This window comes from Bidens hawaiensis, unplaced genomic scaffold (genome assembly GCF_021521415.1).
Source record: "Bidens hawaiensis isolate Kalapana, Puna unplaced genomic scaffold, B.hawaiensis_p1.1 tig00012327_1, whole genome shotgun sequence".
In the NCBI taxonomy this organism is placed as follows: domain Eukaryota; kingdom Viridiplantae; phylum Streptophyta; class Magnoliopsida; order Asterales; family Asteraceae; genus Bidens; species Bidens hawaiensis.
Genome location: NW_027492002.1, coordinates 47,792 through 108,739, shown reverse-complemented (window position 1 = coordinate 108,739; position 60,948 = coordinate 47,792). Strand labels below are relative to the sequence as shown.

Genomic DNA, 60,948 nt, shown 5'->3' with positions numbered 1-60,948 from the left:
TATATTATATTAAGCAGAATAGATAGATTTATATATAAAAACAAATAAAGATAAGATGTTGATAATATACGATTGCCAAAAAGACAAAAACATCACTCAATGATCGAATTTCATTTCCCAAAATACGATCCGTGCAAATAAAATTGTCAACAGTATGATGCATGAAACAGTAAATATATAATCATTATAACAAAATCCGACCCTACAATATACTTTTAAAAAGATATTCATCAAACTTATACAATTATTATTATATTATTATATAATATTCATAAACGAATGATGACATATATGTTTGTTTTTTATTAAGTATTTTCTTATATTTAAAAGTCCAGCTGTTTCATATGACCATTTTTGTGATGGTGAAATGCTACCAATATTTGGTTTGAAATTAATAAACATAGTGGACAAAATACGACATGTAGAATCATATTGAAAGCTCCAAAGATTTTGTATAAGACCCACGAATGTACGAGCAAATATTAATTTTATAATTTAAAAAAAATATACGGTTTTTTAGTACGGCACAGAACCGGTCAAATTAAGATGCTGATAGATTATTTGTTTTCGATTCGCTAGCGTATATCGAGTTAAAAAGTCAAATTACAAGTGTCCTGTATTTGATACATTTATTAACAAAAAATTAGATCAGTCACGGTGTTATTCACTTGAATACTTCATGATTCTAACCGGGTTCGATATGGAAAGTAGAATAATTAATTAAAAAGGTTAATTGGGTCATGTAACGTATTTTGTTCATGTTAAATATTTATGAAAATACACGTGATTGTGCTATGTAAAAAAATATATGAAAGTATGTCACATTTTAATGCCAGTAATAATATTATATAATTTATTCATATTTATGAAGGGACTGGGCCGGAATCATAAGAGCAGGCCCAAGATAGATTTAGCCTAAATTATTTTAGAATTTGGACTATAAAAATTAAGAAAGATGAATACAAAATGTTACAAAGAATGTATAAACAAATAAAGAAAAAAATTGATTCAAGGCCATGAAAATAAATGGGAAAAAAAGCCATTTGTATAATGTATTAGGACTTTTATGGATTGAAGAATGTTGTGATAAAATGTAAGAAAGCATGAAGAAATAACTTTGTGCATTACTAAAATCAAGATATGTGTTTATTAACAGTGGTTTGTATATCGCTACCTCTTATTCAAATCCGACAAATGAAACTGGTCTATCCTCGGCTGACTACTAATAGCGTATGCGAATTCAAACTATTGTCGACATATTATTTAATTTGTTTAGGTAACATGTTTAAGACGCCGATGTTTTTCATGATACTATGACATGTAAGCATGTTAGGCTGCGAGTGGAGAACTGGAGATGCATAAACGTTATCAGGCCTAGCCTGAAAAGCCCGGAAAAGTTTTAACACCACCATGGGCAAAGCTGGATATAAAACGAGTTAGGCCAGAAAGTTCGGCCTTGACCGGGCCAGCCTTGTAACCTGCTTATCAAGACCAGTTCTTTTACAACCAGGCCTTTATCAATAAGAGTTGGTTAATATTTCTTAACTATATTTGTAATTTATAATTTAAAATTACATACTATTGTTAGCCAATAAAAGGGTTGATATCGAGTTAAAGAAATTGAAAAAGTCGCACCTAGGCATTTTTTTAACTGTGGTTTTAAAAGACTCCTCCAACCATTATAACTGGCTACAAAATCTTTGGTTTGTCACAAGCCGATTCTACAAATAATAACCGTTATAACATATAATATTAAGTTCTAATGCCATGGATTTTTCTTCACTGTTCCACTTCTGGGTGTGGTGGAGCTTGTTTTCTGCAACAAATTTTTGTATCAGGTAAGCCACTGATCGATAAAATCACATGGTTAAAACATATTAAAGACAAATAAAAATATAACATGTACCGATTTAGACTTCTTTGTCTTCCCTCTGATTCTGTTCTTTTGAGGTTTTAATTTATATATCCGGACCATCCAATGGTGAGTTGTGAATACCTACATACGAGTGACAATTAGCAAGGATAAAAGTGTAGAAACTCTTTTAACTGGCCATTTATTGCGAGGCTTTTACCATAAAATAACATGACACCATGCAACAATTCTCGCAATCAACTACCAAAATTGCAAGAAACAGAAAGGTTTTTTTTAAGAAAATTTATTACCGGTTAAAGCAGATCATTTGTCTTTTTTCGGTTTTTAATTCTCACTTGCTAGAAATTAAAACGAAAAGAGAAATTCCAAAGAAAATAACAAAAAATAACCTCCTGTATCCGGTAATCAGGTAAGATACTGCAAGTTATGGAAGATAAAGAAATGAAAGTTGGTTTGCTGTTTTTGGTAATTTTGGTTGTCATTGGTGGTTGCTAGAATTAGGAATTAACATATACTCGCATAGCATATTAGCATCTTTGCAATTTTAAGCAGAAACACTTTATTCTTTATTACGTTTCGATAATATATGAAAACAAAAAAGATTTTTGAGGCTTGTGTTGACTTACCTCCTCAAAATGAGTTAACTTAAAATGCTTCTTTCCAATTTCGGTCCTTCTTACTCGATCGTATCCTTTACCACCATCAGTTTCCACAAACCTAAATTACAAAAGCAACTCAAGTAAGATAATAGAAGGGAGCTACTTCATATAGATATATATTTCTTAAAGAATCAAATTTATTAATATCACAGTTAACTTTTTAAAACACTAAAAGAGTCATATATCCTTGTCATAGCCTTTTGCACTGAATAAACAAAGTGACACCTATGTTCTCATTCACTGAGATCATCCATAGCAATAATGTTGTTTTCCATGCCGTTTAATCAGTGAAACACATTGCTATAAGTGACAGATTTATTTTACAATGGAATGGACTAATACAATACTTTTAGCGTTTTGAAAGGGTAAATATGATGTTATGAAACTTGTAGCATACATAAAGTTTTGAATATTTGAGGGATGCATATGAATTAAATAATTAATGCTTCAAAGTTTTGGAAACATCATACCTGAAATAGGATAGCTTATACATGAGACTGTTAAGCATGGTTGGAGTGGCTTGAGAGTCAATTCGGTATTGACCATCTCTCTATACAAAACAAAGAAAATAAAAACTGTTACGATGATATCTAATAAATTAAAATGATTATCTGTCAAACAACTTTGCTAAACGAGGTCTGAATACTATGATAGATATACAAGGTTTGCTTTAATGTAAGTTAAATTATGCATTAGAAGTTTAGAACCCTTATTATACCAATATGATATTTGATGTGCATGGTGTTTAACATAAATATACTTACCAAGTAATCAGGTTCCTTGATATGCGGGAACACGCCTCCTCCAATACGCACCATCCACAAAAATTTATTTATGTCATCACTCGGGTAGCCCACGAGACCTAAAATAAGTAAATTTAAGAGCTTCAGTTTTTCCTTAAGCACGTTTTAGTTAACTCTACTAAAAAAAGAAAGCAACCTCCAAACACGACAAGGACGTATTTCACATCCAAGGAGTTGAAAATTTCCCAAGCAGCCTTTTCAGGTGATGACATGGCAGTACCAACTGTTGCAATATGTGTGTTGTTCCACGTGTTGTTGTCAACAATGACTGTGCGGTTAGCCATTGCAGTTGTCTGGTAACCATAGTCCCACCATGATGCAACCTGAAAAGTCAATGTATAATTTTGTTGACCATTTAGAAAATTGCAGAAAAAAAGATATTAGAATATAATATATATCAACTTACTTTGTCATCTACTTCAGTGTTATGACTTAACCATGCATACGCCTCTCTAAAATCATCAAAAACATGAAGTCCATCATGTGAATGCGAAGTAAGCACAATTGAAGGAGCTGAATATGCCTCTGCAGCAGCCCAAACACTATGGACCTACAAGAACAATACGCACGCGTTCACAAAACAACAATTTTGAAACAAACAGAAATTTGGATTTAAGTGATAAATTTAAAGAAGCATACAAAGTAACATCATGCTTACCACATAGAAACCACCCAACAACACGGTCAAGAAAAGAGCAAAGATAGATGCTTCAACAGGCAAAACCAGGGGCTTTTTTTCTGTTTTGGACTTGACAGATGGCTTTTCAATCTCTTTTTCCCTTTTCTTATTTTTTCTTGAAGGGCGTTCTTTCGATGCGTCTTCTTTTTTGTCATTTTTCAACACATCAATTTGTGCTGCAGCGTTGTTACCAGGTACAGTATCCCCTGCCTTGTTGGGCAATAAAAAAAATATAATTTAAGTCAGGAAAATCTCCATGTCATCAAAATTTCTAGAGATTGCCTATTATTAATCCTTTTAATTTATAACTTTTTATTTCACACTCTTGTCATATATTGATTAATTTAAATAATTGTTAAATATTCAACATAAAAACGAAAACAGATTACACAAAATATATTATTATTACAATCTTATTAAGATTTATAAAATGGGCATAATATTGAAAATAAAAATTAATTTGTTATAGCCCAATTACAACTACTACTAGTTTTATAATTTCATTAGTTTGTTAGATATAAAGTACATATATAATATGTTTACATATCACTAAACGCTAAATTAATAATTCATATATAAAATAATCGTTGTTGAAAATTTTGGTGCATACACTGGAGATGCCTTTAATCACGTTAAGTACTTACGTCAATCTGGAGAGACTCGGATAGGTTAGTTATGTAATACTTAATGGATCTTGTGAAAACATCAAAAGCTTCAGAAAGAGCAATGCCAGACATTATGCATGCAGCAGGAGCAAGCACAAGCATTAACCGAACCTGTCATGCCATTTGTGTAAAAAGGGGTGTAAGGATGATGGGATATAGATATATAGTATATAAAGTAGATGAATATGTAAATACTTTTGTGTTGCAAATACTCACCATGACACCAGAAAAATATACTGACATTACTAAGTAAAGGATTACAAAGGAGCTTGCATCAGATAGTGGTGAAAAGCATGCCTGTATATTATTCAAGTAATTTTAGTTGAGAGAGAGAAATCAATTGAAGGTCAACCAGGATCATAAATTTAGATGACATAGTCAACTTACAATAATTCCAGCAGGGACCAAGAATGCTAAAACATTAAGATCCATAAAGTACGAAGGCCATGTTGGTGGTTGATGTTCACTAACACTTGCAATGATTGGTATGTACTTGCTCGCATAAGTTCTAACATAATGAAAAAAAAGGTCATTTGATCAATGGCCTAATATTATTATTATAATATTAATGATAATATATTATTTAATATGGAGAGATGAGAAACTTACGGATCAAGAAGACTCAAACTTCGTCCACTCCATCCCTTTGTAGGACTAGATGCAACTACTGCTACTAGTACTGCTACAACAGCACAGCATACCACCCTGAATTATAGAAAACAAATATAAATATACTTTTTAGAGGAAATTTTAGTTTCCAATGCTTGGAACCAATGGCTATAATAATAAATTCAAGAAATTAAATTTTGGTTTGTTTTGCTAAAACAAAGGTCCTGATTATTTAATCTTTTTTTACTTTAATGGAAATTGCTATAATTATGCAGCAACAAATAATTCAAGCTTACAGGCCAACAGATACTACAAGTGTAGCAGCTACTTTGAACATCTTTGGAGAGAGTATTCCCTTGATATAGTATGCAAGAGCCACCACATGGATAACAATGAAAACCTACAATGAATTGAATGATATCAACAAAAATAGTGAATGTAATTACTTCAAATTAGCAAGGATAATGTTATGACCACAGATAATAAGATATACATCCACAAGGTGCATTTCATACATATTAGAACAATAAGAGTGCAGACAAGACACACAGCACTATAATACTATACGTCTATACTAATATAAATATATCCAAATCAAACTAGAATTTCTACTGATTGAGAATAAAGAAAAAATAAAAGGTGTCCAGAAGTCATTATATGAACCTTTGATCAGTGTATCTTTACACTACATACTGGATCCATGGTAAATGGTCTAAAAACATATTGAATTCTTTGATCAAAAAATAGGAGTACCATAAACAAGCCCTAATAGCTCAAACTCATCAGTGGAACTCACCAAGAAGGATGCAAAATGTTCTGATGTCATGACCGCATTGAAACCAACAACAGGCACCAATGCTGCCAATAATGTTCCCAAGACAACCTGCATAATAGCAAAGATGTTCATGGAACGAAAACAGCTTTGACAACAAAAAGAAAACAAGAAATGAACTATGCATAGATATTTTGTGCAAAAGTAAGATCTTCTATATTTAAAACAAACGTCTTGGTTTTCATTTCTTTATAGATTCATGATCAGGATGTTATATTCTTACAAGCGGAGCATAGGCAATGTATAACCGAGACGAATAGCGACCAGTCACAATGCAAAGAAGCACATGCATAGGTATGAGATTAATGATAAAAGTGTACCCTCCCCAAGAGCAGACCTGAAAATATGCAAAATAAAAAATAGGATGATTGAAAAGCAGATCATTTTTATTTTTTTTTAAATGGGGAATTCTAAGTCTACCATGTAGAAGTATGCAATAGAATTTAATGTCGCATAGAAGAGGGATCCTGTGTTCAAAGTCTGCAAATAAAGTTAGGAATTAGCTTTAACATACACATCACTGTGTTCCAATTATAGTCAAGCAGCATGAGCAATACCCAACTGTTAAAAAGTTTTGACACTCATTTTTTCATTACAGAGGAAAATGTGAAGTTGAATACTTGTATTAATAACCAACCTTAACGTAGAGGTAGAAGGTAAAGATTAAAGCAAAGATAGCAACAGCTTCATTGTCATAGCTTCCAGCCACTGACCTAGATATGTAGGATGGCACCTGTAGGATTTAGAATAAAACACAAATAAAGGGTCATATACAAAATCACATACAACAAAAAACGAGTAAAAAATCTGTGTAACGAACGATAATGGAAATTTTCCTCTTAGTGATTTAAACTTGCTAAATTATACAATAAGACGAACAAGGCTAGCAATAAGTTAAACGGTCCCCAACAGTTACATATTATTTTGAATCTTAAATTGAACATGTGTATCCCTGAGTGTGGTATTTTTAAACACTTTTCCACAGAAGCTCACTAGGCTATTAGGCTTACGCATTATGTACATTCCCAGGGTCACATTAGTGGGTTCAACGCGCAAAGAAACCGAGCATGTGTTTCAATAAAAAAGAAAAAAATGGGGGAGGGGGGGTGTGTGGAACAAATAAGCTTCATATCTGAGGATATCATTCTATGTCTACTATATTTTTAATATCATGTTTCAGTAGCTTCACTGGATTTTCAAAAACTTTATAATCGTACTTCTGTTGCGGCTTTATATATAAGTCTAAGCATGTATTTCTAAATAAGCGTATGCAAATGTGAAACAAAATAATCTATTAGTTTAGTTTGTCAATAATGAACTCATATCACTCCACCAAACACCTTTAGTTTCATGTATACTCGATATATATTGAAAAAGGGTTTCAAGAAATAAGTATATGATTGTATGAGATACAGAGATGCACTTCAGCAAACTCAAGGGAAAGAATAACACACAACGCTACTTTGGGCTACATCTTACATGGAAAGAATATCATGCAACGCTACTTTGGGCTACATTTTGCATGGTAAATTAGTAATAAAGGTAAACAAATCCTGATCAATATGTCATTGACTTGCATCTTATGTCAGTTGCTACCTGATTTTTTTAAATAAAAAAGTATAAAAAAATGGTAGGGTTGGAAAGAAACAAGATTATCATCCAGAAAGAAAAGGTGAAAAAGGAACAGAAAATTCTGGGGATTCTGTCTCAAACTTATATACAAGTCAGTAACATGTAGCTTACAGCATACATCAACGCATAGAATCATAAAAAGAAACAAATAAACAATTACAAATACCCGTTATATGATTACCATGGCAAGAAGAACTGCAGCAGTCAATCCAGCACCTGTTCCCTTAACTTCCTGAATAAAAGAACATGACAATGATTGAGGGATTCCAGTACTATTTTAGACCAAAAATGTATCCAGAACCAATTATTTTTACATAAAATCAAACTAGCAGTCATATAGAAAAAAACCTTAGTCAAAAGATAGGCTGCCCATGAAGCAAAGGCAGAGAATACTGGGGCTGTAAATACACACACAGTTTCCACAGACAGGGGAATATTCAAGGATTGAAGCACCCTGAATATAAGAACTCTTAGTAAATTAACTGTAATATTGATAACTAAAAACAAAATATGTTCTTAAATACGCACTTCCATATTGTTCCGGCCGTCAAAGTCAACCCAGGGTAAACAGTTCCACCAATGACTCGTCCAAGAGGATACCTTGGGATAGGTAAAAGATACTGTGTCAAGTTTACTTAAACGAGTCATAAAAACATAAAAGGAAACAAAAAACTATCCACATACCAAGTACGATCATCAAACCAATTCCAGAAGTCATATATCCCATTCTTTGTAAGAAACTGCAAGATAAAAAGAGACATGAATAATACATAGAAACACGCATCATATACACAAACACAAAGGGGTATGTAAAGAAAATTCAAAAGTCATGGAAGATGATTAACAAAATCAATAACTGAACAAGAACAACACATTTCAATGTTTCAGAATCACATAGATTGAAACCTCAGAACCTTACTTTCCCCAAACTAACAAAATGGTTACATTTGTGGTTCTATACAAATCCTAACGAAGAAGCTTTTAATCAAGGAAAACCTTCAAAAATGGACAAGTTTATGTGGCTACAAGAGGTACCATTTGAGAAACATGAAAGAAAGAAAAAGCCACTCACCTACATGAATTTCACCTCACCATTTACTCTCATTTGCACTATACGACAAAATATGTCATAGACCATGTTTTGTCTTTAAAATTCAACTAGTGTGGTCATGAACATAACCTACAATTAGCCCCTCCAGGGAATTCCTAACCAAATCTGTCTATTCTTGTTCTACAGTTATTGTCTCTGCACTTAATTATGATTCAAATTCTGATTTAACTGAAATAACAACCGAACAAAATCAACTCTAACATCCTGAATGTACAAATCACATCCTTCAAATTGCAGCAAACTAGTGAATCATAACAGGCAAAACATGAATTAACCAAATCAGTCGACAAAACCTAAAGTCCAGACCTGAGCGACTCTGTAATTAAAATACGGATCTAATTCATGAATCACACTCTCATACTTAATAACAACAATGACATGCAGCAATCCAAATATATGAAACTACTGCTCTAAATTATTAAACTGAAATAATAAACTAACAAATATCATCCCTAACATCATGCATGTAAATATCACATCCTTGAACATAACGTCCTAACCTACTAATACTATTAGCCGCAGTCTTAGTATATGAAACTACTGCCCTAAATTACTGAGCTCAAACAATAACCTAACAAAATCTCATCCCTAACATCAAGCATGTTAACATCACACCATTGAATACTCAATAACTCAAATCCAGTGTAATTCAAATTCTCATTTAACTGATACTATGCCTCAATCCAAATACATGAAACTACTGGCCTAAATTACTGAGCCGAAACAATAACCAAACAAAATATCATCCCTAACATCAAGTATGTTAACATCACACCATTGAATGCTCAATAACTCAAATCCAGTGCGATTCAAATTCTCATTTAATTGATAGTATGCCTCAATCCAAATACATGAAACTACTGGCCTAAATTATTAAACTGAACAATAAACTAACATAATAAATTAACTATAACTAAATCAATCATCAAAAGCTAGAATAGAATCCAAGCCTGAGTGACTCTGTAATTGAAATACGGATCGAATTCATGAATCACACTCTCATACTTAATAACCTGCAACAACAAAACCACACCAATACACATCAGTTATCATACACGCATCAACCAATATATAGATCCAGTAAAAACGTACCGAAAATAAACGGATCGAGAACGCGAGAACTCCGATTAACAACAAAATGAAGAACGCGAGAACATTACCGAACGCGAAACGCAGAGTTGAAGATACCGGCGGCGTAGGCTTGTTATTGAGATTATCAACGGCAACCGCCATTAATAAACGACGATCTGTTTGTGTGTGAGATTTGATTTGGAGTCAATTTTGAGTGTTGCAGAGAGAAGACTTTGGCAAAGAGAGTGTGAGCGTGATGAAGGTTGATCTTTTTACGGATTTACCCCTTGTGTACACGTGTCCAGCTGAAGGTTTGTAATTGGTCGACGGGTTGGGGTTTTGGTGTACGTGGAAGGGTGTGATTGGTTAGACTACGTAAATTGAAGTGACGTGGCTGCTGTTAAGAGTTTGTTATACGGCAAAAATACTATTAAAAGAAAAAATCTAATCTAGTTTGAGTAAGAGGGTGTAGCGAGGTGAGCTGAGCTCGAACTCGACTAAGTGGAGTTTGATTTGTTTTGACTTATGAGGATTCGAGTTTAAGTTCGATTTGTTTCGAGTTTTTATGTTGAAACTTAAGCTCAGCTCGTCAGTTATTTTTTAAAGCTTGAGCTTGGCTCGATTAATATCTATTAATTAGTTTATATACATTTTTAATTATTTTGATATATTTTGATGAAATTTTTAAACGAGTTCAACTGGGTAATGTAAAACTAATACATAGAAAGTGAAAAATGTGTAAAACTTAAAAACACACGAGGCTCGATAACTTAGCGAGCTTTATTTGAGGCTCGGGCTCAACTTGAGCTACAAAAAGTTCGGCTTGTTTCGAGCTTTTTTATTGACATGAGCTCAAGTAGCTCACGAGCGGCTTGGCTCGTTCACGCCCCTATGTAAAAGTGCCTTGACATTTTTTTCATGTAAAAACAATATTTTTAAGCTTTAATCTACTCCTTTAATGAAACCATTTATGATTGTGTCTTGCAGTATTTGAACCGTTGACCTTTAAGTTAGAGGCGAGACACTAACCCACAAAGAAGTTTCTTGGGAACGTTAAATAACATGTTTTTTTATTTTTCTCGTAAAAGTCTCTTAACATTTTTTATATATATTAAAGTCCCTCCACCGCTCCACGTGTTAAATTTGAACAAAACTGTTAATTTCTTTTACTTGTTAATACCACGTTAGAAAAAACCGAGAAAGTTAATGCTCAAAATTGAACATGTGACAGGGCAAAATTCATTCAATGGCATGCAAAAATATCCTACAAATTATCCATTGACATTATATACAACATATATGTTGATCATAAACTTTCATATGCATACATTCTATTGTTCAAAGTTTAATCAACGATAAAATATACAAAAATGAATCATACCATTTCTCATAAAGATAAAAACTTATAATATGAGTCAAATGCATCTTTTTAAAAGATCAAATATGGCTTAAGCTCGTGGGAATGGGTTTTAAATGACATATCTGAAACTACATAACGTTTACAACACAAAAACATGAAAAGAAGTGGTCCAAGGTGACCATGAATGGTTTGTTTGCTTTTATCTATCGTTGTGTTTGAAATTGAAGCTTTACGTATCTATTTCACTATCTTTTACTCAAAACACTCTCATATACACATCTAAATTCATCTCTCCAAGTTTCTTCATATTCGATCATCAGATTGAAGAAGATAGATAAAAATAAAAATCAAAAGCAAAATACAAAAACCGTGCCATAGCTTCCATCATATTAATTGTCGTGTCATAATTGTTTGGATGCACGCCACCTATTTCTCATATTTCATGATCTACCGTTTTATCCACCTTTAACTGATTGATAACGTCATGCACTCATTGACTAACATATCACTAAACAACACTTTTGATCCCTCTCGTATATAGGAAAGAAAATACTCACGAAATTAACACACGTGCGTGAGTGTGCAAGTATTGCATCTCATATATAGGAAAGAAAACACTCACAAAATTAACATATGTGCGAGAGTGTGCAAGTATTACATGTTTACATTTAGTATGAAAATGTTTTGTAGACTTCAATAAATTTACCTCTATTAACATTTATTATACAATTTATAAATTTTAATAAACTTATCATTTTATTTTTTGTTGTTTTCTCATTCTCTTATGTTCTTTTCGGAATTCTTTTCTATTTTCCTTTTTGTTCAACATGACCCATCGTACGTGGTTCAATGTATTTACGTATACTTTTCGTTCAATTTTCTTTTTGATTCACAAAAGTTACTAGTCGCCAGAAAAAAAAGTTGACCAAAGGTGGATGTTTTCGAATGAAATGGGTGTATAAATAAACGATTTTACACCTCGCCACAACATAGGGTATCAAACTATCAATACCACATTTCATACAATTTTTAATAATACGTTAAAAATTAAAACAATGTATACTAAAATAGTTAATGGTTATTGGTTAAAATAATAAATTAATTAAAGTTTCAAGTATACTCAAAACATGAATAAAAACACACACCGACTCCTATATATTGCGTGAGAAGCAATCCTCTACTATTATATATAACTAGGTTAATGACTTAATATTAATATCTTGAGAAGATAATCGAATTTGAAGAAAATGGCAAATTCCGACGAATATAAACAATGGTTTATAAAATATAAACCATCGCAACAATCGGTTAATTTCAATTCGGGTGCAAGCGAAAGAGATATTAAGTTGGTGGAGATACTAGTTAACCCGTTGAACCCGTCTAAGTTTAAATACAAGCGGGTTCCGAGAGCGAGCGGGTCGCCACCTGTCCCAGTTATGCGGTCCCCACCTCGGCCTGTGTCGGTTAAAGACCAACAGGATTGGAAAATCACGCCTTGTGTATCAAACTCGAAGAACCCGAAAGGGTATGTGATCCCGCTTGATAAGCGGTTGGTTGCGGGTGGTGGAGGGGTTCGGGTTAATGATGGGTTTGCAATGCTGCTTTTGGAAGCGTTGTATGTAACGGAAGGACGGGCCCGTGAGGAGCTCTCCTTGCGGTCTGAAGTTCGAAAGGAAGTGATGATGAAAGAGAAAGAAAGAAAAGAGGAAGAGTTGCGGGCGTTGGCTAATAATGTCCGGTCTAAAAGAAACAGTACCTGGTCTGATTGTGGGTGGGACCCACCTAGAGAGACGAAAGAGGAAAGAGAAGAGCGGGTCCAAAGAGAGAAAATCCGGGAAGATAGAACAGGGGAGACAAAGATGGTTGGAAGCAAAAGATGCATCCGCGGTAAAAAGAAGGAAGATTAATTTCGGGAACCGTGATATTAGTGAAAAGTGGCTTTGGGTATGGCATCATGTGGGTCTGCCCAGGCGGGTGAAGTCATGCATGACAAGCGGTTGTTTAACCAAGAAAGGGGGTGAAGAGGTAGGTCCCAGCAGAGCCCAGTTGGACCCGCAAGACTCACCTTGAACAGGGACGTCTGCGCAATGACCAACTGCTCCAGCAGGACCCACCATGCTCAAAGAACCTTACGCGCAGTACGCCAGCTGTACCCGCAGGGAAAGCCTCCCAACGGTGAAGTACCCCTCCTGTTCCCGCAGCTGCGTATACAAGCCATCAGGGAAGGCTACCCGCACTAACAGCAAGGCTACACGCACAAGGCATTAGCTACTTCAGTAGTCACATGAAGGAATGAGCAAGGCGGGAATACTCCCGCCTAAATGAGCCAGTCCGTATGCTTCTGGAAGGTCTTTCGTACTATACCTACTAAGGTATGGGCGGAACAGACAAATTGACCAGAGCAGCCCATGAACCAATCACAGGGTGACAGCTCACCGACAACAATACGAGGAGGAGCACCCTCTAGTACTGTTTGTCACTATTAGCCGCTGCCTACTCACCAACCCTTACGATGGGACGTGCGCAGCCTACAGTTGGTGGAACAGTGCGTAGCCGGCAGTAAAGGAACAGTATACAGCCGACCTTTACTGTTGGCCGTAGCCTATCCACCAACCAGCATGGCCTGTGCGTAGTCCACTGTTGGTGGAACAGGAATACTATTCAGCCGGCTGTACCTTCTAGGAAACCTACCTTCGGCTATAAATACTCCAACACCTTGGAATGGTAAGGACATCATCTGATATCTCAATCTTATCTAGCAATCTCTTAATAGACACTTATATTCAGAGCAATCTAGTCTGATTCTCACGCCGGAGGGTGGTCACAAGGAGGAACCCCCCCTTCTCAGTGACGAGCTTACGGTGTCTGTTTTGCAGGTCCCCTGAAGAACAACCTTCCCTGCTAGACCTCATCCTCGTGGGAAACATTACTTAACCCCCAGATTATCTATAATCTGCCCAGGGTTCACTTAGTGTTTCTTCATTGGCGCCATCCGTGCATAAAAAGCTAGAACTAATTCTTAGTTTTTTCTAAGTTTCTGAAGAAATGGTTAACGTTACTCCGGTCCCAAGACCAGTAAGTGACCAAGAAACCCCGGTGACCACAACCCCAGTAACTGGGAACACCGGCGGTTATACAAATCTTACGAACACTACCCCGGCTACCCAAGCCGGGGCAAGTGCAGTAAATATTCCACTGGGGTTAACTGATGCCCAGTTGGAAAAACGAACGAGGGTCCCTCGCCAAACACTAGATCAAGTGAAGGCGTGGGCCGAAGCACGTCAGAGAGAGTTCCAAGCTGAATTGGATGAACGCTTGCGTTCAGTTCAACAGGCTGACGAATTCGGCAGTACTCGCCAACATCTCAATATGAACAGTGAGTGCGAGTACTCAGACGACGAGAGGGAAGAATCCGATACCGACGCAAACCCTCGCCATAAGGCGAAAGGGAAGCGTAAGGAAACGGACTTCCAACCAAAAAGGAATTTTGGGGAAGCTTTTAAACCAACAAATGCGGAGAGAAACCCGCGTGACTTCTCCAAAACCTTTAGACCAACTGCTACAAATGCAGGAAAGTCAAAGTTCGCAAGGGACATTGCGGAAGCAATCGCCCCGAGAAGTGCCAAACAAATGTCCAACATTGGCACTTATGATGGTCTATCCGACCCAGACGACCACTTGAACAGGTTCATTGCGGGGGCAACCGTCAGTAACTGGACAGAACCCACGTGGTGTTACATGTTCCAGATGACTCTGGTCGGAGCGGCCAGGGCATGGTTCGATCGCTTGCCGGTCCACCACATTTATGATTGGGCGGACTTTCAGAATAAGTTCAGCCAGCACTTCAGCCAGCAGAGGAAATATACTGAAGAACAGTGGACGATCCTCAATTGCGTTAGAGAGGAGGATGAATCTTTACTAGACTTCATCACCCGCTTCAATTCCAAAAAGCTAAGTCTCGGCAACATAAGTGAAGATCTTGTTCGCGCAGCTTTCATCCAAGGCGCCGAATACCCAGAGCTTATCCGCACATTGACGGGTAAGGATGGCATGCCATCAACATGGGATGCCATCATGACGGCGGCAAAGCGCTTTGCCGAGACGGAAAAGCAACTGGGAAGGGATCTTCCCCAGAGTACACACCTCTACACGCAGAGGACAAGAGAGAACAATGTTCGGATTGCCCGGCAGAACAAAAAGAGGAAGCTAGGTATCTGGCAGTCAAGGGTAAACTTTGACACCTCATCCAGCTCTCACCCTCTTGTTGGCGGAAGAAATCACACACACCCTTCAAGCCAAAAGCACCGGTGGACGCCACTCACCAAAAGCGTCACGGAGATATTTGCCACTGAAAAGCTACCGTGGCCAAAAGCTCCAATGATCCGGCAGCGACCTAATGCGGATCAGAGTAAATCCTGTGACTTCCACGGGACAAAAGGTCATAGTACGGAAGAGTGTACATCCTTGAAGGATATTATTGAAGCATTCGTCAAGGATGGAAGACTGGCACACCTGGTGGCATCAATCAAGAAGGGAGGAAGAAATGACAACCGGTACCGAGGCAACGGACGAAAGCCCGTTGACATCAGCATCAACATGGTTCATGGTAAGATCAGAGGAAGAAAAAGGCGAACGACAGAACCATGCGCGTGGAAGGAAGCTGAGGTGCGCTTCCCGCGAGTGCCAGGAGGACCCAGCAAAGAAGGCCCTATCGTCATCAAAAGCCAGCTGGGGCACTACATCACTTCTCGCACTCTTGCTGACAACGGCGCCTCGTCAACGGTGATGTACAGGCAGTTCTTTGACAAGCTAGATGACGAAGACAAGGAACGCCTGGAAACGATCTGCGCCTCGATGGAAGGGTTTGATGGCAGCACAAACACCCCCTGGGTATCCTATCTTTCCCCGTCACTCTTACGGATGGGAAACACTCCCGCACAGAAGATGTGGACTTTGTCGTGATGAGGAAGCCACACCACACATACGACATTCTCTTCAGGAGAGACGGGATGGCAAGATTCAACGCCGTGGTATCCTCAGTCCACGGCATGATGGGTTGGCCAACAGCTGAGGGTGTAGCGATGATCACCGGCATTCCCCAGGTATGCATCGCATCTGTCTCATCTAAACCCAAACCAAAGATGGCTAAACCAACCATCACCGAACCAGAAAAATGGGCCTTCAATGGCAAGTACCCTGACCAGGCCGTCACCATTGGCCCGACAATTGTTGATCCCACACGCACCTTACTCAAGCGCCTATTACAAAAAAACGCTGACATCTTCGCGTGGACACCAGCTGACATGACTGGTGTACCCCGAAGTAAGGCAGAGCATAAGCTCAAATGCGATCCGGCTGTTACGCCGATGTTACAAAAGCGCAGAGTAATGGGGCCAGAACAAACTAACGCGTGTAGAACCCAAGTCAAGGAACTCCTTGACGCAGGCATCGTACGCGTTAGTAGATATCAAACTTGGGTTGCAAATCCCGTTATGGTACCGAAGAATAACAAACAATGGCGCATGTGCATAGATTTCAAGGACTTGAACAAAGCATGCCCCAAAGATTGTTATCCGTTACCCGAAATTGATCTTAAGGTGGATTCATTGGCACCGTTCCGCCTTAAATGCTTCCTGGACGCGTATAAGGGGTACCATCAAATACACATGGCCGTTGATGATCAGGACAAAACCGCTTTTCGGACGCCCGATGGCACATTTTGTTACCAAATGATGCCATTCGGACTTAAGAATGCCGGGTCCACATACCAACGCCTGATGGACAACCAGTTTCATGCCCAAATTGGGAGGAACTTGGAAGTCTACATGGATGACTTGGTCATCAAAAGCCCTGACCCAGAAGCGATGTTGAAGGACATCGAAGAGACTTCAACACGCTCAGGAAGATAAACATGAAGCTCAACCCGAGCAAGTGTGCCTTTGGAATGGAAGAAGGGAAGTTCTTGGGGGTCATCGTCACTAAAGATGGCTTCAGAGCGAACCCTGAAAAGGTCGAAGCCATTATCAAAATGGAATCACCTACTACCATCAAACAAGCCCAGACACTGAATGGACGACTAGTGGCACTTAATCGCTTTCTGGCAAACCACGCAGATAAGTCGTTTCCCTTCGTGTCAACGTTGAGAAACTGTTTAAAGAAAACGCACTTCCGCTGGACATCAGAAGCGGAAGCAGCTTTTCAGGAGATTCGGTCACGCTTGATCGAACTCCCAACGCTCACGGCACCAAAAACGGGAGAGGAGTTAATCATATACCTTTCCGCAACAGATAGAGCAACGGGGGCAGTCCTGCTAGTAGAGCGAAAAGGCATCCAGATGCCAATCTATTATGTCAGCCGTATCCTAACAGACGTAGAAACCCGGTACTCTATCCTCGAAAAATTAGTCTTAGCACTTATACACGCTTCACGCAGGTTAAGACGATATTTCCAGGGTCACCCAATCACCATTCTCTCTAACTTCAAACTTGCAAACGTTCTAGGCAAACCCGAGTTATCGGGACGCCTAGCCAAATGGGCAATTGAGTTGGGGGAATACGCGATAAAGTATAAGCCAAGACCAGCCATAAAAGGCCAGGTTCTGGCCGACTTTATTGCAGAAGTGCCTGCATCGCGGGAAAAAGAGTGCCAGGAAGAGGCTCAACCCTCTCCAGCACAAGACATCAATGATGTCTGGCGACTCTACACTGATGGAGCAGCCAGTAACGAGGGTTCAGGCGCAGGGCTGAAACTAACCAACCCAGCAGGCCAAGAATACACTTACGCTATTCGACTGGATTTTCCAAGTACGAATAACGAAGCCGAATATGAGGCATTCTTGGCTGGGCTGAGAATTGCGCGTAAGATGGGGGTGAAAAACTTGGAAGCCCACGTGGATTCCATGTTGGTAGCCAATCAAATCAACGGGACGTACACGGCCGTGAACGACACAATGGCCCTATACCTCGCACAAGCAAAATCCCTTATGCGCGATTTCAATGACTGCAAAGTCATACACGTCAAGCGAAGTGAAAACAAATCTGCGGATGCGTTAAGCAAGCTTGCATCATTAGCCTTCACCCACTTAGGAAAGGATATCCGCATTGAACTCCTCGAGGCACCTTCGGTCCCGCACAAGGAAATTTGTGTCATCCAAACCGGCACGGAAACGTGGATGACACCAATAATAAAATACCTTGCGGCAGGTACGCTACCAGAATCCAAAACACAGGCAAGAAAACTACGCTGTAAAGCACTGAATTATCAACTTATCGATGACATCCTTTACAGACGTAACTTTCTTGGCCCACTCTTAAGATGCGTGGACAACCAAGATGCTGACTACCTCCTAAGGGAAGTACACGAAGGCATCTGTGGAGTACACGCAGGTCCCCGCGCTGTTGTAGCTAAGCTAAACAACGCGGGATACTTTTGGCCGGGGATGCATACGGATGCACTGGCATATATCAGAAAATGCAGGTCTTGCCAGCTTTACGCACCCAACACGCACCACCCGAAGAATGAACTTGTTCCAGTCACTTCTTCATGGCCATTTCAGAAGTGGGCCATCAATGTGACAGGCCCATTTCCTACAGCAGCAGGAAATGTTCAGTTCCTAGTGGTGGCCATCGACTACTTCACCAAGTGGATAGAAGCAAAACCCTTAGCCCAAACAACCGCAAAACATATCAAAAAATTTATTTGGGAATTTATTATTTGTCGTTTTGGACTTCCACAGAATTTGGTGAGCGATAACGGCACCAACTTTGCTGACAAGAAGCTACAACAGTGGCTGAAAGAACTTCAAATCACCCACACCTTTACCTCAGTGGCACACTCGCAAGGTAATGGTGAGGTGGAAAGAGCAAATAAGAGCATCGTCGAAGGCATAAAGAAAAGACTCTTGGAACACAGATCCGGCTGGGTGGACGAGCTTCCGCACGTCCTTTGGGCAAACAGAACGCTGAAGAAAGCCAGTACGGGAGAAACCCCGTTCAGTCTCACTTATGGCACTGAAGCCATGGTCCCGGTCGAAATTGGTTTACCCTCACCAAGGGTCTTGATTCAGCCAGAAGACAATGATGCGGAAAGACGGTTAGACCTTATGCTAACCGAGGAACGTAGAGACTTAGCCGCAGTGCGTGAAGAGAACTACAAGCGACAAATGCAAAAGTACTACAACACGCGGGTAAAACTCTGCAACTTCAATGTAGGAGACTACATACTGCGTAACAACGAGGCTTCGAACCAAGAACGCCCGGGAAAGCTGGCCCCGGTCTGGGAAGGGCCATACATTATCAAAGAAGTCCTGGGAAAGGGCGCATACCGTCTCGAAAGGCTCGATGGCACTCCCATCCCAAGAATATGGAATGGAGCTCAATTACGCAAATGTTATATGTAGATCAATTCCAAACTTGTAAAGAAAAGGCCTAGAGCCACTTCTAATGGAAATGATTCTCCTTTCACAATGTGTTGATAGCCTTACCTTTATACTTATGAACTTCCCACACTGATGTGCCGGTATTCACCGCATAAATAGGGGAAGAAGTAAGTCGTTATGTGTGGAAGGCGGCAAAACCCGCATAAACACAACGCTAAAAATCTCAAGTTTTAAGGAAAACCTACACGCAGGTCAGATGTAAGTAAAGTTTAGCCATCCTTGTAAGTGCAAGTGACGGTCTTACCCGCACAATCACGAACAAGGAAGCAAAACTTCAACCTATCATCTACCACGTTCAAAGGTTAACTTATTCTGAACACTTAGAAAATTTCAAAGGAAAAGATGAGGAAAACTTCCACGCAGGTCAGATATAAGTAAAGTTGAGCCATCCTACTAAGTGTAAGTGACGGTCATACCCGCACAATCATGACAGAGGAAGCGAAACAAACTTATAATTTACCACGTTAAAAAGTTAACTTATCTAAGTACTAAAGAAATTGCTAAGTTAGATCAAAACATGCGTAAAATAAACAAGGCAAAGAACTAACACAATCTTTATTTCATCAAATTCAAATATTACAAAGCTATACAAAAGCAAAAATCTACGCTAATGGTGGAAAGGGATCTTCAGAATCAAGCTTCAGGACCACCTCCACTTGGACCCGCTCCATCAGTAGAGCGTGGTGGTTCAAGGAAGGCTTTAAGAATAGCCAGCCCATCATCAGCAGCAGCGACTTCGTTCACCTTCTCCACCACCGGATGCGGGAAGGCGGCATACTGGTTCACTGCTTGGTCATAAACAGCTTCAGTATCCACATCAAACAAAGGGAAGTTGGAAGGCGGGATGCCTTTCTCAACGAACCCTAGACCAAGCAGGAAGCCGGCCTTTTCCCCATCCTCATGAGAAGCGTTGAGGGCTGCGCTCATAGCATCGTCATAAGACGTCTTTGAGAAGACCCGATGCACAACCTACAAAGAAAAAATACAAGTATCAGAACCTTTTCTATTTTACAAAGAAAAGCGTGAAGACATAAAGCTAAACATACCTGAGACAACGCTTCTCGAAGAAGCCATTCCTTGGCAACCAGAGCTTCTTGGAGGGCAGCTTGAGCTTCGTTACGGGCGCGTTCGGCTTCACTCTTGTTGAGGTTGGCAAGCAACACTTCTTTAGCCGCAGCCTCTTCGACGCCCTTTAGCTTCCGCTCAGTATGGTCAAGCACCCCCCTCTGGTCCAAGATCTCCTGGAGCTTTTTGGCGTCTTCCATCGCCAAGGCATCATGAGCCTGCTGGAGAGCCTCTAATTTGGCTTTAAGCTCTTCATTCTCCACGCGTAGAGGCTCAGCAACAGCTTCAGCCTTGGTGGCCCTCTCGGTTGCGTTCCTCGCAGTCTCCTTAGCCAGCCGAAGCTGTTCATTAACAGCTTGGGCAGCCTTGGAACGGGCCTCGAGTCGAGCCTGAACTTCAACCTCGAGGGCTTTGAAGGCCTTCTCCTTTTCCGCAGCCACTGCGGAAAGCCTTTGGTTCTCCTCCCTGACAGCCCGCGCCTGAGCCACTTCTTTAAGGCGAGCTGCTTTTAACTTGTCGTTTTCACGACAAAGCAGCTCGACGCGCGGCTGCATCCGGGCCAAGAGAACCCGAAGCTCATTGGTTAGCCTACCCTCCTGGTAGCTAGCCATGGCTTCCCCCAACGCACCACTGGGAGCAGCGTGACGAGCCCATTCCACGCACTCTACAGGGGTGCGAAGGGTTGTTCATCGGCGAATGTTCCATCGTGGAACATACACTTCATTGGAATCCGACACTGCAAAAAACATAAAGCAGTTAGGAAAAGATGATAAAAAAAATATATATATATAAAAAAAATGGGCCAAAAGAACCCTACGCACCTGTAGGGTCAATAACAGGCCGATAGCCGCCGAACCCATCACCTGAACCCAAGGGAAATCCATCCAAGAGGTCAGGCAGATGGGAAGGTGGCAGAGATTGGCGAGAAGCCCCATGCGTACCTGATGGATCGACCGTCGTTGCCGATGACGGGGGCATGGTAGCAGCCGCCGCGGTCGCCGCCGCGGAATCCGCAGCAAACGTAACCGCCGGCTCGGTGAAAGATGCTGTAAAAATTGCACTCACAGCCGGCGGTGACGTCATCTCAGCTGGAACAGTCGGCTCAAAGGAGTGAGCAACTGAACCAGCGGAAGCAGGCGCAGGCGCCTGGGTCGTCGCCTCAGGTAGGCTGACCAAGCCTACCGTCATTGGCGGAGAGGTACTCCTCTGCGCTCCACCCTGGAATGCGTCAACATCCACGCCTGCGTAAAGAAGAAAAGTGTTAATGATATTAAGCTATGAAGTTAAAAGACAAGTTTGTACTTACGGGTTTTCTTGAGCCTGAAGGTACGGACAGGCGGGGACGAACCCGATGGAGCCGGCCTCTTTGCGCCGGTCACCGTCGTCTTCTTGGGCTCTCCGGAGGTGACAGTCGCAGCCTCCGGAGCGGTGGTCTTATCACCACCGGGATTCCCCGCCACCTCTTCGCTCTCGGTCTCCGAATCAGACCGAGGCGCCGGATCGGCAGTGGAGGCCACCTTCTCCTTTCCCTTCCCGCCGGCAGCCTTCTTCTTCCGCACCAACGGAGGACCATCTGCGGATTCCTCATCAGAACATTCGATTAGAGGAATTCCAGCAGAGGTTTCAACATTGAGGGGTCGAGGGTTGAATAGCGCCTTACCTGGCCGCCTGGCGCTCAGGATCTCATGGCCTAGCGGGTAGACCTCCACGAACCGATCCGCAGTTTGTTCTAGGATGGGCAACTCGTTCTCGTCTAGAGCGCGAGTACCCATCCGAGCGGGACCGTCAGCCTCCCGCGGGTTAAGGAGCGACTGCAGGTCGTTCCCCTCTGAAATAAACAGGAAAAAAGTTAGAAGAAATTCAGAATCAACAAAAAGAAACAAAGCATACCGTAAGGAACAGAGTTCGAACCGTATTCGAGGACGATTGGGATCTTTTGCGCATCAGCAGCCTTCCACACCCGGCTCATCCCCAGCATCACCATCCCGGACTCCGCAAACCGGTAAACCGGAGATTGGACTCGGGATATCCTCGAAAACCATTCCGCCTCCTCGTAGTTGGAGGCGTGAAGGCTGGGAAGAGCTTGCCCGTTCTTAAACTTCATGGCAAGGGGGATGGCGCGAGCGGATATGAAGAAGAACTCCCGCTTCCACGCGCGAAGACTGCGCTCGGTTGCGCAAATCTTCAAACCCTTAACCCGAGTTATCAACGTGTACCACCCCTGGATGCACCTCCAAGTGTAGAACGTCATCAGGCGGTCAACATAGGGCTCAATGCCCAAAATCCGGCACACCCACTCAAAGTGGCGAATCTTGGCGATCGCCATGGGGTGCAACTCGGTCAAATGAACACCGTGCCTCTCAAGGACACGGTAAACAAACTTTGTCAACGGGAACCTAAGATTCCCATAAACAAAGAATGCAGCATAAACCCCGACCTTGCCTCTGGGGGCATCGTACACCGTCTGATGGGGTTCAGGAAACTCAGGCTCGAGAGACTCGAGCATGAACTTCCTGACGACGTACCGATACAGATCGCCAGGCAGAGCACACTGGCACTCGCCAGCAGTACTCTTGTCATCGGCTGTAGAATCAAGATCACGAGACGACATCTTGCAAAGGAAAGAAGAAAGCGATTTCGAGAGAATGCTTGCCTGAAAAGGGGAGTATTCGCCGGAAATCGCTTAAAAGATGAAGAGAAGAGTGAAAGTGTGGATTACAAAGAACCCTCTCCCCCTTTATATACTAATCGCAATTAATGCGATGAATTTAATGCGGAGGAGAGAGAAATCGAAGGTGCAATGAAACTATGACACGTGGCGAAAAGCAAGCTGGCAACAGCTGTTGACAGGACGCATACCATTAATTTCGCGGCCACGCGCCCAAAAAATCGCGCCCACGCGCCTGAAAAAGCGTCTGGAATGACCATGTACTGTCACGTCACCATAACTTCCTGCACGTCCTGACACAGTCAGAAGAAACCGTCGCACGACGTTTCAGATGTTTGGACTGTTCTTATCTTTCCACCAACTCTTCGAATTTCGAAATTCAAAATTCAAAAAGATTCAAAAGTAAGCGGGAAAATACCCCTTACCTTGGCAACCAAGTAACCATAAGACGGGTGCGGGTACAGTGTCAAGGCAAAACCCTTCACATACTTAGCACCCGCAGGGAATTGACGCCAGGAATACCTTGGAAGTAAAGTAACCGTAAGACAAATGCGGGTACAGTGTCAAGGCAAAACCCTTCACATACTTAGCACTCTGCAGGGAATTCAAACCAAGAAGGATCTTCTGGGCCATGCTTGCGGAAACGGGAATAACATCCCCGCATGACGGGAACGTCGAGAACTATATTGTTTGAAACTCCAAGATGGAATTGGTGGTTTTAGCATAATTGATCACTATGTTGAAAACTACCAAGACCCCATGGAGAATCCACACAAGTGGGACTCAACGCTCCTGACGTGCGAGGAGGTTACAAACCTACCCGCTTCACACCCAAAGATCAAGCAGAAAAGACGGGAATTTCTGCGTGACATCAGGAAAACCGCGGGAAGAATCACCACGGAAAACCTAAAAACTAAACCCTTTTCAAAACCCCTTGCTAAGTCCAAAAGTTCACCTCACTTATTAATAATTCATGAGAAGAACATTGGACTGGGGGGACTTGAAGAGGTAGGTCCCAGCAGAGCCCAGTTGGACCCGCAAGACTCACCTTGAACAGGGACGTCTGCGCAATGACCAACTGCTCCAGCAGGACCCACCATGCTCAAAGAACCTTACGCGCAGTACGCCAGCTGTACCCGCAGGGAAAGCCTCCCAATGGTGAAGTACCCCGCCTGTTCCCGCAGCTGCGTATACAAGCCATCAGGGAAGGCTACCCGCACTAACAGCAAGGCTACACGCACAAGGCATTAGCTACTTCAGTAGTCACATGAAGGAATGAGCAAGGCGGGAATACTCCCGCCTAAATGAGCCAGTCCGTATGCTTCTGGAAGGTCTTTTGTACTATACCTACTAAGGTATGGGCGGAACAGACAAATTGACCAGAGCAGCCCATGAACCAATCACAGGGTGACAGCTCACCGACAACAATACGAGGAGGAGCACCCTCTAGTACTGTTTGTCACTATTAGCCGCTGCCTACTCACCAACCCTTACGATGGGACGTGCGCAGCCTACAGTTGGTGGAACAGTGCGTAGCCGGCAGTAAAGGAACAGTATACAGCCGACCTTTACTGTTGGCCGTAGCCTATCCACCAACCAGCATGGCCTGTGAGTAGTCCACTGTTGGTGAAACAGGAATACTATTCAGTCGGCTGTACCTTCTAGGAAACCTACCTTCGGCTATAAATACTCCAACACCTTGGAATGGTAAGGACATCATCTGATATCTCAATCTTATCTAGCAATCTCTTAATAGACACTTATATTCAGAGCAATCTAGTCTGATTCTCACGCCAGAGGGTGGTCACAAGGAGGAACCCCCCCTTCTCAGTGACGAGCTTACGGTGTCTGTTTTGCAGGTCCCCTGAAGAACAACCTTCCCTGCTAGACCTCATCCTCGTGGGAAACATTACTTAACCCCCAGATTATCTATAATCTGCCCAGGGTTCACTTAGTGTTTCTTCAGGGGGTATGGATTTGGGTTTTGGAAGTGGTGATCAGTATAATGTGTATGATAATGGGTTGTTTGTTGCTCAACCGACTCTGACCACTTTATACAGACCAAAGAAGGAAGGCGATTATGAGATGTATGGTGGGGCCGATGAGCGGGTCAAACTGGATAAGTGGTTCACGAGTGCGAGTAAGAAGGGTAGTTTTAGAGATGGACCCGTTGAGTTTGAGAGGGAAGCAGTTGAGGATGCTGATGTATTTGGTTTGGACGAGTTTATAGCGCATATTAGGTTCTATAAGGGTAGTTAGTTTTAAGTGGCTGAAGTGTTGGTTGCTTGTTTGAAGAGAACTTGGATGGTTTTATGGTGTTTTGCTTTGCTAACTATGGATGCTAGTCTGTTTTGTTTTATTGGTTTAATGTAAAAATAAAAATGTCAAATGGAAATCATAGTATTCTTTTTTATATTATTTTGATTATAAGACTATTATATACTCATCAACCCTTGGTTACTGTATAAGCTTCACCCATGATTGTTTGAGAAGATTCGTCTCACAATAGCCAAATGACCCGGTGACTTGGCATGCAAAATATTTATTTTGCTATGTTATCAGGACTTAGGACATCTGTAGGCGAAATTAAGTCAATTAAATTAGTTATTGCAATTAAAACTCTATACTAACCAGATGGAAGGTTTGATCTAAAGGCTTATGATGCAGATTGAAGACGATGTTGATGGTGTCATTGTTGGTGACACCAACCAGCTGTTTGAGTTTTAAGAGTTTAGATGCTTTTTATAATAATATTCGTAGAATGTTTGCATGTTTTTTATAAAATTATAAAGTTTACACGTTTGAATGTTAATCGTTGGGTTAGAAATAATTTTGAAAAATACGAGCCAACATCAAAAATTTCTCGGACTTAAAATCGGTTTACCGGTAAAAACCAGTATTTAAAAAAAACCCGTCAATACGATGTTATAGCAAACCGGCTAAAATTACCGGCCTGCTATGCGAACTCCCGTTTTTTAAAAGTCTATGAACAAAGTCTTTAAACCCTCAAAAGTCAAAAGAGTTACAAGAAGCCCAAGTAGTTCCCAAAAGCTTAATTTATCTTCTACTGGACATATCGGAAGTCAACTCTAATCAAGTCAAAATTGCATATACTTCTCTGTCGGTTTGTTTTATTAATCACTGCTGTGGTTTTTTATATGTAGAATATGAGTTCGATGGCTGCACAGCGTTCTGGTTTTATGGATGGACGGTGCCCTTACAAGTTTCAGGTTGGGTTGATTTTGATTTGCGTTAGGGTTTATAGATATTTGGCTATAATTAAGTATTATATTTTGAATCATCATAGGATAATGAAAAACTCTTTATATCTCGAAAAAGGCCCGTCAGGGTTTCGGTGGGATCCTCGTTTCAAAAAGCTATCAAAGCCAATGAATTAACCGCGGGTCAGGTATATTGTTACATTAGTGTTTTTAGCAAATTCACGTTGCCATATGTTATTTATAAGCAATCTTATTTATAATGTTGATCTAATGTTGTTGCATGGTGCATATAGATATATGTCTGAGTTTTTATATATCCACTAGTATTATTTTTCAGCTTATTCCATTCATTGCAAACCATCCTTCTTTGGACATAACGCTGATGACAACAGCTGATAAAGAAGCTGGTCAATCAATTGGATCAGTATTTCCACACCTCACTATGAATGTAAGTGTCTGTTGCAAATATTTCGCATAACTTGTGAAGATGGTGATTAGGGGTGGCAATCTTGACCCATGGGTTGAATCAAAATGTATAAGATGGGTCAGAATGGGTCAAACTAAAAAAAGAAAACGATTGAAACGGGTCAAAACGGGTTGACATTTCTCGGGTTTTTTTTTTTTTTTTTTTTTTTATGGAACGAGAAAAACAGAGGAAACTTTTTGGTATTTTTACTTTTTAAGTTTTTGATTTATATTTCGAGTTATAATTTTTTTAATTATTTTTTTTGAATTTTTTGGTGAGGGGTTTTGAAATGGTTTTAAATCCATTGGTGATACATAATTTTTTTTCTATTGTTTGTAGGATATGCCAAGCCTGGTTGCTATACAAGATGCGGATTTCTCTAGTGTAGATGCTGTTTTCAGTTGTTTGCCGACCGGCACCAGCCAGGTTTTTGTTAATATTATGATATGAGTTTTGGTTTCATGTTTTATCACATGTTGAGATTTTTGTAGTCAGTTACCGACTGTTTGTTGTGCACTACTATTCTTATTGAAGGAAATTATTAAAGGTCTTCCGAGCACGTTAAAGATTGTTGATCTTTCTGCGGTACGTTTTGGCAAATAATGTGTTTTACTGTTTTCATCACTATTACTTTTTGGATATAATGTTAATGACTGCGTTGAATGGTATGGTCAGCCTCACAAAGCATCAGAGTTGCAGGTACAGTGTATTGTTTATATGTAAGCTTTTGTTGCAAATATCTTGCATACATATGAAATTATTGTTTCTATGTAGGATGCAGATTCTTCTACTGTAGATGCTGTTTATTGTTGCTTGCCACCGGGCACCAGTCAGGTTTTTGTTACTCTTATGATACTGGTTTCAATTCCATGTTTTATTATCTGATGAGATTCTCATAGGCAGATACTGATTAATTGTTGTGAACTACTACATTAACGGTTAAAGCTACTGCAACTAAAGACGAAAGTCAAACTTATACTAAAAGCATAACCAAAGATCAAACCAAAGCACTAACTAATCGAGAAGCATAAACAAAGCAAAACTAAACTAGAAGCGAATATAAACAAAGAAACACTGTCATGAAGTGAATATAGACGACTAGATCCCCAACTCCAGTCATTCTTGAAGTCACCAGTGTCCCCGGTAGTACCTAAACAACATGTAGATTTAGAAAAATGCAACATACTAAGGGGGTGTTTGGGTGAGCTTTTAAAACTTGCTTATTTGCTATTTGTTTGTTGAAAAGCAGAAAGTGTTTGGTAAAGCTAATCAAAAAGCTTCAAAATGGAGCTTTTTAAAAGTTGCTTTTGCTTTTCAAAAAGCAAAAAAGCAATTCAAAAAGCTCACCCGAACACCCCCTAAGTGGTGAATCTAAGCATAAAACCATAAAGTTTTGATTTTTTAACATAAGCAACTATTATCCAGGATCCATAACCCCAAAACATCCAAGCCCAGTAATACCTATCGTGTCTACAAAGTACATCATAAAGCAAGATCTAACAAAAACTAAAATTATTCTCGACTTAAACAAGCTAGAAACAAAGAGAACCTGGGAAACGAGGAAGGCAAACGACAAACCGTCCTTTAATCTTGGTCTTCACAAATCCAAGCCCGCTCCAAGATTCCTACTCCATAATTGTGTAGTTCCATGCGGACCGTCGGCGTTCCAAGTGGTCTACGTGGAATGTTGTTTTGGCTTATCTTTTTTAGGGCACTACAAGCGGACCGCCTACAACTTATTTTCCTTCCCGGTGGTCTGCTTAGAATGAAGATAACGGTTTACTTGGTTTTTTATATTTCTCTTCTTGCTCAAGTAGATACTCAATTGGGTCATGCCGTTCGGGAAGGTAGATAGATACTCAACTTGCATCAATGCTCCAACATACATGTAAATTCACAACACTAACAAATAAGTATCTAAATCTAATAAATTTAGCTAGTGGGGATAAATGAGGTAACAATGTGCGTTTTTCTAAGTCTATCAACTATTGTTACTTGTTTATAATGGTCAATGGGTAAATAGAAGTGGAAATGCGTCAAATGGGTACGAAGTCGCCCAAAGTGTATTTTAATGCATACAAACCAAAAAAAACTTGGATTATCATTGTAATATTGGTACCATTATGATTATTTTTTGTAATCGCTTTTAGGTTATGACGTTATGTTCATTTTGCAATTTTATGTTTGCAGAAAGAGGCTGTTTATGGCCTGACAGAGATACATAGAAAGAAAATCCAAAGTGCACGGCTTGTTGCAAATCCTGGATGTTATCCTACTGCGATCTTGCTTCCTCTTGTTCCTCTTATCAAGGTTGGTTTCTGGTTCTCGTTTGCATTTAAAAGTGCATCAAAGTATTACATAAAATGGAAAAGCGTTCTAATAGACACATCTCCTTTATTATGGCAGGCTAATCTTATTGAATCGCAAGATATTATTATTTTCTCGAACTCTGGAGTTAGTGAAACAGGTTACTTATCTGAAATGGGCTAAAACTCTAAAGGGTCAAAATATACCTGACATTTGACACGTTTTATAATTGCTTACAACCAGTCCATTTGGGGTCACTAATATATAATGGCAGAACCATAAATTTTTTGTATGAGGCTGGAAACTTTTTAGGGTCAGATGCGTATCCGCTAGACAAAAAATTTATTCAGTCCGGGTCGGGTTGGATCTCATTAACAAATTTAAACACAAATCAAGTAATTAACCAAGAGAATATAATGATTGGGTTAAAATCTAATTGTTGGCTACGATAGTTATTGGGTATCCGGGTAATTGGGTTTGGTTTATATCTTGTTAAGAGTTAGTAAAAAATGGGCTTAAATGTTTAAATAGTTACCGGGCTTACATATGTAAAATTATTAAATCATAAATTAATATTCCAAAAGTAATTCCATCGGGAAAATTTTCAAAAGTAATCCCAAACTTCATTTTATACCCTAATGGAACAGGTATTACCCATTTATCCGTCCCAAATGTTTCGGATTTTCCCATCGGGTTCGGGTTTCATAGCCAGGGCTGGCATAAGGTGTGGCCGGGTGGTCGACGGCCACAGGCCCGACATCCCGTAGGACCGAAATTTTTTATTTTTATATTTGTAAATTATATGTATTTTTATTAAAACAATATGTATATTTAGTGTTTGAACTCAATTACATAACAATTAGTTTGGACTAGTGGCAAATGGGTATTACTCTTAACCTAAAGGTTGTGGGTTCTACTCTCATTTGAGGCATGTTTAATCCTATTTTTATACAAAAGTTTTTTACACAACCCAATTATAACCAAATAAACCCATATAAAACTTAAATTGTTTAAACCCAACAAAATACTCCTTTTATTTAAGGCCAAAAAAAAATTCGCCTTCGGCCCAAAATTTTTTTAGCTTTCTCGGAGCCGGCCCTGTTCATAGCCATCTCTAGATGTTTGGTATATAAAGAAGCTTGTAAAGGGATTTTTTTTCCATATGGCCAACATGGCATTGCCAAGGTAGGTGCTTTCTCTATTAACTGACATACGGATGCTTCATGCTATTTTTGCTGATAAGCAATTGACATCACCATCGTTATCGCTATCGCCATCATCATCATTGTCATCACATTATATGCGGTGATAATTTGTTTTCTGTTTTTGTGGCTTGGTTTCAGTGCCTGAAGTTGAACAAGAACTATCAGAAGCTGCTAATTTAGAAGTAACTTTTAGCTTTATTTCTACTCAAAAGTAAATGGTAAATATTACTTCATTGAATTACAAAGGATTGTTCTTCTTAGTTCTTACCTATATTTCATGGTCTCAAACGTTAATTGATTGATCAATAACATTAACTAACCCATTTTCCTTATCCACCTGTTTCAACTTACAGATACACGGCATGGATTTAACATAAATGTACGAATGGCTCCTGGAGCTTCAGTTGAGGATTTAAAGCAACACCTGATGGGATTTTATGAGGTAAAGAAGCCAGTTTAGCCGAATTGAAGTGACTTTTGACCCGTTTGTTTTTCCCATTCGACTATTTAATTCGAAACTTGGCTTGTTTTGAATTTTGCATTTTGCATTTTGTTTTTCATGTAGAAGGAAGAATTTGTAGTGCTGCTTGCAGGTGATCAAGCCCCACACACCGAGGACGTGCAAGGTTCTAATGGCTGTCATATAAACGTCTTTCGTGATGGGATCCCTGGGAGAGCTATAATCATATCAGTTGTATGTCTCAAACAAACCATGCTTTTTGCTAAAAAAATATATATAAACTAGTTTGTTATTGTTTTAATTATTTTTTTAATCTCAAAACTATGCAGATGGATGAACTTGTAAAGGGAACATTTGGTCAAGCTTTACAAAATCTTAACTTGATGATGGGAATTCCTGAAAATGTTGGGCTTAGCCACATGTCTGTTTCGCCTTAGATGCGCTTATTTTCTGGTTTTGGTATTGTGTTAGTGCTTAGATGTTTATTTGTGTGTGTATAGATGTTTTAAATTAAATTTATAAACAAGTTAGTTTGGTGTTCAAGTTTAGGTTTTAGTATACATACTTAGATATTTCAGTGTTTGTATTGTGTGCTTTCATTAACAAACAAATAGATCCCTCAAAAATCTAATTCCAAAAGCTAAACTAAACCCGAAGGCATAGGTAAGTACATAAAAATTTGCTAAACTCAAACCTCATGTTAGATTTTTTTTTTTTTTTTTTTGAGATTTAAAATAAGTTTTTGTAACTGAGTCAATCAAGAATAGTATGTTTGAACTAACCATAAGGATTTTTCTTAAATTGCTTGTTGGAACATTAAGGATTTTTCTTCATACAAACATTAACTCAAAGGTAGATGTGCATAAAAAAACCGGTTCCAGTTCGTACCCGGTGGACATAATACCCGGTTTGGGTATTTATATACCCGAAATCCGTAACCGGTTCCACATATTATATCTCCAATCGGTTCGTACCCGGTTTCATTTTAGAACCGGTTCCAGTTCCTATCCGGAATAACCGGTTCCGTCGGGTATTTTACAGCAGGTCAGAAACTAGCAGTTGGAATTAGATTTTAACCGTTGGAACCGGTTTTTGAGAGTATTATAGCCGCTGTAACCGGTTCCAACGGTAATATAGCCGTTGGAACTGGTTTTTCTTGTCCAAAACCTTTATATAAATTGTTTTTCACCCCTTGTTTCACCACAAAACTAAAAAACAATCTAAAATACTTCTCGTTTTACTTGCACCGGGCCATCTCTTGTGAATCGGTCATGACACACAAATCGTAATGAACCCAAACATCGGGGCATCATGTTGTTTCGATCACCATAACAACGTCATCGTTACTTGCCATCGTTTGTCGGTTTAAGGTTAATTGTGATTTAGAGTGTGTTTTAGAGTTTTGAAAGTGGTTTAACAAATTATACACAACACCTTGCTATTTATAGTATGTGGGTAAGTTGTTTATAGTTAAAAAACCGGTTCCAACGGTCAAAAACAGCTATATAGCCGTTGGAACCGGTCCTGACGGCTATATTGTTTAAATTTCAAAAAAAAACCAGTGTACCCAGTTTTTACGTAAAACCCGGTCCCGGTTCCTACCCTAACCGGTTCCACTAAGTTCCCATTTCAGTCCATCGAGTCGGGTCCGGAACCGACCCGGTTCCTGACTGGAACCGGTCTCATTTTGTACCCGGCGTGAAATAACCGGTTCCGGGTTTTAAAAAACCCGATATTGTGCACCTCTACTCAAAGGTGCTAATTTGATCTTATCCAAACCGGAGCCATCGTCTCTTCTCTTTTATGATTTCTTTGCTTTCCTAAGCTTTTTCTGTTTCACATTGTCATCTCTTTTTCTTAGATTGCACTCATTTACAACTCAATCTAACTTTTTATTAAAAAAACTAATTTCTCTTAAATCCTCCTATACAACCCAACCCAACCCAACTCAACTCAACCTAAATTTTCACTCTCATTCACAACTTAACCCAACCCAACATAATTTTTTTATCAAATAAATATGATTTGTATCGTTTATATAATATCATAATTAATTATTTTTTTAAAGCAAATAGGTTTCTTTTATATATTGTATATTAAAAATAGATTTATTCAAGAAACTCTTATAAATTAGGCTCCGGTTTTAGATTTTTTGAAAAGTGTTTAATATTACAAAATATTATTTACAAAAGATCAAAATAGAGTAATGTTAATTGTTAGAAGAATAAAAGGAAAAAGAAAATAGTTGAACCAATAAGATTTGAATGTGTCATTGTTAAATAATAATAACCAGAACAAACAACAGACCAACACATAATAAAACAGTAGTACCCTTTACAAGATGGTCCATCTGCAAACAAAGTTTATGAAATTATTAAACAATTAACACAATAATAAACAGATTTACATAATTCTTTTTAACAAAAAAAAAACTTGGTTCGCATGTAACATACAACGGATCCGAGCAAAGCTAACTCGCTAGCGTGAGAAACCCTGAACACTTTTATAATGCAGTGATTGGAACCTTGCACGTCCTCAGTGTTGGAAATATGTACGGTTCGGGTCAAATCAACGCGGGTCGACCTGGTTATGACCCGTGAGAGTTACACCGATAATAACGAACATCAAGTCCACTTAACTAGTTAACTTTTATTGATGGAATAGGCTTTTTAGTGTGGTAATTGGGCTCAAAGCCCATTGGGTTTTTAATTGTCAAGTAACCCTAATATTCTAGTATTTATACCTCATATATTATCATAATATGGTGAGACACTTGATACACACATAAACCCTAGCCACCATCACCATAACAGCCGCCACCGCCTCCCGTTTCCGGCTGATATCTCGCTGCCGCCGCTGAACCGGAGCTGCTGCAGCAACTGTTGCTGCCGTTTGCCGCTGACCGCCGCCGCCGTGACGTCGCCGGAATTTCGGGTTGGTCTTTTTGTGTCGCCTGGCATCGTTCCTTACTCTTAGGTGTCTTAACCGGTTATTTGTAACCGAGGTAAACTTAAATACGGTTATTTATGTTTATGGTTGTTTGGTTGTTTAGATCTCGTACTCGTATTGTTTGTAACCGGATCCTCGTTTTGGTTTCATTATGGTGGTTACTCGTTTATATTCCGCTGTGTTTTATTCGTTTAACTTATTAATACGATTAATAACTATGAAACGAAAACTAAAACTGGGTTTAAACCGTTAAACCGTTTCTTTGACCACCATTAAAACCCAACACTCAGGTAATGGATCTTGATCGCCTGCCACTACAAATTCTTCTTTCTACATTAACAACAAAACGCAAGTTAGTCCCGGGGTGTGCAAAAACTGAACCATAACTGAAAATCGAATCTTTAACTGAAAAAATTAACCATAACTGAACAAAACTGACGGTTATGGTTAATTGAATATGATTAACCGACCGTTAGGTAATGGTTACACTTAGTGTGTCTTTGTTAACCAACTTTAACCGAACCAAACCAAACCAAACCAAACCTTGTATGTTTATATCTTTTTCATCTTTTTTACCTTTGTTTCCAAAATATAGCTAAAAGTTGCTTAAACTTGGCCAAAATGGCTTCTTTACCTCATAGAATTTTAATTATTAAATATATAAATGAGCGGAACAAACGTAGACGAACGAACGGAAACGAATTTTAATGACAAACATAAACGGATGTTCACGAACATAAATGAACGAACAAGAAGTGTTCGTGTTTGTTCATTTAACAACATGAACAAAATATTTTGTTCATGTTCGTTCGTTTAACAAATAAGCGAACATAAAACCAATTTCTCATGTTATGGTTCACTGAATGTTTAGTTTGTTTACATTGAACCTGATTGTCAAAAATATCGTGTGACCAGTGAACCTTTTAAGCTTATACCTTGCTTGTATATTTGTTGTGGATTATGTGCTTCGATTAGTGTTTTTTCTAATTCATATCGATTCTCTATTTCAGTGAATATTCTATCAATACATGAATAAAAAGTGGATGCTTCATTGCAGCCATTGATGCAATGGGCCGGTTATATTTCCCTCGTTCCTCAACTGAAACTTTAGGAGCCATTCTTACGTATCTTAATGACACTATGCCTCGGCTCTGGAAGTTGCGATAGGTTGGTGAGAAAAGGAGGGTTAGTTAATGCCGCCAATCAATAGGTAAGAAGGATATTTCTTTTTAATTTAACCATTGATGTCACTTTGGTAGTAAACCTCATATTCACTATTGTATTTGCAGCAACAGATAGTTCTTGTTTAACTTCAGGCACCGAAAGCAAGCCACAAGATTACCAACTCATATAATATGATGACAACGACTATTACTTTTCAAGTTAATAAATGTTTGTTTGTGTCCGGTTACGTTCATTTGTGTCCGTTAGTGCCCATTAGGGGCTGTACATGAAATTTCATCCGTTAAGGTGTTCATGAACGCTTAGTTTTTCCGACAAAAGCTTAACGGACAAACACAAACACAAACAAGATCTCATTCCGCTCGGTTCATTTACAGCCGCAGCTACATGTGAGCTAAAATAGCAACACTGATATGTCCGGTCAATGGAGAAAACACTTACTATGGAGACTGCCAGAGAAGGCATAGAAATCAGATCCTTTGGGTACTTCGGGGTATAAAACATCTTCAATTAAAGTGCGAGTTGCTCCACCAGCTCCTAAGTGTGAAGTAACAGCTATATCCTTCAACTCAATGAGATTAGTCTGCCAACATATAAAAAAACACATGATGTTTACAAAGATGATTCTATTAAATCAGGTGTGAAGTAACAGCAATATCCTTCAACTCAATGAGATTAGCCTGCCAACATATAAAAAAACATACGATGTTTACAAAGATGACTCTATTAAATCAGTTTTATGCATTTGATGTTTTAAATGCAAAAGAGAACAATAAACCAACCCTGATCAGGGGAACAAGAGGAAGCAAGGTCACAGTAGGATAACATCCAGGACTTGCAACAAGACATGCACTTTGGATCTTCTTACGATGTAACTCTGTCAAGTCATAAACCACTTCTTTCTGTAATCAGATTAGCAAAATGAATATAATTACATATCTTGGAATCAACATGTTTATTTCTAAATGGCTTGTGTTGGCACTTAAATAATCATGCCATCACATATGTTGCAGATCATGTTTATTATATTATTTTATGTCATTAGTATACGTATTATGTAACAAAACAATATTAAGTTTATAACCTAGGTTATATAATGTCCCGGGTTAAATGGCAGTTAGTTAAACCCGACTGCGGGGAAATAAGTTGGCGTCTATACCCGTCAAATTAGTTATCATAACCATTGTGTAACTGTCAAGACAATGGCTATACATAACCAGTGTATTTGTCATTTGAAGATATAAGATTCCGTTTATGTTTATTGTGCTCTCGTTTTTTACTATGCACTTATATTACCGTATTTTCTTTTATCCCAGACCCTATATACCTTCAACTAGGTTCGCTCTTAAGACCTGTCTGAAATCCTAACATCCGAATTTCAAAAATTCACTACAAAGTCATGGATGAAGAATACTTGTACGTTACGAGGTCGGAAATGATGTGATGCCTGAAAGTCCAAAGCTTGTATACGATTTGTTTGATGATCAAAGCATTGATGTTATCTGTGATGGAATGTTACATGATAAATTTAGGAGTTACGAGTCAATTGTTAGAAAGTGTGAGGGTTGTAAATGTAATTTCTCATTGTAATATCGATTCGTTAAATAGACGATCCATCAAGAAATCAAGAAAATGAAGCATCGATGAATTGAAATGGGTTTACCATTCTTGTGTTTCTCTGTTAATTGGGCCGGTTAATAAGAATGATTTGTTTCATATTGATTTTTGTAAGAATGATCAACATGAATTATGTTCATATGATGACAAATCGGATAAGGAGTCCTCGTGTATGGTATCCATCAATAAATTTGATATTGAGGGTCCATTTGTTAGACTAAAAATTTCAAGTGCAACAAAGGATCCAATTTATGTGTTGAGAAAAAGTAAAAAGGGACTAGTCTATAGAAATTTTGAGATCGAACGGTCAATTTCACCTTGTAGAAAGGATGAGGTGTCATCATTACTGTTAGAAACTGGTGGCTACATCATATTCCTTCGTGGACAAGTCAACATCATTATGTTTCACATTAATAAACAAGTTTTTTCAATATAACAAATACTACTGGCGCTTAAATTTTCATTATACATCCGATTACGCAAATCGGACTTCACGTAGTTCATCGCCGAAAAACATCTTTCAACGCTTGTGGTTGCGACTAGGCCGTCCAAACCGCTTGTCGCTCGAATTCGCTCGCCGCTAGCTCGTTTTTTCGCTCGATTGAAAATGAGCCGCTCTGCTCGGTTTGGTTTGTAAACGAGCCAAACAACGAGCAAAGGCCTGCTTGGTTCGGTTCGGCTCGAATATTTTTAATTTATTTTATATATAATTATATATGAACATATAAATATATAGACAAAACACGTAAATATAAGCTTACAATTATTTTTACCCCTTTAAAATTTTCATATTCCGTCAATTTTATAGTTTTATTTACTTGCTCAAAATCGCTTGACGTTCGATCGAAAAATGCTCGATTCGATTTAGACTCATTTCGGTTTTCGCTCGGTTCGAATTTCAGCCGTTCGGTTGTAAACGAGCAAACATTCCCTCGGTTAGGCTCGTGAACAACCCTAGTTGCGACCGGTAATTCGAGATTTTAGTTGGGTTAGAACTGGATTGAGTATTGGGCTAAAATTGGGTAAGGTTTTAATTGGGTTTTGGGATTAAAAATTGGGTCGAGTATTGGAATTTTGGACTATTGGACTAATTGGTATTAAACTCAAATTTAAAAGGAAAAATTGTTTAAGTAACATTTATATAATTATATTTGTAAAATTTTCATTTTTTTTATAAGGATCGGTCTTTAATTTTCATTGAGGTCATCTCAAAATTACACAGAAGTTGGCTTCAAAATCTCACAAGGATCGGGGCCAAAATTTTACGTGTGTCGGCCGAGAATATTTTGATATATTAACAATAAATTTTATTTTTCACACCGACCCCTCTCATAATAAGAGTGAGTCCGCCACTGACATCATCAATGATATATTTGACTTATCTTTTTCAAATGTTTCATAAGTTTGTCAAGACGTTTTAGCCTTACATATACTAAAGTAGAATGATTTTCATCTTTTATGACTTATGATTGTTAAATTATCAATTAAAACAAAAATATTAAATAATTGTCATCTTTTATAACTCTTGTCTTAAAATCAAATCTCTGTTATTAATCCTAACACAAATTCAAATGATATATAAAGTTTGTTTATTAAATTTAAGCACTCATGTGTAAAAAAACATCTATTATATTTACTATAAACAAAAAAACTGTGTCGACTGATGCAATACTTTTTGACAAGGTATTTTATTTTAGAACAAATTCGACGATATAATACGGGTCGTAACACTTGGTACAATGAACAGGAAATATAAAAATGCCAAAGTACAAATCATAATATTCTTTGTGATAAAATATTTAAAACAAAGAAGACCATTAACTCATTTAAACCTTCTTCACAAGCACAGAGTTGGTTTACAGCAAAAAAGACAAGTCATTGCATTTTTTCTATGTATGATTCCACCAGAATTATACAAACTGATCAAGGGAAATCACTCATCAAAAGTCAAGAAGGATTTCAATTAAGATTTTCAGCAGAATAATTGTGTTCCCGAAAGCTTCTGATCTTTAAGTAAACATTTCCGAATCGATTTGCTCAATATTTGGGAAGATTTGTCTTAGAGTAGTCACATAGTCTGATAACTTAGCCTGCAAAATATATACAATAAAAAAAGCTGAGTATTAATATACAAAGACATTCACACAACTTTGCTCGACTACTTGCTTCTGGTTTATCGTCTTTCTAACGGTCAGACTAGCTCTAGTTGGAGCGACCACCCCAAACACTTGAAAAAAAGTTAAGACATTAGATGTGGTAATGGGCTTGGTTTTAATAAGCATGCCACATCAAAGGCAAAAAGGCGTCAAAATTAGAGTCGGTAGGAGGTTTATTTGTAAAAACAACCAAAGGGACGAAGATCTTACGAAAGTTTTACTCTATAAATAGGTCGATATGTATAACAGATGAGTGAAAAACGTGTGGTTGTATGTAAAGCTTATTTGGTTATAAATAGATGCACGCCTCAGCTCTTGGGACCTAAACAGCCCCCACCATCGGACACTTTCTAAAAACTTTATAAAGGGATAACCACTCCGACTAGATACTTTTATTATTTGCAATAAATGATAACATTCTTTTAACCAATAATAGCAACGTGCTGTAATTTACCATATGTAGTTGCTATAATAGGCAAAAGTGTGTAAGCATGTTGCTATTTTGTAGGAATAATATTGTCCCTTAAATATTAACGATATTGTCTCAGTTATGATAACAAAAACTACATTATTACAGTAATATTCTAACCAATCGTAACAATAAGAAAATAAAAGGTTTGATTATTAATGCCTATGAATACATACTGGCTTTCAACTCATTTAACTTGTTTCATTTAAAGCACAACCAATGTATACGTAAATGAGTTAAGACAATAAGACGCCAACAAAAACTTGATTACTTGGCCCATTTATCAGTTATGTGTTTTGTTTATTGGTTTTCTGCTTTGTCAGCCAAAAAGAAAGTTGTTGATTCGTGAAAAAGGTAGCTACCAGGTCTTGTGAGGGCCAAACGAGGGCCAAACAATACAGGTGACACTACAAAAAGGCCATATTACACGAAGCCTACCTAGATTTTTAGCAATTACTGAGTAGAGTAGAGTTTTGCTCCAGTTTTGTATAGAACCAGGTAAAAACAATGTCATGTTCAGCTAGCACTAGAAAGTATGCCTAATCAATTTCTTCACTACCTAATTAGAACCGAGCAGAAAAAAAATAACATTCGCACCCCTAATTATAAAATCATAACAGTCTAATTTTTTGAACTAGCTATAAAAGTTGCTTTAACAAAAAGAACATGGCTGTACTAATAAACTAAAAAGACCATGATAATAATAAGATTATCAATTTATACTCGATATCTTATTAGACATGAGGGAGTTCAGAAATAAAGGGGTGTTTCATGTTTGATAGTGCCTAGTTTAAACAACTTTTTTTTAATACATTTGTTTTAAGAGCAGATAAGCACTTTGAATGTTTGGGTAAAGAAAAGTCCGTACGCTTGTCTGCTTAGATCAGGGTGAAATTAGTTGTTTTCAATAAGTAATTTTAGTTTCAAAAATAACAAACGTTGTTTTCAATAAGCTTATCATTTGCTTCCGCAAAACGCCATTAAATTTGAAGCTTATTCGAAATCTATAATAGATAAAGAGCAAAATATCATAAAAAATGAAGTATATAAGATTGACTTACACATGGATTGTGTTCAAGGTAGATGGTGGTGAGCTTCTCTCTAGAACCAGAAACCGCCTCAGAAATGCCATCTAATGATGCTAGTTGGTTGTCATTAAACCAAATATCTTCTAAGCTACAACAAAATTAAGAAAATACAATTCAAACAAAAATAAATATTATGATAATCTAGTCAAGTAATTCATGTATGCATACCATGTGAGCTTCTCAATGTCCTCGATTGCAGCAAGCTTATTTGAAGATACATCCAAAACCCTAAGGTTGACCAAGGTTGATAGTCCTTCCATTTTTGCAATACCGTTATGGCTCAAGTATAGTTCTTCTAAAGATGTACATTCCTAGATGTAGCAAAACAAGATATTAAAAAACTGAAAGTGGCAAGATGGAGGTTGGTGGAAAACACAAACCAAAACGGGTTGAGAATGACACAGGCCACATCTAAATAAATATGGGTCAAAATGGACCGGGTTGGGTTGGTTTAGCCTGTAAACAATTTTTTCTCTACTTTCAAAGAAGCATAATAAAAAAAATAGACTTTGGGAGACTTTCAACTCATTTGACCATTTGGCTCATTCCCTTCTTAGCTAATTTTATCTGACCAGTTTGAGATAAAGAAAACAACCCAAGGACCAAAACAAACCATTTAGAAGTAAATGAATAAAAATTGCCTCAATGATCACCTTTAGTATGAATAGTAGCATTAATCATTCCAGCAGAAAAACCATATAAGAGTTTTATTCAAAATTTATTAAAAAAAACTACCTCCAATCCTTTCATAGAAGTTAGCCGATTGCTCTGCAAACTGAGCTTCTTGATACATTTTAATCCACATAAGTTAATGGATTTTATACGATTCCGCCCTAGCCATAGCTCTTGTAAGTTTGTCAAATTCTGCATATTCTCCATCACCTATATGAGCAAACTTTTAGCAAGTAGTCCCAAACAGCAAATATTTTCTAGTTATAAATCTACAAATCTTTTCACAATCACATATATAGTCCTTAGCAAACTCTAGTTAATAAGCCAATCAAACTACTAAATTGGGATCTAACTATAAGACTTAAGAACAAAATTATCACCCGTAATCTGTTGGAACCAAGTTCAAGAATTTGAAGGTCATGGAAGTGCTCGATCTCCTCAATTTTGGTAACTTCATTTTTAGAGACATAGAGTTCCTTGAGTGTGTTTGATGCCTTGGATAATCCACTCATTGACGAAATTTCATTAAATGAAACATCAAACACCAAAAGCTTTTTAAATATGCTAACATCTGGAATGTTCTTCAGTTGGTTATCCCTGAGAACTAACTCCTGCACAAACAGCACAAGTAATAATCTGATCAAGTTCAAGCCACGGTTAACATATTACAAGTAGAAATTTAGAATTGCCAGAAATAACAATAAACAAAGCTATAGTTTCATATAAATACATACAAAGAACTGCTACATGTCATACAACACACACATAAAACACTTAAATATACTTAAATCAATATATGCACTAGGGGCATGCAAAGTCGGTTTGGTGCAGTTTTGGGGGCTTCACCATAACCATACCGAGCTTTGGTTATAAAAGTTAGTTTAACCATAAGCAAACAGTCAGTTAACCGTTGGCTATAGCCTATGGTTGGTTTAAGTTAAGTTCAGTTGATTGTCGAATGTATCTTCTTAACATTCTTTTTTTCCTGTGTTCTGGTTGTAAAAGGTTTGGCTATAGTATTCTAAGCTCAATTATGTAGTTTCAAAACTTATATATGTGGATTCCAAGCTTGGCTATGGTGTTCCAAAACTCCGTTGTAGACACCATTAGACAGTTGCAGCATGAATTTAAATGCTCGAAGTTAAAAAATGTGGCATAAAATTTGGATAAACACAAGCATACAAGGTTCGGTTTGGTTTCGGTTAATGAATACACATTAACCGTTAACCGAATCGAAAACTGACAAGACCGAAACAAAATTAATCGATAACGATTTAATCAATAACTGGTTATCGGTTATGTTTTGTACACTCGGTTAACCGAAATTAACCGAACTGAAGTCCGAACCATGCATATCTATATGTCTAGCTTTTATACCTCAATTTCATGTATTTCATGTTTTATACCACCATTTCATGTATGTATGCCTCCAGTTCATGTAATTATGCATCCATGTCATGTTTTTCAAGTAAAAAATTTTAGTACAGATTTAATTTTGATTATTGCCGAACAGAAAACCAAAAAATTAACAGATTAACCGAAAACTGATCGGTTAACTTAGTTGAGGCTAATAAACAAACTGAACCATGCACACCCCTATTAACCGTAACCATAACCGATTGGTTTTGTCGGTTATGATTAATTACAGTTATTCTTTTCAGTTTTCAGTTACGGTTCAGTTTTTGCTCACATGCACATAACATTACATCAAATTATCCTATCTCGGCCCTAACTGTAAAATTTGAAGCTTAATCTAAAGTTATTATTGCACTGAACATTCAAAAAACCTAATAGATGAGCAAACCCTGAGGCCGGAAATAGTGGTATAAACTTTGGATAGACACGAACATACAAGGTTCGGTCCGGTTTGGTTTCAGTTAATGAAGACACATTAACCTTAACCTTAACCGAATGGTCGATTAACCAGATTCGCTTAACCATAACCGATCAGTTTTGTCGGTAATGGCTAATTTCGGTTATTTTTTTCAGTTTTTGCTCACATGCACATAACGTAACATCAAATTATGCATACCTAATTCTACAACAGAACCAAATTATCCGACCTCATGCCCTAACTACAAAACTTGAAGCTTAATCTAAACTTATTACACTACACATAAAAAAAACTAATAGATGAGCATACCTCGAGGCCGGAAATGTTGTTTCAGTGAGAAATCGACTCAACATCGGGGTCATCGAAGAGATATATTGGTTATCGGTCCCTTGGTAAAATATCAGTCAAAATATCAGTACCGATAATATCGGCACTATTGACTGACCGATATTCCCGATTTAAGTCTTAATTTTTAATTTTTAATGTTCTATGTTAGTGTTTTAAGTCTTAATCAGTTCCTGATTGCTACGATTGTAGTGTTTTGCATTTGCAAGTTGCAAAAGTTTAATTTGATAGTGGTAGTAGAGTATACTGAATTATTAGTATTAAATAAATTGGTACATATATGAGTTTTACATGAGATTAAAATTACCGATATCCCACCATGATAAGCGATATCTCAAATATTGGTCCTTAACAGATATCAATATCAGATATTTTTCCGCATTAATTGCTTAGTACAGCCCTAATCCTACCTCATGCCCTAAACAATTTACATTAAAGCTTATAATTTGACCTTAATCTAAAATATTCATATTAATTAAAAAATACAAAAAAAGTATGCGAAATCAATAGACCTAATTGATGAGCTAACCTCGAGGCCGGAAATATCGTTCCGATGCGAACTGAACAGGATTTTCCGTTCGGTTAGCGTTCATGAACCGTTCACGAACAAATTTAATGCTAAATAATTACATTAAAGCTGATTCAAGCTTAATCTAAAGTAGTTGCATTAATTAAGCAATCAAATATTGTTCCAGTGCGAACCGAACAGGATTTTCCGTTGGGTTAGCGTCCATGAACCGTTCACGGACAAGTTTAATGCTAAATGAACGAACATGAACAAAGGCACAAAGCTTCCTACCTCCAGCTTATTGTTCGAGCTTAATCTAAAGTATTTATATTAATAATTAAGCAATAAACAATCAATAAACCTAATCGATGAGTATACCTCGAGGCCAGAGATGTTATTCCAGTGCGAAATCGGCTCAACACCGGCATCATCAAACAGATTCTGACGAAGAGATAGCTTTTTGAGATTAGATAAATTGGATATACGCGAATCCAGCTTGTTGAGCCGATTAGCCGTCAAATCAATCTCGATTAGGCTCGGCGGAAGCTCAACTGAGTCCAGATCGTGTAGCTGGTAGCTTGAAGCATCGAGTATCGTCATCGCCGTTGATTCTTCTTCGTTGTTGTTGCTGATTATTGGTTCCATTTTCACTGCATGAAGAAACCCTAGAAGGAAGGTATGAAGAACGAAGGGAACTGGAATAATAACACTTTGGAAAATATAAAATGATGCTTATAATTAGACATCACTTTTTAATTAAAAAATATTATTATCATCGGATCGAACCCAGTGTTATCTTTATGTGTTAGTGTTACGTTTTGTTCTCTGAATGTTCGAGTCTTGTTAAGAGCTATGTAGTTTTTTCTTCTTTTTGAAACGGATAGACTGTGTAGTATAGTTAAAAGTAGGTTAAACGCCGTGTAAGACTGTTTTAAAAAAATTAAATTTAAGCATAGAATCTTCATACACTATCATGGATCTTCACACACCACTTTTCGTTTATACGACTTTTATACAGCTATACGGGCCTTACAGAACCTAAGTTGTGTCAATTTGCGTACTATATTCGAGTTGTTGAAGTGTTATACAGCTTGTATAGGGTTATACGGGTCGTATAGACTGCAAAAAACTGATTTTTTAGTCTCCTTCATACACTTGTCAATCATAAGTGGTCTATACGGCTCGCGTAGCCTCATACAAATCGTATAGGCTTGTACAATCACCATGAAGGTGGTGTTTGAATATCGCATCCCTAATTAATCCCTAAATTTATTACTAGTATATTAATAACGAATTGTTATATTAATATGTTGTGGATCCAATACTAATGTAGTTAATCTACCGAACGTACACATAGCTAGAGTAATTACACTATTAAAAAATTTTCTTTAGTTGAAAAACTATGATGTTAACCTAATAACTCTAGTTATTTGTTGATTTATCACGTTAAGAGTAAAATGTATACAATCTTAAATCGTATATAATGTACAACGTTGTAAAGTAAAGAAGAGAAACGACTTAAGCGTGTTGCTTAATTATTGTCTGATTATCTTTTAGCTAGATTAAATATTTACATACACATATTTTGCACAAACACAATTTTTAGTATCTCCAACTCTTTTTAACTTTTAGTATGTACGAGTACGAGGCCGGGGGGCTTACGTTAAGTACTCTGGGCTTATTTTTATAATGACTTCAAAAAAAGTGATTATTACTACACTTTATTGCTACTTTCTAATTGGGCTTGCATTCAATACTTTTTGGGGATTGGGCTTACTTTTATGTTGATATAAAAACAACCCAACCCATTGAACATTTAATTGATTGATTCACAGTTTCACACACCAAGTTAGGGATGTTCAAAACGGTTTGGGACTAGGAACCGGAACCGGTTCCTAACCGGTTCCTATATTCAAAACCCCCTTTTAAACCGGTTCCAGGCTCGAACCGGTTAGGGAACCGAACCGGTTCTCCCACCCTCGGACCCCTAACCTATCTAACCGGTTCTTACCGGTTCCTAAACCGGTTCCTACACTGTAACCGGTTCCAACCGGTTACAGTGTAAAAATTTTTTTTTTTTTTTTCGTTTTTCGTTTGCGATTTGGATTCTAAACTACGATTCGTATTTGTATAGCATGAAAAATAAACAAAACAATTAACATAAAATTCATTTTATTTACTTTAAGAAGTTCAAAAAAAAAAAGGTTACATGTTTTAAAATCTTTAAACAAACTAACAAAACATTAAACTTATAAATATAAAGTTGTGACATATTATTTCTAGAAAAGCCTTCTTGTTCGTCGTAATTATTGAGCGGCGACTTCTTCCTCGAAATTACTTGTAGAAATGTCTTCTTGTTCGTCGTGCACTCGAACATCAAGTGGTGTTTCATCTTCGAGAGTGGTTACGTGTTGAATACGATCGATTGAGTCCAAGTGATCCTTTAAGCAAATGCACATCTCCACCGACTCCGAATTTAGTCTTGTTCTTCTCACCGATATTACCCTGCCACTAAGAGAAAAGGCGGATTCCGAAGCTACCGTAGAAGCTTGGACGGTTAGTAAATCACGGGCCATGGTGGCAAGAATCGGAAACTCGGTTTCCTTTACCTTCCACCAAGCCAAAACATCAAAAGTGCCATATTCCTCTTCGGATAAACCGGTAGAGTAATCATTTGCACTATACCTTCCTAGTTCGCTTGAAGGGGTGTTACCCCTTTGTTTTTTAGCCGTTACGTTGCGAACGGTGTTCATAAGGCTAATCATGGGATCTCGTACTCTAGTAGCACTTGAACTTGATGAAGACCCCCCCGGCATAGGCATGTGTATGTTTGACCCATATTTATTTAAATAAAAGTCATACATAAATTTAAAATTCAAGTTAAAATAATTTTTTGCCTCTGTTGAAAAGTTTGGGTCAATTTCATGCATATCTAAGGCTGAAAAAATTTCGTCTATCACACATTCAACCCCCGTAACATTTAACATTGGGTTTAAAGCGGCGGCGCAGGTAAAAACCGGTGGCAATTCAAGAAAGTATTTTTTTAATTTAAACTTCATTGGTAATATGATGTTTGAAAACATTGGACTTTTATTTTCAAATTCTTTAAGATTGTTAACCATTAAAAATAACTCCGAAAGAACCAAGGGACTTGTCGGATAATACGTTCCCGATAGTTTCGTAGTTGATGTTTTAAAAACTTCAAGAAAAGTCGATAAGTCATTGATAATTTCCCATTTCTCATTTGAAAAGGGGATTGCCAAATCATTATCGGCAAGACTAGAATGAAACATTTGTAAAGTTTCTCTTTGTTCCAAAGCACTTTGAAACATTATGCAAGTGGAATTCCATCGATGAGGTATATCCCAATTAGCTCCCAAAGCTTTTCTTCCCGTATCTTTACAAAATTTTCTATAATCCATTTGTCTTTTTTTACTTTTCTTAAAAACTTCATGTATCATTAGTCTAAAATCGTTTATAACCGATGTAACCTCATCCGAAGCAAGTCCGTCTTGCACGATTAAATTAATGATATGTGCAACACACCTTGAGTGAAAAAATACACCATTGCAAATCGGCGTATATTTTAATTTTAATTTATCAACCGCCGATGTATTATTCGACGCGTTATCAAATGCCATTGAAAATATTTTATTTTCTAGTTTATAAGTTTTTATAACATAATCTAAAATTTCAAACAAATTATCTTCTGTATGTGGATACTCAAAGAGTTCGAAAGCAATGGTGCGTTTCATCATTTCCCACGATGACGGGTCTACCCAATGAGCGGTGACACAAAGATAAGATTCGGGTAGACCATGTAGAGCCGACCAAACATCACTAGTTAAGTTTATTCCCGTATTTATATTTTCAAAATATGCAATTAGTACCTCTTTGGCCTTCTTCCACAATTTTAAACAATAACGTTTAAGAGTATGACGACTTACGTGAGTGTATTGTGGTTGAAGCGTATCTCGAATCATGGCGGTTAAGCGAGGGTTGTCGAAGTGGCTAAACGACAAAGCTTCTTGAATCACAAACTTCGCCATACGATCTTGAACTCGATCAATTTGGTATGTAAATATTCCGCCTTCACTATCCATTTGCGTTTGTTGCGAATCGACGTTCTTTTTCAACGCCTTGCAATACGGTTTTTCGATGTGTTTCTTCAAATTTGAATTCGAAAGTGGGTTTAAATAAACCCCACAAAACTTGCACCGAGCCTTCAATGAATGGTCACTCAATTCAACCGAATCCCAATTGCATCAAATCTCTTGATTACGATTATGAGGTACAATACGAACGAAACTTGGTTCGGCGTTGGAACCTTGACTAACCGATGATTGTGAGGCAGCCATAACAACAAATATGAATATAGAAGAAGAGAAAACAAGAGATTAGAGAACTCAAAACGTTGTAATAGCGTTTTTTGTATTTTTTTGCGTTCGGGTTTGCGTTTTGAGTGTTGTGATGAACCCATGACACCAAATACCTATTTATACTAGTAGTGGGGTGCTTGGGGGAGCCAAAAACGGCTATTTTTGACCCCAACGGTCAAAAAACGGCCAAAAAAACGATTTCCAACGGCTTAATCGATCCAATGGCTAGAACCGGTTCCAGATAGATACGGTTCCTAACCGGTTCCGGTTCGGTTCCGGTTCCTACCCGCCCCCACTCAGAATTGCAAGAACCGGTCACGGATCATCGGGTTGAATCAGATAGGGTCCGGTTCCTACCAAAAACGGGTAGGAACCGGTTCGGTTCCGGTTCGGGTCCACCGGTTCGATTCCAGGAACCGGTTTTTTTGATCAACTCTACACAAAGTATGTACTTGGTCGGTTGGTCCCCTTGGATTGGTTCATCCGTATCAAATTATTTTAATCTGTTTAACAAATCATACAATTCCATAAATCTTGGACTTATATTACAATATTATGTAGAAAAAGTAAACAGTTAAAAAAAAGATGAATCATCAACTATCGAATTCAATGGTCATTGGCCAAAACTGAATACATTCAAGTTTGTTATCACTCTAAACTGAATTATTATTTTTTCTGTTTTACTTTCAAACTATGAATGATACTTTTACATGTTCATATTCGCAATTTAACTATTTAAGTAACGTTAAATATATATATTTAACTCGGGTTGGTGTAATTTGCTTGAAACTTTGAATGATAACTTTTGCTGGTGTAAACAAACTAAATAAATAGGTATTTATAACAACAATGACAATGCATGGATAAAAGTAGAGGTGCACAAACCGGTTTTTTTAAAAAAACCGGTTCGGTTATTAACCGGACCGGTTTTTTTTGGCCCGGAAAAAAACCGGTTCGGTTAATAACCGGACCGGTTAATAACCGGTTTTTTTCTGTCAAAACCCTAACCGGTCTAACCGGTTAGGACCGGTTTAGAAACCGGTTAATAAACCGGTTTTTTTATTAACCGGTTTTTTTTATTAACCGGTTTTTTTTTTTTTTTAAATTTCGCGGTTTCAAATACGAATATTTGTTTTTTATATTTTGTACTTAATGAAGACCATTATTTTTTCACAGTATAAACAAACAGGTAACTACAAGGCAAACCGGTAACTACAAGGCAAAACGGACTGACCGAAGCCATTCTTTGCTTTCGTTGTTAGGGTTCTTTGCTTGGAAGATGAGTATGAGTGTGTGTTGGTGAATGTGTTTTCAACAAACCAAATATTAAAAACACATAACTTTCATTTATAGTTTTTACATTAAAAATACAAACATTAAATCGTTATCGCATATTCGTAACTCAAAAATACAAACATTAAATCATTAACACTGAAGAAATATCTGCCAAGAACTGTTGTTCATGATTTAACTCAAAAATACAAACATTAAATCGTGAACTAGCAGATGCTCCTGTTGTTCCCAATCGCAGTTTGTTCATGATTTGCCTCAATGTTTGCTGTTTCTTTAACTAAATTAGAAAAATCCAAATCAACAAGTAAATAAGAGCACATATTAGGAAAAAGAATGCTTAGACACGATTACATGAACAACTTGCTGTTTCTTACTCATGATTTGCCTCCATGTTTGCTGTTTCTTTAACTAATTTTCTTCGCTACCCGATCCCGAGCTATTTCTTAGGTAATCGTCGTACGCGGCTTCTTCATCGGTCATTGGTTGAGTGTGTCCTTCATTGACCTCGTCTTCATACAAGCCCGCTTCATACTCCATTTCCCCCTCGAGTGAGCGTTGATGTTGTGCCCTATCTAAAGAGTCCTAGTAATCCTTGTAGCAAATCGACATCTCTATAGCTGGTGCAGTGAGTCGAGTCCTCCTAATCGATATAACCCTGCCAGAAACAGAAAAAGCAGACTCCGAAGCTACCGTGGAAGCTTGGACCATTAGTAAATCTTTGGCCATGGCGGCGAGGATCGGAAACTCATCCTCCTTACCTCTCCACCAAGCCAGCAAATCAAGACTTCTAAATTCATCCGGAGTCATGTGTTTCACAAAGTTGGTACCACCATACCTTCCAAGTTCACTGCTTGGGGTGTTTACCCTTTGACGTTTACCGGCGTCTTCCCAAATCATGTAGTACATCCCCATTTCAAGGTCGGTTTGGGATTGGGATTGGGCAACAGCTCTTAACGAGTCATGAATTTGGGAAGACGACCCGTATTTTGTAAGGTAGACATCATACATGTTTGACAAGGTGGTGTTGAAAGCATTCTTTAAAGTTTGGCAATAATAGGGGTTTTGATCGTCGTTTAACCCAAGCTCATCACAAATGTATGAGTCGGGCGAACCATGAGGTACCGACCAAACATCCGTTGTTAAGTTTACACCAGTTTGTAAGTTTGAAAAGTATGAAATTAGTTCGGATTTAGCGTTTTTCCATGCTTTAAGACAATCTCTTCTAAGGGTCGAACGACTTACGTGTTGGTAGCGTGGTTGAACATAGTTTTGCATCATTTCCGTGAATTGAGGGTTGTCGAAGTGGTTGAAAGGAAGTGTTTGTTGAATCACAAAGTTTGAAAACTGTTGACGTACCGCTTCAACGTCGTACGTAAACACCCCTCCTTGATTCGTCATCTCCGGCTGCGAACTACTTCCCGCTTCGTCCTTCAAGGCCTTGCAAAAGCGCTGTTGTATATGCGCTTTTAAAGTGGAGTTTGCATCTTTGGCATAGAACTTCAAACAGTGCTTGCATCGAGCTTTTTGGCGACCGTTAGATAGTTCGCATAGGTCGAAATGTTGCCACACATCTTGGTTTCGTTTCGTGGGGATGATCCGAACGACCGTTATGTCTGTGTTCGAGGCACCCATGTTGACGGATGAAGCAGCACTTTGGGAGGCCATGATAATAAGAGCGTATAATCGAGTATGAAATAAACGAGTACGAGTATGAAATAAACGACTACGAAATAAGAGCGTATGGAGTGGTAATGTGGTATAATTGAGTGTGAGATAACAAAATAATCGCGTATGAAATAAACGTTTAGAGCTAGTAGAGTTGTATAATCGAGTGTGAGCTAACCTACCCAACCTAAACTATATATAGTTGTTTGTGGGGGTAAAATGTTAAAAAAAACGGCTAGAAATCAAGAAAAAACGGGCAAAAAAGGACCCAAACGGTCATATGGCCGTTTTATAACGGTCAAAAACCGGTTAACCTAAAAACCGGTTAACCGGTTTTTAGGTTAACCGGTTTTTTAATAACCGGTTTTTAAATTTAACCGGTTTTTTTACTAACCGGTTCAATAACCGGTTTTTGTCCACGAATGAGTAACCGAAGTACTAACCGGCGGTTCAATAACCGGTCTAACCGGTTTTTTAATAACCGGTTTTTCTATTAACCGGTTTTCGGTTAAACCGACCAAACCGGTTCTATAACAGGTTTTTTTGAACACCTCTAGATAAAAGTACAAACGTTAACACCCAAAATAATATAATAATGTAAAAGTAGTGGGAGATTAACAACACTAAATATAACTTTAATGATTAGTTAAATACTTAAAAAGGGGAGAAACCCATCATTATCTTGAATTTAATAACGGGTTGATGTCCCCTAACCACAATGATGTTGATTAATAGCTTTACTTTCATGATGGTGTTTACCTTTTATTATTTTTCTTTATATAACATTTAATAGCAACTCTAACATAAGACGTTTACAAACTTTCACATCAGTTTCATATCATATTCTAAACTTCTTTCAAAACACACATTTTTACAACAACAAAACATTTACAAACCTTATGAAAAATAATGTGTTGTGTGAGAGGAGGGCTCAATACTCTACGTCCACTTTAAGTCCACAAATCCAGACTTCACACCCGGACGAGTGCCATAAGCCAACCATAGAATTAGGGGTGGCTAAACAAACCTAAATGGGTTGTGTTGGGTCAATATGGATAATTTTAAAAATTGAGATGGGTCATAATGGATCAAAATAAATTTGCAAGAAGGTCAAGATGGGTTGAGAAAACGCTAGTGATTTTTTAGTTTATGGGTTAGAATGAACTAAATTAAACAAGCTCCATTCAATTTTATTTCAAACAAAACCAACGAAACCGAATAGAAACCAAGAAATCAAAACCGAACAGAAACCGATAGCATTGGAGGTGCTCTAAGTTTAAATATTTATACAAACTAGTTTTGTTCCCGCCATGTTGTGATGGCGCAACAATACGAATTCGGTATGTATAGGTCAGGTTCACATCGATATAAACCGTAAATCCAACATGTAAATGTACAATCATATTACGCGAGTTCTACCGACCAACTACATATCAACACTGGAACGAAAACAAAAAATAAATTTGTCAACACAAAAACAAATTAACAAGTGCGACGAACCGACATGAATTAGTCAGTATCGGATTACAACACTGAAACTTAATCAAAAAGTAAAATCGACAACGTACAAATAAAACAAATGAACATATTTCTTAAAAACTAACATATTTAAAACCAAAAAAAAAACAAACATAAAACAAAACTCGCAATGAAACAAAAAGAAACTACAAAACAAATCTCGAGCATTGAGGCGACGAACTGACACAAACATAGCTCAATAAGGTCCTTGTGGCATAGCCCATGACAATTTATATAACGGGTGTTGAATATCCTTGGATCCTAGTATTTTGTCTAGTACTATGAAATATCTTCGTTTGATATTTACCTTAATAAATTATGTTGCTGCTTATTTTTTTTAAACCTTATAGCCAACTAGCCAAGTTGCAAGTATTAAAAAAAAGCGTTAGTATTAACTAAACATTGTTTTAAGTCGCTTTTCAAAGTACCTTTCCCACAACTATTTTTGTATATATGCATGTCTCATTTGTCTTTGTAATTCTATTCCAACAAGAAGAAAACACACACATGAGTTAACGAGGAGGTCAAATCTATACATTTCAATTCAAGATTATTATCCAATTAATAGTCACAAATTTCAAATTAAATAATTTGGTGTCGGTTACTTTGTTTCTAAGCTTGTCAATCATATCTCGTTGAATCGTGACCGCCTTTCATTAATCGTCTTACATTTCATTAATCGTGACCACCTTCCTTTTGGTTGTTGCATGCTCAAAAAGATACAAAAGTGATTCATTGAGTTCATAATCTCTTTAGATATCATGGTTAAAGCAACAATTACATGTTTTTTACTAGAGATCGCAATGGACCAGGTTCAGGTCAAGTTGCGGTAATCGCAGTCCCATCCCAGCCTCGTAGATCTTGGTCGGGATTGTCTATTTAAAATTAGTTATATAATAAACAAATATCATATATAATATTATTTTATGTTTTAATAGCAAATAACCACATACATATGCTTTTATCCTTAAGTGTTAATCCTAATCCTAATGTTCACAAGAAAAAGGGCTAAATGGTTAAAACATGAGAAAAAGTAAATCAAAAGAAAAGAGAAAAGTTAATGTTGGTATAAATAGATGTTTAAGGTTATTGTATTTTGTGTGATTTTTATTCTTAATAACAATGAAACTATGAAAGAGTCTTGGTGAGTTATCACAAGTTCTTGATTATGTTTATACAAGTTCTTGATTATGTTTATGTTCATGTTGTTCGATCCAATTAACTCCAACATTAACACTATCAAGATATAATCTCGTAGCCTTTTAGCTAATGAGCCACGTATGAAAATTCTAGGCTTGAAAATGTTGATACAAAATATTAAAGTTAAAGATCTAATGATATATCATGGAAAAGAATGCGTGTGGGTACTATAGCTAAGCAATGAATCTTAATATATTATGGTGTTGCTTATAGAGGAGGCAAAGTGAAATTTCTTACTTTTTTAAAAATCAAATGATATAAAATATGCTAACTAATCTCTAAAAGCAAAGCATTAATGTTATATATTAAACTAAAAGTACATATAATGAAAGTTATTAACTTACAAACAAGTCCTATTTTTTATGAACAAATAAACTATATGTGTTTTTTTTTTTTGCTATATCATTTGTAGCAACAGTTGAATATTTTTAACTTGATAACCTTGAGAAGCGCATGATGCAATTGTACGTAGCTGTTAACGGGTTTAATTAGGAGTACCGGGCCATCCTGAAGTATCGGTTAACGATCCCTTTGTTTCCGGTAGATGAGCCGTGCCCGGTTTGCCGTAAGGTTTGTTTGGATTCTTTTGGCGAGCATGCGGTTCACTGCAAAGAGTTGTCTGGGTTTAAGTACATGCATGATTTGGTGAGGGATGTTCTATGCGATATTCTTAAACGAGCCGGAATTTCGGCTAAAAAGGAAGCCCACGTAAACTTTCTTACGGATCCTCAAGAAGGAAGATCTACATTACGACCGGCCGATATACTTGTTTTTGGGTGGGTAGGGGGAAAACACGCTTGTGTCGACCTCACAGGAGTGTCCCCTCTTGTTGGGATTAGGGACGCTGGCTTTGTAGCAGGCCAGGCAGCATTGAAGGCGGCATCGGGCAAGGTTGCTAAACACGAGAGAGCTTGTTTGGAGAATCAACACGTGTTTATCCCCTTCGCCTTTGACACTTTTGGTTTCTTAGCTCCGGATGCCGTGGACCTTTTGAATAGGGTTCAGAAAGCTGTGTATAGTAACGTATCAGCCCATAAGAATCAAAACTTTGTTTTTAGTCGGATTGGGTTTGCTATCCAAAAGGGAGTTGCGGCGCAGCTTGTTGCCCGCTTACCTGCCACTTAATTGTAAATCGTTTGGATGTTTCTATGAAATATAATTATGATCAATTATTTAAAAAAAATTAGGAATTTTTATTAGCGAGTGGAAGTGATACGATCAACATTAGTTAGGTCAAACAAATTAGGTAAAAACATCAAATAATTTTTTTTCTAAATCCCGACTCGAGTAACTAAACAAAAATTTACAATACACACAATTCATAGTGGTAACCACCTTACAGTGGTGGTTGGTTGACAACTGCCTCGGTGACTCATCTCGATTAACACGTTTACAATTTGCTTACCGCTGTAAAACCGTTTAACACGTTTATATTAATGGGTTTTGCAGGTTGTCTGGTTACATGAATTTATATGTGTGAGTGCTAGAGTTAATTTTTTACCTTAATGAAATATAGATCGTGTTAATAATTCCATCCATCAATCTGTGTAGCGCTTTGCAAATATTCTAAAATAATAAAATGTCCTTAAACGGTTATATAAATCACACGTTTAATAAAACGTATTCAGTTAATTTCTTCATATGATATTGGTTTTGTTTTCAAGGGTAAGTCATCATTAGTGTTTACGAGATTGCACGACTTAGCTACTTTTATGTTCGTCTAGATTACTAACGATTAAGGGCTTAAAACCAGAGCCGTTGTTATGTTACGACTTGTCGACTTGTACGCTTTGCATTGAAACATATTAATTGTTCATATCACGGCTTGGTTTTATTAATCTAACAATCCAAAACGCAAAAAGCGTGAATGCACACAACCTCCTCAACAAGTGTAATGCATGTCAGAAAATATAAGTTAAAAACATTAATATACTAATGAAATAAAAAATGTTTTTTTTTAAATATCGCCATAAAAGTATTCATTTTAAGTAAGTATATTGAGTTTTGACTTTTGGGCCATGGTTTATATCTTTCTATTATTTTTATTGGTTGTTCATTTGGATTCATTTTTGTTATTATTTAGTCATGCATATGATGGTAATTTGTAGGTTTATTTAATTCGTTATAGTTTTGAATTTGTATTAGAAATAAAAAATTAATTTTCATTGAATCGGGTGACTCTAAACTCTACCATTTTCATGCAATTTTCGTGTTTTAATGTTTAGCTAGTTTTTTCTAACCATCATCGTCATCGTCTTCGTCTATATATAATATTCTTATACCTTTAAAAAAACTTAAATATAAGTAATAACGTTCTACATTTCAAAGGTATGCGAGAAAAGCACACCATTATAATATTCCTAATTTGAAGTAACCATATGAGCCGTAATTTACCTTCGATTTTATTTTGCATCTTTTAGGGAATAAAAAACTCTCATATCACAAGATAGGGCCCAAAATTTTAATATTAAAGGTTACATGAATGGACCTTCTGTATGTATCTTCATAAATGCAATTCTTCGCATTAGGTGGAGTATCTTTGAGGGCATTATCATAAACCAAACACTAGAATACAATCTTAATAATAAAATTTTTTTAAAAAATTAGTGCAAGATAAAATACAATGGTTAGTATAAAACCTAAATAATACTAATAGTATGTTAAAAAAATGTATGTTGTTTCCACATATACCTAAGTCGGTAAACATCGTCAACCTTTCTATTATTGAACAAACATGTACTTCAAAGTTCAAACCTCCTAACTTATACCAATGTATATTTTAAGTAAATTCTAAACAGTTAAATGGTCTGGTAACATTAAAATCACAAATATATGTTCTTAAACATTTTTTTATTCTTCAAAATTACATGTATCGATAATTCAATATGCAAACACCAAGCCAATTAAATACGGAGTATTATGGATTTGTCATTGTATACATGCTTTTCTTAAATTTAACTTTTTGTAGAAAATCAACTATATACTTTGATATTAAATTAAGATATAACCAATATCATTATCAAATGTAACGGATGTCAATATTACCCAAAAGTGTTTCGAATGCATCATTAATAAACGTACCAAACTCTCTGATATTGATTAAACGCCAAACCACCATCTTGAGATTCATTAAATATGAACTACTTCAAAATAAATATCTTCAATTTAACCAAAAGTTTTTCTATTTCTTTTGTGATTGTAGTCATGTACATATAAACATCTAATTATATTTACTATTTTCTTACTAAATGAAGTATCAACTCACTTTTCAAGTCTCAACTCTCAATATTGAACATCATATACATCAAGTCAATATCACAAACACATGTGCATATAGAGACATGTTAACAACGCGTCTCAATACTCCCATACGTTTATAACAGATTCTGTAATTGGAGGTCTTTTTCCAAAACCTTTTTGCTCAAGCATAATCTAAAGACACGAGTATACGATAAAAGACAATTTTATAGACTTATGGTAAATGGTTTTGACAAGCCAAACAATCAAATGGTTCCAAATAAACTTCGATAGACAAAGAGATGAGTGAGTTTGTGATAAGAGAAGAATAATCGAAAACGAATTGTGTTCCACAATGCCTTAAGATTCAGCTTATTCTTTTGTTTAGTCGAGCTACCCTTGATGTTAACTAACTCTAGGTATAAATCACGAGAACTTGAAAAATGTGGTTAGGCAATGTGGTATACATTCACACTCCTTAACTCTACGTAGACACCACATCACATAATTTACCCAATTTCACTCCACCTAACATCTCTTAATTTAATGTGCAATTATTAAATTATTGTATGTGTGTGTAAAGAATTTTAAAGTTCATTAACATTTTAACTCATCTTTTATTTAACGTCCTTAACCCATGAAGGAAGTGGTATGCCACTCGTTAACCCTTGTCAAATCAGCTTTAACGCCCTGAGCGTTAAAGTATATCTCTAGACCTTATACTTTATGGGAGTTTATATAATTCAATTACAAACATATAGTTAAAGAATTAGTTAAATAACCGTATTATTTACATATAATACTCCCTCCGTCCCATTAGAAGTGTCATAGTTTGATTTTCAAGTCTTTCTTTTTTAACTTTGACCGACAATATTTTTGTTTGTGTTATATAATACTTGATGTAAAATATATGAATGGATTGGGTTTTAAATGTATTTACATTGATATAATTTTCATCAAGTATTATATGACACGAACAAAAATATTTACGAGTAAAAGAAATACTTGAAAAATCAAATTAAGACACTTATAATGGAACTTAGAGAGTAATACACAAGTGTAGCCAGAAGATACAATTAAACAATTAACCTAACCATGCATATACACGTAAATATTCCTAGTATTTGTAGGAATAAAATAATTCTAGGAGACGACTATAAATCTATAATTAATTAACTATGTAAAAAAAATAATTATTCTACTCGTTTATTTTAAAGTATACAGCCTATATATATAAATATATTCACCACTTCTATATCTATATCCTCCGGCAACTCTCTCTCTCATAAACAAAATGGATTGTCGGAAAATGGATAACGACAATGCGACGCCGGTAATAGCCAAGAAGCTATGCATAATAATAAGAGCAATTGTGTACATGGTAAAAAAAGGCATAATAAAAACCATCCCATGGTTGGAACTCCACACGATGCTAAAAAGATCAACAAAAGCCATCGGAAACCTCCTTCTCGACCACCAACCTCTCACCTGCCGCCCTAACAACATCCACACCACCTTCATCGCTCCGGTTGAATACGAGTTCAGCTGCAGTAACACCCCACTGTTTAATTACCACAGACGTAGTAATAAACATAATAAACGTCATGGCCGTGATCAGTTGACCGTTAGTAAAGTTAGAAAAGTGTTTGATATTTTGAATTGTTACGAGGAGGAGGAGGAGGAGATAACGGTAAAAGGAATGAAAACGGAAATGGGAAAGTCGCCGTTGACGTTGTTAGGGTTTGGGAAGAGCCCGTATGTGCCACGGCTTCGAGTGACGGATTCGCCGTTTACGGTGAATGATACAGAGGAGGATACTATTCAGGTTAGTTAAATTTTAAAATCTTTAATGTGTGTAATAACCGAAACCCAAGTCATCGGTTAATCTATTTTATTAACCAATCGGATTTTAGTTAATCAGTTTTGTTAATTCGGTTAGTATGTGGGTTTTTTTTTCTGGTTCGGTTAACTTTGATTAATAACCAAATATAAACTTGAGCTAAAATTTTTGCTTATAAAATACTCTTTCCGTCTCATAAAGTGTCTATATTTTCTTTTTTTTTTGTTTGTCGCATTACAAGTTTTAAATTTATAATATTGATTGAACAAATTTTCAAGTTTTAAAATTTATTAATCAATTTCCAAGTTTACCTCTATGCACACACAACTAACATTAATAAACAATATTGATTGAACAGATTTCTAATGGCGTTAGTAAGCAAAATAATTAATCATTCAATCTATATTGAATTTTAAACAATGACACTTTTAATGAGACCGAGAGAGTATATGAAAATGAAGTTGAGATATATAAATTAATATAGTGGAGGTATAAAAAAATAATGTGGAGGTACAAAAGCTAAAAATATATGGTTTGGTTTGGTTTGATTAATTGATGGTACAATGAAAAACCGATAACCGGTTTCAATCATTTACTTTTGATTTAGTTTCGTTGGTTTTCGGTTTTGTTTGTTGCTCACCTCTCTCGGTGAAAAAGATGCAAATGAAGTTTGTATTGATTTTCAGTTTTTCACTTAACCCATTATGGTTTCAAAAAATATATACTCAACCCATCATTTAAAGCTAACACTTTTATTAATTACATTGTGTCTAATAAGGTGGATAAGGCCGCGGAGGAGTTTATTAAGAATTTTTATACGGAATTGCGGCGACAGAAAAACAGAGCCGCCGTGGAACCGCGTATTCTTATCGGAAGTGGGGTCAAGTTCGATGAATTGGTGTGTTTATTCTGAAATTTTTATTTGTTTCCAACTGTTTATGACTTTTTTTGTTATGAATAATGACATATTTGATTTTCTGAATGTATAGTTTGTTAATTTGTTTGTCGTATGGATGAATTTATGGGTTGTATTTTTCTTAACTTTGTAAATAAATTAAATACATGCAATATTTAGATTTTGACCAAAAAAAAACATTTATACTTTTTAAATCACTTGAACCTAAAGAAAAGTTACATTTCAATATCACCTGACATATGTTTAATTTAACAAAATGAACTCATTTTCTTATCGAGTCAAACACAACTACTTGATTTTTGAAATACACGTGTGTGTATACCTTATGTGCATATGAATATATGTTTTTTATATAAAAAACAAATAAACTACTAATACTTGCTACTTGGGATGTTCACTATTTCTGCTTGATGTTTAGTGTTTTAAGACTGTAAGATGGTTGTTTTCCATGGTAGTTATTGTCTTGTAGATGTCAAAATGTTGTTGGGAGTCCATCTGTTTTACAAAGTTGCATTACTAATTACTATTTAAGAAAATTTTCTTAATCATAGTAAGCACTAAGCATATCACTTGTACGTAGGTTTCAAAAAACCTAACAGAAAAGTACTATGGAATCAACTAGACCCATGATATCCTTTTTAATGCATTACCGTTTAATGTAATACAATAATAGACCCGTTCATTTCATGGCTAATTACTAATTAGCATTCAAAATAATGAATACGATTGTGGATAGTGATTTTAACCTCAAGTTAACTGTCATATGCTTTACAAAAGGTATATTTTTAACGTTTTTTTTCCTTTCTAAAACATGCCAATAAAAATAAATTATGCTAAAGTTAGAAGCATTTTAAGGGTGAATGGACTGCAAGCAGCACAAGAGGCGAAAATGAAAATCCACGTAGGCAAAGAGATGAGATCGGAATAAGAAAGTATTCACTGAGCGGCAGGGCTAGC

At 37.2% G+C, this 60,948-nt stretch overlaps 3 protein-coding genes, 1 long non-coding RNA gene and 2 pseudogenes across 6 annotated transcripts in view; 4 read left to right on the top strand and 2 right to left on the bottom strand.

Moving 5' to 3' along the window:
• Nucleotides 1-1,610: 1,610 nt before the first annotated feature.
• Nucleotides 1,611-10,143, bottom strand: LOC143540716 (dolichyl-diphosphooligosaccharide--protein glycosyltransferase subunit STT3A-like). The gene is made up of 23 exons (XM_077033701.1): nt 9,956-10,143; nt 9,814-9,876; nt 8,437-8,492; nt 8,281-8,352; nt 8,101-8,206; nt 7,934-7,984; nt 6,758-6,853; nt 6,541-6,600; nt 6,344-6,457; nt 6,085-6,171; nt 5,585-5,688; nt 5,289-5,384; nt 5,067-5,187; nt 4,896-4,976; nt 4,659-4,790; nt 3,994-4,224; nt 3,742-3,885; nt 3,472-3,658; nt 3,297-3,394; nt 3,003-3,082; nt 2,500-2,590; nt 1,907-1,996; nt 1,611-1,816 (listed from the first exon to the last, which is right to left on the bottom strand). The coding sequence occupies exons 1-23, from the start codon at nt 10,094-10,096 to the stop codon at nt 1,760-1,762; spliced, it is 2,358 nt and encodes a 785-aa protein (XP_076889816.1). The 5' UTR covers nt 10,097-10,143; the 3' UTR covers nt 1,611-1,759.
• Nucleotides 10,144-12,541: 2,398 nt separating this feature from the next.
• LOC143540681 (SNW/SKI-interacting protein pseudogene) lies at nt 12,542-13,201 on the top strand (annotated as a pseudogene).
• A 13,408-nt stretch (nt 13,202-26,609) lies between these two features.
• LOC143540690 (putative N-acetyl-gamma-glutamyl-phosphate reductase, chloroplastic) lies at nt 26,610-31,593 on the top strand (annotated as a pseudogene). The gene is made up of 11 exons (XR_013136630.1): nt 26,610-26,694; nt 26,772-26,873; nt 27,023-27,133; nt 27,491-27,577; nt 27,686-27,850; nt 29,342-29,461; nt 29,558-29,618; nt 30,802-30,927; nt 31,041-31,105; nt 31,229-31,357; nt 31,453-31,593. The product of XR_013136630.1 is annotated as a putative N-acetyl-gamma-glutamyl-phosphate reductase, chloroplastic (transcript).
• A 3,586-nt stretch (nt 31,594-35,179) lies between these two features.
• Nucleotides 35,180-36,167, top strand: LOC143540689 (uncharacterized). Of its 2 annotated transcripts, none has more exons than XR_013136629.1 (3): nt 35,180-35,282; nt 35,362-35,795; nt 35,893-36,167. It is a non-coding gene; the product is annotated as an uncharacterized LOC143540689 (long non-coding RNA). The 2 variants fall into 2 exon arrangements; XR_013136628.1 differs by having other exon boundaries at nt 35,362-35,802; nt 35,901-36,167.
• Nucleotides 36,168-38,633: 2,466 nt separating this feature from the next.
• On the bottom strand, nt 38,634-44,622 carry LOC143540719 (protein phosphatase 1 regulatory inhibitor subunit PPP1R7 homolog). The gene is made up of 6 exons (XM_077033704.1): nt 44,322-44,622; nt 41,637-41,867; nt 41,320-41,466; nt 40,753-40,895; nt 40,558-40,672; nt 38,634-38,961 (listed from the first exon to the last, which is right to left on the bottom strand). Exons 1-6 carry the CDS (start codon nt 44,586-44,588, stop codon nt 38,881-38,883), a joined length of 984 nt encoding a protein of 327 aa, XP_076889819.1. The 5' UTR covers nt 44,589-44,622; the 3' UTR covers nt 38,634-38,880.
• A 13,907-nt stretch (nt 44,623-58,529) lies between these two features.
• Nucleotides 58,530-60,948, top strand: part of LOC143540680 (uncharacterized) — a 4,032-nt gene continuing 1,613 nt past the window's right edge. Inside the window, exons 1-2 of the mRNA XM_077033674.1 lie at nt 58,530-59,060; nt 59,854-59,973. Of these exons, the coding sequence (XP_076889789.1) occupies nt 58,530-59,060; nt 59,854-59,973 (651 nt within the window). The remainder of the gene's footprint in view (nt 59,061-59,853; nt 59,974-60,948) is intronic.

What these genes read in the sequence shown, in the direction of transcription:
- LOC143540719 (XM_077033704.1), bottom strand. Translation starts at nt 44,588, where the DNA reads ATGGAACCAATAATCAGCAACAACAACGAAGAAGAATCAACGGCGATG. An exon ending in ATAACATCTCTGGCCTCGAG is followed by an intron (nt 41,868 to 44,321) that starts GTATACTCATCG and finishes CTGTTTGTGCAG; the next exon opens with GAGTTAGTTCTCAGGGATAA. An exon ending in CTTCTATGAAAGGATTGGAG is followed by an intron (nt 40,896 to 41,319) that starts GTAGTTTTTTTT and finishes TGCTACATCTAG; the next exon opens with GAATGTACATCTTTAGAAGA.
- LOC143540716 (XM_077033701.1), bottom strand. Translation starts at nt 10,096, where the DNA reads ATGGCGGTTGCCGTTGATAATCTCAATAACAAGCCTACGCCGCCGGTA. An exon ending in CCTTCTACCTCTACGTTAAG is followed by an intron (nt 6,601 to 6,757) that starts GTTGGTTATTAA and finishes CTTTATTTGCAG; the next exon opens with ACTTTGAACACAGGATCCCT. An exon ending in TATAAGCTATCCTATTTCAG is followed by an intron (nt 2,591 to 3,002) that starts GTATGATGTTTC and finishes TTTGTAATTTAG; the next exon opens with GTTTGTGGAAACTGATGGTG.